The sequence below is a fragment of the Ursus maritimus genome, unplaced genomic scaffold (assembly GCF_017311325.1).
Source record: "Ursus maritimus isolate PB19 unplaced genomic scaffold, ASM1731132v1 scaffold_33, whole genome shotgun sequence".
NCBI lineage: Eukaryota > Metazoa > Chordata > Mammalia > Carnivora > Ursidae > Ursus > Ursus maritimus.
Window position 1 is genome coordinate 22,519,620 of NW_024425897.1, and position 71,088 is coordinate 22,590,707.

General features: G+C 45.1%; 2 protein-coding genes across 3 annotated transcripts in view; one reads left to right on the forward strand and one right to left on the reverse strand.

Moving 5' to 3' along the window:
- The first annotated feature begins 26,053 nt into the window (after positions 1-26,053).
- RNF34 (ring finger protein 34) lies at positions 26,054-44,981 on the forward strand. Of its 2 annotated transcripts, XM_008688862.2 has the most exons (7): positions 26,054-26,229; positions 26,589-26,724; positions 37,724-37,942; positions 39,334-39,741; positions 41,198-41,302; positions 41,577-41,778; positions 44,017-44,981. In XM_008688862.2, exons 3-7 carry the CDS (start codon positions 37,739-37,741, stop codon positions 44,205-44,207), a joined length of 1,110 nt encoding a protein of 369 aa, XP_008687084.1. In that variant the 5' UTR covers positions 26,054-26,229; positions 26,589-26,724; positions 37,724-37,738; the 3' UTR covers positions 44,208-44,981. The 2 variants fall into 2 exon arrangements, with proteins under 2 accessions (XP_008687084.1, XP_008687083.1); XM_008688861.2 differs by lacking the exon at positions 26,589-26,724 and having other exon boundaries at positions 26,059-26,229.
- A 3,725-nt stretch (positions 44,982-48,706) lies between these two features.
- KDM2B (lysine demethylase 2B) overlaps positions 48,707-71,088 on the reverse strand; it is a 114,597-nt gene continuing 92,215 nt past the window's right edge. Inside the window, exons 13-24 of the mRNA XM_040619957.1 lie at positions 67,989-68,213; positions 62,437-62,580; positions 61,178-61,264; positions 60,746-61,006; positions 60,423-60,536; positions 59,721-59,759; positions 58,896-59,575; positions 58,014-58,177; positions 57,771-57,932; positions 56,848-57,066; positions 49,813-50,005; positions 48,707-49,708 (exon numbers count right to left, since the gene is read on the reverse strand). Coding sequence (XP_040475891.1) covers positions 49,824-50,005; positions 56,848-57,066; positions 57,771-57,932; positions 58,014-58,177; positions 58,896-59,575; positions 59,721-59,759; positions 60,423-60,536; positions 60,746-61,006; positions 61,178-61,264; positions 62,437-62,580; positions 67,989-68,213 — 2,277 coding nt within the window. The 3' untranslated portion in view covers positions 48,707-49,708; positions 49,813-49,823. The remainder of the gene's footprint in view (positions 49,709-49,812; positions 50,006-56,847; positions 57,067-57,770; positions 57,933-58,013; positions 58,178-58,895; positions 59,576-59,720; positions 59,760-60,422; positions 60,537-60,745; positions 61,007-61,177; positions 61,265-62,436; positions 62,581-67,988; positions 68,214-71,088) is intronic.

Below are 71,088 nucleotides of genomic sequence, written 5' to 3' on the forward strand. Positions count from 1 at the left end.
ATTTTATTTATTTATTTGACAGAGAGAGAGAACAAGCAGGGGGAGTGGCAGGCAGAACGAGAAGTAGGCTCCCAGCAGAGCAAGGAGCCTGATGTGGAACTCAATCCCAGGACCCTGAGATCATGACCTGAGCTGACGGCAGATGCTTAACTGACTAAACCACCCAGCCACCACCGAAAACACTTTAACTCTTAGAGATATACTGTACCATCATCTCCTCCGAGGCTGTGTAACCATTTTCATAGTACTTTGTTCAAGCCTCATTTATTATACATATGGTTGTTGTTGTGGGTTTTTGTTTTTTTTTCCCCAATGGTTTGCATAAGTAGCTCCCTCTGATGGACTGTGTGAGTGTCTCAAAGGCAGGCACCAGGTTTTGTTTTTTTCAATCTCTGCAGTCTCGAGTTCTGACATAGGCACCCGGCATCTGGTATGTGCTCATTTTTGCCAAGATCCCTTTGAGTCAGCTGTGCTTCAAATCCTTAAAATTCACTCCACAAATATTTCTGAGTACCTATTATGTGCCAGACATTGTGCTAAGTCCTGGGGATACAGGAGTGAATATACAAAATAGTTATTTGACCTCATAGAGATAAAAAAAATAGCATCACGAGTAGGTCACAAGTCAAAAATCCCTGATGAGTCAGTCTCTGTCCCCAGGAGACTAGGAAGGTCGTGCTGTGATAGATGTGTGGTTGACCTCCCTTACTTTATGAAAACTGAATGCTGATTTTCTTCCCCTTTCACATTTCAAAGCAGCCCTCCAAGTCAATAAAAGAAGCAAGGATTTATAACTTGTAGTAGAGTTTGGTTTATTTATTTTGTCTGTTGAGCATTCTCTACTATCATCCCCCAAAATGTGTTGTCTTTGATTTGAACAAAGTTACAGAACATCCCCTCTGAATATGGGGAGGGGCATATGGCCCTAGCAGAGCCAATCAGATCCTTCCCCGGGTTTGCTGTATAGACTATGGAGAAAAAAGATCCCTCTTTCTCTTGGGGTTGCCAGGTAGGGCTGTTGATGCCATATTCTCTCTCTCTCTCTCTCTCTCTCTCTCTCTCACACACACACACACACACACACACACACACACACAAAGCCTACGTGTAGGAAGAGAAAACAGGGTGGCTCAGATGGTTAAGTGTCTGCCTTTGGCTCGGGTCATGATCTCCAGGTCCTGGGATCGAGCCCCATGTTGGAATTCTGGTTCAGAGGGGAGTCTGCTTCTCCCTCTGCCTCTCCCCGCTGCTCATTCTCTCTCCCCCCACAAATGAATGAATAAAATCTTAAAAAAAAAAAAAAAAAGGAAGAGAGATCAAGGCCAATTTGTAAAGAGAAACAGAACCAAGCAGAATTGAGGTAGGTGGGAGATGAGAAAAAAATAGCTATGGTCCGTTCACTTCTGTTTCTACCTTGAGATCCTAGCTCTTCAGCTCATTCTTCAACAATATCAGCTTTCCTAGTAGATAATCACCCAGCCACAAAAATTAGCAAATGTTTGTCAGTTTGGTTTGGGACTTCTGCTTTGTTTGTTTTTTGCTTTAGCTTGACTGAGGAAGGTTTCTGGCTCTCGAAACCAAAATCATCTTTATTAATACATAGTTGAAAATACTAAAAGCCGCGGCGCCTGGGTGGCACAGCGGTTTAGCGTCTGCCTTCGGCTCAGGGCGTGATCCCAGAGTTATGGGATCAAGCCCCACATCAGGCTCCTCCGCTATGAGCCTGCTTCTTCCTCTCCCACTCCCCCTGCTGTGTTCCCTCTCTCGCTGGCTGTCTCTATCTCTGTCCATAAATAAATAAAACTCTTTAAAAAAAAAAAAAGAAAATACTAAAAGCCATTTATCCTACCAGACCTGTTTAGTCCTCAGAAAAACCTTCAGGCTCCTTGATTTGTCCCTACATAAGCTTTTATCTCATCTTGTGTGGTATTTAGTGACTGTCTCGCTTACTTCCCCAGCCACCAAATACTCTCTGGCCCATCAGAGAAAACGTGATTCAAATGTGGTCACGATGGCTAAAACAAGAAGAAAGTTGGTCTGGGAATCAGACCCCCCAGGATCTAGTCTTGGCCTTGAAAACTAACTAGCTCTGTGATTCAGGCAGCCTGTCTTCCCTAGAATTTGGGCTAGTCACATTAACAAATGAAAGCTTTGGATTGAATAGGAAAAGAATCTACAAGCACCTAATTCCAGAATATCTAATTCCAGAATATTTTAATGACCCCTAAATGAAACCCCAGACCCATTAACAATCACTCCCTGTTCCCCCTCTCCCCAGCACCTGGCAACCACTAATCTTCTCTCTGTCTTTATAGATTTGTGTACTCTGGACACTTCATATAAATGAAATCATACAATCTACGGCCATTTGTGTTGGCTTCTTTCATTTAGCCTAAGGTTTCTGAGGTTCCTCCATGTCAGTATTTCATTCCTTTTCACCGCTGAATAATACTCCATTGTAAAGATAGACTGCATTGTATTTACCTGTTCATCTGTCAATGGACATTTGGGCTGTTTTCACCACTTGGCTATCGTGAATCATGCTGCTGTGAGCATTCATGGACACATTTTTGTGTGAACAGATGTCTTCAATTCTGGGTCGTATGGTAACTCTGTGTTTAACTTTTTTAGGAACTGCCAAACTCTTTTCCACAGTGGCTGCACCACTTCAAACTCCCACCAGCAATGAACGAGGGTGACCTCTGCATCTTAATGAGCACCAGGAATTCAGCTCATTATTTAATCAGGAGGCATGATTAGCAATGTCATGAGTTATTTTGAATAAATGGATGACTGTACTCATGATTTTCTGTATCTCTGAACACTGTACACCCCCAGGTAGCCGGGTGCCAAGTAGAACCAATGTTCCCCGTTGCTCATTAGACAGGAGCTCTCCAGCAGCTAAGTGCCGGCACGTCATCTCAGCTCCCACGACAGATGGGAAAGCCAGCAGTGTCACAGAACACATGCTTTACCTGCTGATCAGTTCCAGAACTTCTGAAAATGACAAACCCTAATCATGGTTGTTGTGCAGTTCTAAGACATCTTGTTAGAGGAAACAGATAATTGCTCTGATTGCCCTGAGCAAGGAAAATGTAATGTGTGAACCAGGTCTCCTGTGTACATGCATAAACAATCTCTTTTTTGATAATCCAAGAAAATCCAGCTGCGAAGGAAGAAAGTATCTCCTGTTAAATAAAATGAGCCCCAACTTTGAGAGAGTCATGTCGAGTCTCAGGGCTCAATTAATACAGAAAGTTCTGGGTAATTAACTGAGCTGCTGGGGAAACTTGATCGCTAGCCTGACAAGCATCAGTAAGTATTTCCAGACGCAAGGTAACATTCCAGTTTCTCAAGCTCATGACCTGAATTGACCTCACTCTCTGGGGACAGAAACTCTCGTTGCTGTTTCTGGACCTCTTACTTCATCCAAAGGAAACATCACCATCTGCGACGGGAAGGATCAATAAACAAATGAATTAGCTGGGGGTGAGTTTACACTTCTCCTGTCAACTGTCTTCATTTGTTTGCTTGAACCCACTTCATGTATCTCTTAGTGCAAATAAGCGAAAGATACATTATGTAATTTTCATAAGTATATGAATACATTTTACACTCATCCTTTTCATTTCTTTGAGGATACCCTGACTCACTCTCAATACTTGACTAAATGGCAGTTTCCAGTAGAAGGGGTTGCTTTCAGTAATAGAAACAGAAACTATATTTGTTCATTGCTTTTCCTTCTTCGCAGGATGTTAATTCCTCGGTTTGTAAAAATTGCATGCATTTTTAGTTTGCAAGAGTTTCTGGATCTCTGATGTTTGATGAACATCCAGTGCCAAATAGTGGTGGTGTATAGTTCCCTACTTCAACAACAATGCTGTGTAACAACGGTAAAACGTTGTTTTACGTTCTCCAACGTAGAATGAGAAGCGTGGTTTGCTCACACATCTGAGGAGGCAGGCTGGGGAGCTCTGCTAATCTTGCTGGAGATCTCAGGGCTGTGACTGGGACACCTGGAGTGGCTCTATGTGTCTCGCTTCCTCCAGCAGGCTACCCCAGGGAACGTTCTCATGTGTGCCAGAAAGTAGAGACAAGTACGCCCAAGAGCTCTCAGCTCAGTGGTGGCACACGTCAGTACTCCAGCCACATTCTATTAGCTGAAGCATTAGGCTAGCTCAAGTCAGGACACAGGCTCTGCTTCTTTAGAAAGAGGAGCTGCAAAATCACATGGTGACAAGTGATGATACAGGGAAAGATCAAGAATTTGGGCCAAAGCGCTATCTACTAGAAGCAGTCCCTTCTCACCCCCTTGGAGTTCATTCTTAGACCTCAATTTCTTTAGGCAAAGAAAAAACTGGGTCCAAGAGGAATAGATCTGACTGATTTCTGTGTTTTTGATCTTACCAAACAATTATATAAATAGATGTACAAGCTATCTTAGTTTGCTCAGGTTGCCCTAACCAAATGCCATAGACAGGGTGGCTTTAACAACAGGAATTTTTTTTCAGAGTTCTGGAGGTTGGGAAGCCCAGGATCAAGGTGCTAGCTGATTCAGTTTCTGGTGAGAGTTCTCTTCTTGGCTCACAGATGGCCACCTTCTCAGTGTGTCCTCACATGGCAGAAATAGAACTCTCTTCTGGTGTCTCCTTTTATAAGGATCATATCCTAGCATGATAGCCTCACCCTCATGACCTCACCTAACCTTAATTACCTCCAGATACTTTCACGTGGGGCGTTAGAGCATCAACAGGTGAATTTGGGGGTCACACAATTTAGTCCATCTCATGACTTCATACTGTGACCAGCTGTGAGCAAAACTTCCTAATACCAGAAATCAAAGTCAGAACTTCACTTTAGAGTCTCAGAGATTGATCGGAATGAACTGGAAACATATCCATATAATGTCTTATTTAGTGTTGTTTCTCCTTGAGTTCAGGATATAGTGTGTACTTGATCTAAAGCTTCACGTGAGCTAAAGCTTGAGCGAATGATTAACTGATCCTTGTCAAGCCAAGTTTATTGGAAAACTCAAAGGAGTTTCATGCTTCCCAGCCAAAGCACTGGATGTCATCTTTCCCATAAGCTTCCAGAACTTCTGAGCATTACTCATTCAGTCTTAAAAACTACATGATTCTTCCACTCTTTACTTTTAGCCTCTTAATGGCCTTGAACCGCAAAAGCAATTAAGTTGCCAGAGAAAGTTTCTAATATCCTGTTCATCTTAAGTTCTTTGAGCAGATATTTTATTCGCTGTGTGTGTAAGGAGAGAAGGGAAGGAAACACTCCTTCAGCGTTTTCATTTTGTCAATGAATGAGTAAAAGAATGAACATCTTTAAGGAGAGAGAAAGGTTTCAGAGAAGAAAGCCATCATCTCAGAGAAATGATGAGATAAATCTGTTCAGAGAGTGTATTAAAGGTAGACTGATGGGGCGCCTGGGTGGCACAGCGGTTAAGCGTCTGCCTTCGGCTCAGGGCGTGATCCCGGCGTTATGGGATCGAGCCCCACATCAGGCTCTTCCGCTGTGAGCCTGCTTCTTCCTCTCCCACTCCCCCTGCTTGTGTTCCCTCTCTCGCTGGCTGTCTCTCTCTCTGTCGAATCAATAAATAAAATCTTAAAAAAAAAATAAAGGTAGACTGATCTATGTGATGTGTTTACACCCTGGATACCCACCCTCCGGCCCTGGCGAGGTGTAGCCCTTGGGACAGGCATTCAGGAAAGCTGTTGTTCAACCCATCAATATCTCACAGACAAGAGTATTATTGATAAGTCTTCAATCAGCAAAAGAAAATTTAGAATTCTCCCAAAACCAATATTAACATCAGTATAAGGAATTTACGAAATGAAAACTAGATTTGGGAACTTTAACACTTTTAACATCACTCCCTTTATTAACTTCTTTATGTTTACCCATGTTTCTGACCAGCCCTGAAAAAACTTATGAATGCCAGAGGAGATATCTAGGAAGACTAGGACATAAGTAACGGTGGCTATCGATCCTTTTATTCACCACATAGTCCACTCTCATCTAGCACATGCTGGCATTTTGCCAGATACTGGTAAAAGGGTGACGAGTGGGACAAATTCAGTTCAGGTCCTCACGGAAGTCACAGTCTCGTTCAGACGAGCCATAAATAGGGACAACCACAATGAGACTCCACTTCACACCCACTAGGAGGGCTATAACCAAAAAGACAGACAATAACAAATGTTGGCAAGGATGTGGAGAAATTGGAACACTCATGCGTGACTGCTGGGAATGGAAAAGTCTGGCAGTTCCTCAAAAAGCTAAACATAGAGTTACCATATGGCAAAGCAATTTCACTCCTAGGTAGACACCCAAGAGAATTAAAACACACGTTCCTGCAAAACTTGTACATGGATACAATGTTCACAGCAGCACCATTCACAAGAGCCAAAAGACACTTACAGTCCAAATGTCCGACACCTGGTGAATGGATGAACAGGATGCGGTCTGTCCATGCGATGGAATGTTAGTCATCCACAAAAAGGAATGAAGCACCGATACAGACGTGTTACCACATGGAGGAGCCCTGAAAACATGATGCTAAGTCGCAGAAGCAAACAAATGATTCCGTTTGTATGAAATGTCCAGAATAGGCAAATCCACAGAGATGAAAGCAGAGTGGTTTTTTCCAGGGGCTGGAGGCAGGGAGAAAGGGGACGGACTGCTTAGTGGGTTCAAGGTCTCTTTTTTGGGGGGATGAAAATATTTTGGAACTGGACAGAGGTGGCGGTTGCACAACATGGTAAGTGTGCTAAATGCCATTGAATTGTACATTTTTAAATAGTGAATTCTGTTATGTGTATTTTACCTCAATTTAAAAAAATTGATTGAAATGTACACTTCAGAGTGCCTGAGTGGCTCAGTTGGTTAAGTGTCTGCCTTCGGCTCAGGTCATGATCTCAGGGTCCTGGGACCTCAGGGCTCCCCCCCCCACTCCCCCCTCTCTCATCTCTCCCCTGCTCATGCTCTCTCTCTCTCTTGCTCTCTCTCAAATAAATAAATAAATATCTTTAAAAAACCACAAATATACACTTAGGATCATACATTGTACTCTGAGTTATAAAGAGATTTTTTTAAATCACTGGAATTTAATTTTTCAGAAGCATATCTTATTTCATTTTGCAATCATTTTGACTGCATACGTGTGTATTTATACATATGCAGTGTTATTGCAAACTAAGCAGGCAAGCTTCCATAAGGCACACATGAAAAATCTGTCTCCAGTTCCTTGCTGCATGCACTGGAAAGAGCCATAAGGTCAATTTCCACTTTTAATTGTTTTATCAGGTATATATTAATACTTAACCTTGTTATCCTGATCAGGATATAAGTACTTAAGTAGTTTCTCTCTCTTTTTTTAAAGATTTTATTTATTTATTCGACAAAAAGAGAGACAGCAAGAGAGGGAACACAGGCAGGGGGAGTGGGATAGAGAGAAGCTGGCTCCCCACTGAGCAGGGAGCCCCATGCAGGGCTCCATCCCAGGACCCTGGGACAATGACCTGAGCCAAAGGCAGATGCTTAACGACTGAGCCACCCAGGCACCCTGTACTTAAATAGTTTTTCGATAGAAAAACAGTTATAAGGGCACCTGGGTGGCTCAGTCGGTTAAGTGACTCTTGATTTCGGCTCAGGTCATGATCTTGGGGGTCGTGAGATGGAGCCCAGTGTAGGGCTCCACGCTTGATGGGTAATCAGTTTGAGATTCTCTCCCTCTCCCCCTTCTCTCTCTCTTTAAAATAAATACAATCTTTAAAAAAAAAAAGGAAAAACTAATAAAAACATAATGGTTTAATAGCTTTAAACATCACTTATCCCACCTTCAAATTAAACTGATGTTGAATGGACATGACGCTGGACTTACTTAAAATATATTTACATAGGGGCGCCTGGGTGGCTCAGTTGTTAAGCATCTGCCTTCAGCTCAGGGCGTGATCCCAGGGTCCTGGGATCGAGCCCCGCATCAGGCTCCCTGCTCTGCTGGGAGCCTGCTTCTTCCTCTCCCACTCCCCCTGCTTGTGTTCCCTCTCTCACTGGCTGTCTCCCTCTCTGTCAAATAAATAAATAAATAAATAATCTTAAAAAAATATTTACATAACTATGTATTTTTTTCAGATCATAAAAATAATATATGATTGTAGAAAACTTGACAAATATAGGAAGGAAAAAACAGAAAAAATAAAATTGACTATCATATCACAACCCGGAGGTAACTTCTATGTCACTTTGTTATATTTCCCTTATTTTGTTCCCTGCTGCATAGCGGCATCTTGCATGTAATTGGCATAGGATAAATATTTGTCAAATATATTAATGATTGGGTCTTTGTTGACAGTAAGTTAAATCAAATACATTTTACCATAAAATTAGAAGAATATAGGTGTCGTTATGTTAACTTTTATCTTTTGATTTTCTTTTTTTTAAGATTTTATTTATTTATTTGAGAGAGAGAGAGCAGGGATAGTGACTGAGAGCAAGAGGGGGGAGGAGAGGGAGAAGCAGGCTCCCCGCAGAGCAGGGAGCCTGATGTGGGACTCAATCCCAGGAGCCCGGGACCATGACTGAGCTGAAGGCAGACGCTTAATCTACTGAACCACCCAGGAGCCCTATCTTCTGATTTTCAAGTTTAGAATACTGATCAAGTGCTATAGACAGATCCAAATCACAGAGAAGAGGCGAGGTACTCCAGGCCTCTTTAAAACCGCCCGATTAGAATTCACTTCCAAAGCAGCGCTCTGAAACTTGTCATTCCTTGAATATATGCGGCCACATCTCACGTACCAAGGCGATCTCCCTTGCTGATTTGGAAGCTACACTAACTTTTTCTAGCCCCTGGTTGGTGATTTGGATTGTCAAGACTTAATTCTTTCCCCAAAGCTGAGTTCATCAAAAGTAATGGGTGAGTCTTTTGATGGTGGGTAAATTTTCCAATGCCTTCGGGGGAGAATGCTAATGAAAAGCTGCTGGGAGCTAGTTCAGCAAGTAATCACTGCTGCGTTGTGTCTCTGGGAGAAAAGTCCAATTACGTCTATTGGCTTGCCAAATGTGGGATAGCCTGAACCCCCTCAGTGTTCCAGCAGCAGCGCTTCTCAAATTTTAAGGTTCATCCGAATGACCTGAAAAGCTCAGTAAAATACAGATTCTGATTCAGGTGGTTGGGTGCAGTGCAGGATTCTGAAAGACCACCAAGCTCCCAGGGGAGGCTGAGGCTGCTGGTCCTCTGACCGCACTTGGAGAAGCAAGGTCCCATCACACAAAGCTGATGAATGACCTGACTGGTCTCCACTATTAAAATCTAAGGGTCCAGTGTGGTAGATGCAACAGGGGCATCAGGCTGGGTCTCATGTAGACTTTATCCCATTAATTCATCTAATCTAACCCATCTCTGTCTACATTTGAAGTGCTTTGCCACTGACTGGACAAGACTACATTTAATTTCTCTCTCTTTTTTAAAAAAATTGAGGTGAAATTCACATCGCATGAAATTAACCATTTTTGGAAGATTTTATTTATTTATTTGAGAGAGAGAGAGCATGAGTAGAGGAGGAACGGAAGGAGAGGGACCAGCAGACTCCCTGCTGAGGGTCAGGAGCCGGCCATGGGGCTTGATCTTACAACCCTGAGATCACTACCCAAGCCTAAATCAAGAGTCAGACCCCCAACTGACTGAGCCACCCTGAAATTAACCATTTTAAGTGAAGAGTTCAGTGACATTTTCATCACCCCAAAAGGAAACCCTGTGCCCATCAAGCAGTCACTCATCCGCCCTACCCCCAGCCCCTGACAACCACTAATCTATCTTCTATTTCTATGGATTTAGCTGTTCTGGATATTTTATATCCAGAGGAAAATGTTCTGTAATCAGATAGTGCTGACAGTCACCCAACATTGTGAATATACTAAGTGTTGATGGATTGTACACTTTAAAATGGTAAAAATGGTAAATTTTAGGTTACATGAATTTTACAATAAAAAACATATGGACTCTGCAATTTTCTAACAAAAGCTGCTTGCTGGTGATCTTCTCAAAATTAACTTGAGGCCTAGAGGTTGAGGCAAAGGAGGCCTGGAGGTCACTCGGTTATTTGGTGGCAGAAAACAGCCCAGATTCTTTATGTCTTATTTCCTACCTTGTTCGCTCTCAGTCAATGGGGTAAAAAACAATTTTAAACAGAGCACTATATTGGATGGCAAGAAACCAGACATTAAGATCTGTACCTCGACATTTGCAATCTAACCGGGGAAACAAAATTGTCACATGAGTGCAAGTGACTTATCAGAAAGGCAGAATATTACACACAGAGCACAGTTAAACAACATTAACAAATGTTGTTTAAACAAATGTTTAACCATGGATCCTGAATTTATTTGGACAATCAGTACTGAGGATTCTTCTCTTACCGCATGGGAAGCAATTCTAGGTAAATGAACCATGCAAACCAGGCCATAGTAGGTTCCTTCAAACCTATTTGAAATACAACATCTCTGCCCTTCTGAAATATCTGTTATGAGCTGACTACTTTTCAGGGCCTGGTTAGAAGTGTGGGCCCTGTAAGTAGACAACCTGGGTTTGAACCCGGCCCCACCACTTACTGTCATGAGACTTTGGGCAAGTTACTGAACCTTCTGTGCCTCAGTTTTCTTGTCCATAAAATGGAAATAAAAACAGTACAAACCTCAGGAGTTATTATAAGCATTAAATAAGAAGATACATGTACAGTGCTTAGAATAGTGCCTAGGACTTAGTAAACCATAATAAATTTTTAGCTGTTATTGCATTTAAAACACTGATAAGCTGGGTGACTTTTGACTGTTCAAGTCAGTCACTAGCCTTCCTATTTCCTCTATAATGGAGAATATAATACCTGCCTCCCCTACTTCTGAGACTGAGGATCAAAATAAATAATAAAGGTAAAGCATTTTGGAAACAATAAAGAACTATACAAACATAAACTTGTTATTGAATGCAAAGGAAATCATATTAATCTGTTCACAAAAGCAAGTTTCCAAGAATTTCAATTTTCCTGAATTTTGTTTGGCTTACTCAGTTATTACATAGATTTGAATGTGCTAAAATCACATCTCTTTCAAATTATCATAATTCAGACGGTGCCTGGGTAGCTCAGTCGGTAAAGCATCCGACTCTTGATTTCAGCTCGGGTCATGATCTCAGGGTCACAATCTCAGCTAGGGTGGTGGGATCAGGCCCCACATCAGGCTCCACACTCAGCAGGGAATCTGCTTGAGATTCTCCCTCTCCCTCTGCCCCTCTGTACCTCCCCGACTTGTGCTCTCTCTAAAAAATAATTAATTAATTAACTGATTATTTAATTAATTGAAATAAATGTCATAATTCAGACTTTTCACTAATTCAGTCATTTTCCTAATCAACACAAATTGTTGCAATTTTATTTTGTTGTTATTTTTGGTTTTTTGAAGATTTATTTATTTATTTGACACAGAGAGAGAGAGCACAAGCAGGGGGAGCAGCAGGCAGAGGGAGAAGCAGGCTCCCCACGGAGCAGGGAGCCCGATGTGGGACTCAAACCCAGGACCCTGTGATCATGCAGATGCTTAACCAACTGAGCTACTCAGGTGTCCCTGCAATTTTATTTTAAAGCAATAAATACTAGTGTGGATTTATGCTCTTGTAGGGATTTGAACAAGAAGATTTCTGACTTTATGCTAAAGGAATCCAGACAAGAAAGCCCTTGAGTATAGGCAAGTTGGGTGAATTTGATCAAGGAGAACATTTTAAGCCCATTAAGAGAGCTGTAATTTGGGAAGAAGGGGAAAGCATGAGAGGGCAAGTACCCAAGACTACAAAGATAGTTGTTGGACAAGAAAGAAAAAGAAAATCTGGAAAGAAATGATGTTACCAATTATCTTTTTGGTTAAAAGATTCTGGAATAATACCAATCTTCTTCTTACATGTTGTACTAGCTCTGGCCGCCATAACGAAATACCATAAACTCAATGGCTTAAATAATAGAAATTTATTTTCTCACAATTCTGGACACTGGCAAGTCCAAGATCAAGGTGCCAGCCAATTCAGTCTCCAGCGAAAGCACTCTTCCTGGCTGGCAGACGGCTGCCTTCTTGCTGTCCTCACATAGCCAGGGATGGGGATGGGGGTATCTCTCCTCCTCACATATATATATATTTTTCCAAGTTTCTACAAACAGCAGTCAGTATTTGTATTATTTGTTTTTAAGAGACAGAAATGGAGGGGCACCTCAGTGGCTCAGTTGGTTACGCGTCTGACTATGATTTCAGCTCAGGTCCTGTCTGATCTCAGAGTCATGAGGTCGCCCGAGTCAGGCTCCACGCTGAGCATGGGGTCTCCTTGGGATTCTCTCTCTCCTTTTCTATCTCTGCCCCCGCCCATCACTTGCGCACGTGCTCGCTCTTTAAAAAAAAAAAAAAAAAAGACAAATGGAAAGAAAGGGGGATCTGAAGATATTTTGAAGAATCCAGCATAGCTTGTCCCTGAGCTACTTGCCAAGGGTGCCTGTTTTCTGGAAGAAGCAAATGCCATTAGCAGGGTAGAAGAATTCTATTTACTAAGAACGGGAGTCTGATATAGTCATCAGACAATTAAAAGAAAAATACTCTTAAGAGATGTACATATATTTTAGAAGATATTTGAAAATATGGTTATTCAAGATTTGACAGTTATAGAAGCTACCTTTTCATACTCAAGAGTTAGTTCTGGGGCACCTGGCCGGCTCAGTTGGAAGAGCATTGGACTCTTGATCTTGCGGCTGTGAGTTTGAGGCCCCTGTTAGTCGCAGAGATTACTAAAATAATAATAATAATAATAATAATAATAATAATAATAATAATAAATAAAAAATTGTTAAGAGTCAGTTTCAAATCACTCAAGGTTAAAGACCTGTTTATCCACTACAAGATTCAGGCACCCTTCAAATATATAGTCACTAAAATATTTGGCTTGATGAAAAAATGTTCAATTCTACTAAAAATAAAAGAAATACAGTCAAAACATGAAAGGTGCCATCATGTAGGTATGATATTGACCAAGACTGAAATAAACTGGTAAGTAACTGCTCATAAAGATGCAGGAAATCAGGGCTTTTCTTTACAAGACTACTCAGAATGCAAACTGATACAAGTTTTCCCTGGACAAATTTAACAATGCATATAATTCCTTAAACACAAAGTTTATATTCTTTGACTCCATTATTCTCTTCCTGAGTATTTAACCTTTGAGGATATCCATGAATTTCATGATGATTTATAAATATGTGATTCACCATAGTGTTATTATAACCAAAAATTGAGAGCTACCTAAAGCCCATCAATAGGGAATTAGACATAAGTTACGGTTCATGCCTAGGAAGAACACAGGTGCAGCCAAATTGGTTTTTTGGGGGTAGAAAATATTTAATGACTTGGAATAATGTCCAAGATATCTATTTTTTTAAGATTTTATTTATTTATTTGACAGAGATAGAGACAGCCAGCAAGAGAGGGAACACAAGCAGGGGGAGTGGGAGAGGAAGAAGCAGGCTCATAGCGGAGGAGCCTGATGTGGGGCTCGATCCCATAACGCCGGGATCACGCCCTGAGCTGAAGGCAGACACTTAACGACTGCGCTACCCAGGCGCCCCCATGATATATTTTTAAATAAAAAATAATATGCACACTGCAATACCAAATTAAAAAAGAAAGAGATCTACGGCATTAAAAAGTCAGGTTCCTTCCTCTATAAAATGGGGACAATAATAGCATGCCCTTCATGGAATGGTTATAAGGATGAAATTTTTTTTTAAGATTTATATATTTGAGAGAGCACACAGAGGAAGAGGGAGAACCAAAATCCCCACTGAGCAGGGAGTGTACCGTGGGTCTCCATCCCAGGACCCCAGTGTCATGACCTGAGCAGAAGGCAGACACCTAACCCACCACCCAGGTGACCAAGGATGAAATTTAATTAGAACATCCATGTCCCAATGCATAGCATCATGCCTAGCATATTTGAAGAAATCAGTAAATGTTAATTATTGCTATTGTAGTTGTCAAAGGATATACATAAAATGTTAGTAGTTATTCCCCAGTAGTGGAATTGTGAGTGATCTTGATTTTCCTTTTTATGTTTCTCCGTATTTTCCACAACTAATGTGTTTTTGCTTTATAAGCAGGAAAGAAAAAGAAAGGAAATATTAAAAGAAAAAAGCATTGACTCTCTCCAAGCAAGATAATTCTGCTCAAGATAATTCTCATTTCCCTGCCAAAGTGATTCCACAGTGAAGGTAGATTATGATATTTTCCAAAGGTATCCTAATCTTTGCTACCTTCTCTTCTGTGTAGAGGTACAGACAACTAAAACATGCTTCCTATCAGTCAGCTCTCCAGGATATTTCTTTTCTTTTTATTTATTTTTTCTCCAGGATATTTCTATTCTTAGATAAGATTTAGAGAGCAGTGCTTTAGAAGTTGGGCAAGAATTTTGAAAAACCAGGGGTTACAACATATCTGGCCTCTTTTTTTCTTATTAAGTACCACAAACTAGAAAAACTCGATGATGGGTCACTCTTTACATAAACAAATGAAAAAACTTGGATTATATCATTTACCTGCTAACATTTTTTAAAACATTTTATTTACTTATTTGACAGAGAGAGAGAGACAGAGAGGGAACACAAGCAGGGGGAGTGAGAGAGGGAGAGGGAGAAGCAGGCTTCCCGCAGAGCAGGGAGCCTGATGCAGGGGCTGGATGCCGGGCTCTATCCCAGAACCCTGGCATCACAACCTGAGCCCAAGGTAGCCGCCTAACGATTGAGCCACCCAGGCACTCCTTAAGATTTTATTTTTAGGTAATCTCTACACCCAACCTGGGGCTCGATTTTACAACCCTGAGACAGAGAGTAGCATGCTCCACCGACTCAGCCAGCCAGCCAGCCCCTACCTACCTGCTAACATTTTTGAGAGCACTGCTTTGCCTAACTTAGAAACTACACGTTTCTCACTCAGCCAGGCACTTAAGCCATCTCAAAGATAATTTTTAGGATGACTTGAAATGTGTCTTCTGTTTTGTTTTGTGTTTTTTTGTCTTCTCAAATCTAAGGTTTGGAGTTTCCAGCTTTGGGACTTTAAATTCACCCCACAGATTAAAGTGTCAAGAGCAAATTCCAAGAAGTCTGTGTTTTGGGTGTCACTACAATATATGTAGTTGAAACGGATACTAAGGAAGGTGTCAAGGGAGCATCCGTGTATTTAACCGTCTTCAGATGTGGCGGGAAATTTCCGGCCATGTGATTGGGTGGAGTCAGTCCCAGTTTTAGCCAATGGACTGCTCCTATTCTCGGGCCACAGTGATTGGTTTAGCCATGGGCACAAGACCCAGGTTAGACCCATCAGACTCAGTCCTGGATATTTGTTTAAACTGTTTCCCACTAACCAGGGAAGGTAGACGATGCGGCTTCAGAGCTCGAGGGTGCTATCTGCTATGTCCACCTCTAAGGGAAAACGGGCTTGAAAATGGAGCCCACGTGGGGAATGTGGAGCTGAGAAATGGCAAGAAATAAACTGTGCCCTGGTGCTAGTGTGAGAGCGAGATTAAGTTTGGCTCAAGCGGTTTTGCTGGATTCGCCTGTTCAGTCGAGTTCATATCGTCCATCCTGTTTTTCTGACTCATGCATATTTGGGTGGGTTACTTGCAACTAAAGGATCTTGATACAGGATCTTGATACAGGTTACTTGCAACTAAAGGATCTTGATACAAAAGAGGCAAGATGTTCACAATAATTTTTAAAAAGATTTTATTTGTTTAATCTCTAGATGCAACATAGGGCTGGAATTTACAACCCCCAGATGAAGAGTCCCACGCTCTACCTACTGAGCCAGCTAGGTGCCCCAAGATCTTAATGGTAATTAGTAAAAAATACATTAGATTGTAAGTACGGGTGGTCCTGATTTACAATGGTTTGACTTAGGATTTTTGAACTTTAGGATGATGCAAAGAGATAACGTATTTAGTAGAAACGTACTTTGAATTTTGGATTTGGAACTTATCCCTGGCTAGTGATCTACCCGCAGTGCCTGGGATCCTCTCTTGATGTTGGGCAGCTGCAGCTCAGGGTCCACCACACCAAGACGAGAGTCAACAACTTACACACTGACAGCCAGTCTGCACCATACAACCCCTATGTTTGTCACTTTCAGAACAATATTCAGTAAATTACTGAGATAGTCAACACTTTATTGTAAAACAGGCTTTGTGTTCAGTGATTTTGCCCAACTGTAGGCTACTGTAAGTGTTCCGAGCATGTTTAAGGTAGGCTATGCTAAGCTATGATGTTCACTAAAGTGGTGTATTAAGAGCATTTTCGATTTACAGTGTTTTCTTTTTCTTTTCTTTCTTTTCTTCCCCCTCGATGTTTTCAGTTTATGGTGGGTTTAACCCCATTGTAAGTGGAAGAAGATCTACAATTTAAAATCAAACACGACTGTTTGGCTCCTTGGTCATGTGGCACACTGGCGCGTTTTTCAGCTGTGGCTCATTGGACGAGATGCTGTGTCTCTAAGACTAATATTCCTCTCTTAAATCTATCCTTCTGCCCTGTTTAAACTTAACCTAGGATTCGTCCTATTTCACAGAAAGTGTTTTTTCAAATGTCAAATGATGAAATAATTAACAATTCAAATAAAAGAGGCCATTTTAAACGGTGAGTTACCTTGAGTTAGAATAGATAAGAATCAAATAGAATTGAGTTCGTTGAGAAACAAAAAATCTTCAGTGCGACGTCTGAAGAGCTCTGTTTTGGAAATCTTTCCAACAATGTTCAAAAGAAAAAGCCTATTTTATTTTAGCAAATGCAGTCCGATGTATGTTTAGAGATATCATTCCAAATCATGGTCTATACAAAATTGTTGCAAGCACCGTGACTCTAGAAGGTGTAAGGGTTTAGAATAAGGACGGACAAAATATTGACATTTTAGGGAATAATTACGAAGCACGTATATTCTTACGTGGTAAATGAATGTGGTGATGGAGACGAGAGAAATGTTTATCTTGTTGATTTATGAGTTGACTTAACGTTTACATTCCATTGTGTCTGTCCAATTTGCCTGCAAATATGAATGTGCATCAGCCTGTCTGCCTTGGATTGTAAACTGTTGAGATGAGGCAAGGTTTAGTTAATTCTCTCTATGAATCATTTAGCATGGCATAGCACCACACACAATTAGAGATTTAATGAAAATGTTTATTATGACCTTAGGAGAGAGGCTTAGACCTGCCATCACTTCTTAAGAGGATGGGAAAAGTTGACTTGATCTATTTTTCATATATTGTTAGCCTGGGAGCATATGCTGAATGTGATAGCCAAGGCCTATCAGGGATGTCTACTGGTAAATGTCTGCGTGGCACAATAAGAAATATATTTGGTCTTCGTCCCTGGTTCCTGGCACAGAGCTAAAACCAGTGGAATTTCCTGATAGGAATGTCTTTGTTATTCTTAAGGGGCCCCTTCTGAGCACCTCTGAGTTTCTGCTAATGAATGACTTAGGTGGGGCTCCTACATTACCTACAGTGATGGAGTTGGTCACCATAAAGCCCAAGGTTGGTCATCTTTTTTTTTTTTAACTGATTTTCTAGTTTAATTCCACCGACACTGTATGATTGCTATTCTTTAAATTTGTTAAGGTGTGTTTTATGGCCCAGAACGTGATCTGTCTTGTTGAATGTTCCATGTGAGCTTGAGAAAAATGTATATTCTGCTATTGTTGGATAAAGTCGTCTATAGATGTCAGTTATATCCCATTGACTAACAATGCTGTTGAGTTCAACTATGTTCTTACTGATTTTCTGCCTGCTGGATCTGTCCGTTTCTGAGAGAGGGGTGTTGAAGTCTCTAACTGTAACAGTCGATTTCTCTCTCCAGGTCACAGTGATGAAAAGGAGAGGATGTTTCTGGAGAACAGAGATGGAGAAACTTTTTGTTTTCAAGATGTTATTTATTTATTTATTTATTTATTTATTTGAGAGAGAGACTGAGAGAGGGAGAGTGCACACAAGTGAGCAGGAAAGGGGCAGAGGGAAAGGGAGAGAATCTCCAGCAGACTCCAGGCTGAGCACAGAGCCTGACACGGGGCTTGATCCCACAACCCCAAGGTCATAACCCAAGCCAAAACCAAGAGTCAGAAGCTTAACCAACTGAGTTACTCAGGCACCCCGATTTTTTTTTTTAACTAGAAAAGACATTTGTAACAACATGGATGGACCTTGAGGATATTATGCTAAGTGAGGTAAGTGAGACAGAGAAAGACAAATAGTGTATGCTATCTCTTATATGTGGAATCTTTAAAAAAATTATAAAAGCAGAAAAAAAATGAGGGTTAACAGGGGCTGGGGGAGTGGAGGAATGGGAGAGATGTTCTGTTTTTTTAAAGATTTTATTTATTTATTTAAGAGAGTGAGAGAGAAAAAGAGAGAGAGTAAGAGAGAGAGAGAGCATGAGGCAGAGAAAGAGGGAGAAGCAGACTCCCCACTGAGCAGGGAGCCTGACATGAGGCTCAATCCCTGGACCCTGAGATCATGACCTGGGCTGAAGGCAGACACTTAACCGGTTGAACCACCCAGGTGCCCCAAGATGCTGTTTTAATGTATATACTTGCAAGTAGGTCCAGGAGACCTAAAACACAACACTTTCATTATAGACAATGACTGTATTATAAATAGTAAACTTGGGGGCGCCTGGGTAGCTCAGTTGGTTAAGTGTCTGACTCTTGATCTCAGCTCCGGTCTTGATCTCAGGGTCGTGAGTTCAAGCCCCACATTGGGCTCCATGTACAACATTGAGCCTACTTTAAACAAGCAAACAAACAAACATTAAACTTGGTAAGAGACTAGATCTTAATTGTTTACAACACTAGAAATGTTGATTATTTAACAGGATAGAGGTGTTAGCTAATGCTTCAATGACAATCATATTGCAATATAAATGTATCAAATCAATGCAGTACACCTTAAACTTACAAAATGTTATATGTCAAATATATCTCAATAAAAAAAGATAAATATACTAGTGTACTTTAACACAGGCATGATAAATAAAATTCTTCAATTGTGTAGAATTTTGTCCTAAAACTAGAGAATGAGAAGGTAGAATACTGAATATACATTTTTCTTTCCTCGGAAGTCTTGCCACGTGTAGTGGGTTGAATGGTGGCCTCCAAGAGAGGTACCTATCCAGAATCCGGGAGTGTGACCTTATTTGGGAAAAGGGTCTTTACAATTAAGTTAGGGATCTCAAGGTGAAATTGTCCTGGATTATATGGGTGGGCACTAAATCCAATGACTGCTGTCCTTCTTTTTTTTAATTAAAGTATAATTAACATACAACATCATGTTACCTTCAGGTATACAACATAATTTGGTATTTGCGTATATTGCAAAATGATCACCACAATAAATCTAGTCAACATCCATCACCCCATAATTACAGATTCTTTTTCTTGTGATGGGAAACTTTTTTTAAAGATTTTTATTTTTTTTAAGATTTTATTTATTTATGAGAGAGAGAGAGAGCACGAGGGGGGGAAGGGGGAGAGGGAGAGGGAGAAGCAGGCTCCCCACTGAGCAGGGAGCCCGATGCCCGGCTCGATCCCAGGACCCCAGGATCATGACCTGAGCCGAAGGCCGACGCTTAACTGACCGAGCCACCCAGGCAACCCCTTAAGATTTATTTTTAAGTAATCTCTACACCCAGTGTAGGGTTTGAACTTATTACATGCTTCACCGACTGAGCCAGCCGGCACTTCAGTGATGGGGAATTTCCAAGGTTTATTCTCTTAGCAACTTTCAGATGTGCAATATCGTGTTTTTAACCATAGTTGCCACGCTATATATTATATCTCCATGACTTATTTATTTTATAATTGGAAGTTTGTACCTTTTGGCCACCTTCACCCATTTCGCCCATCCGCCTCCCCAATGATCAGTGTCCTTAGAAGAAGAAAGATGTTGTACACATAAAACCAATACAACATTATAGGTCAATTGTATCTCAATGAAATTGGAGGAGGGGGAGGAAGAAAGAAAAGAATGTACACAAAGGGCCGTATGAAGACAGGGGCAGAGCCCGGAGGGTGCGGCCAGGCGAGAAGGTCTGCAGCTACCAGAAGCTGGAAGGGGCAGGGAAGGATTCTCCCTTAGATGCTTTGGTGGAAGCTCAAACCTGCCAACACCTGAGTTTAGGACTTCTGGTCTCCAAAGCTGTGAGAAAATAAATTCTGTTGTTTAAAGCCACCAAGTTTGTGGTTGTTTGACACGGTAGCCCCCGGAAGACAATATGTCACTTCTTCTTTTCTTTTTAATTATATGTATTTTCTTTTCTTTTTTCTTTCTTTTTTTTTTTTGAGAGAGAGAGTGTGTTTGTGTATGTGTGCAAGGGGGGGGGCAGGGTGAGCCGAAGGAGAGAGTCTTAAGCAGGCTCCATGCCCCGCGTGGAGTAGGGAGCAGGGCTCTGCACAGGGCTTGATCTCACAATCCTGAGATTGTGACCTGAGGCGAAATCTAGAGTCAGACGCTTAACTGCCTGGGCCACCCAGGTGCCCCACCAATACACCACTTCTGACATTTCATTTTATCATGACCGTTTATTTAAGCTCCATGAGGAGAGGGGATACGTCCCTCTTTTTGGTGCTTAGCACCACATGGTGGGTGCTTAGTATCATCAAATGTTATGAGATACCAAGATGAGGGGGAAATTGTACCAACTCCACATTTCAGTGGTAGACGAATTATTTTCCCAATGCTTATAACATCTACAATAGCCCCAGAGGCTATATGTGAACGTGGGTCTAAGGTACAAGAATTAACTAGTTTCACAAGGTCTGTGTCTTTGTTAGAAGAGTAGTAATACAGGTGAGCATAAGAGTGGGCTGGAGATGGAAGATTTGGCACCTATGCCCATTTTCATCACTGCCTCACTAAGCCTCAGGCATCAAGCTCACTTCTGTGGCTCAGTTTCCCAAGCCTTGAAAAGAAAACTCTGTCCCCTTTCTGCCTACGCAGGGGAACTAAGGGGGAGGAGGAAAGCCTGTAAAGGGCTCCAGCTTACTTTAGAGAAATATGAAATGGCCCCTCATTATTTATTTATTTCCCTCTCTAGAAAACAGTTTAAAGTTCTGCTTCTGTTTCAAGTATGGTATCAGGATTCTCCTACCATTCAGCAAAGTGTAAGACATAAGCTGGTAGTTAATAACCATTAGCTCCATTTTACAGATGGAGATACTTAAGGTAGAAGAGGGTTATATGTTCAAGCTGGCAAAGTAATTCCCCAGCAGATTTCCAAAAAGAGTCTAAGTCCAAAACAAAATGATTCTGTGCAACCATCTGTTCTCCAGCTGCACAGTTAGTTCCCTAAAACGCAGTAAGTATTGGTGAAACTATTTTTACTGTAGCAGAAGTCAATCAGACAGCTGAGATTCAGATAAGACCTGGCTTAAGCATTTCAGCAACGAGATGCTTTTTCATTCTACCGGCTGGTGGATTTTATGCCCTATCTGCATCTTCGGTATTTGCAAATGCAAGTTAGTTGAGGATAGTTAGAGAATCCCTTCGGTTTTGTAAGTCATGAAATTTAAGCAATGGCCACAAAGAAGATGGATTACATTGACTGGATAAAATAGTTACATTTGTGAAGGCGACAAGGATAAACACAACAAACAAACCAGATCCAAGTCTCTGATACTTTTATTTGGCTCATATCTAGGCAACCAGAGTCAGGCACTAATCTAATGAGGTGACTTAACTCTGATGGGGGTGGGTGGGGCGTGGGTGGAGAGAAGCAAGTACTGGATATCAGACAATGGCAGAAGGTAGAGAATTGTGAAAACTGGGTGATGGATACAGGGGAGTTCATCACACTCTTCTATTTACTTCACATATGTTTGAAATTTTCCAAAATAAGAAACGGCTTGGGGTGCCTGGGTGGCTCAGTGGTTAGGCGTCTACCTTCGGCTCAGGTCATGATTTTGGGGTCCTGGGGTGGAGCCCTACATGGAATTCCCTGCTTGGTGGGAAGCCTGCTTCTCCCTCTCCCACTCCCCCTGCTTGTGTTCCCTCTCTCACTCTCTGTCAAATGAATAAATAAGATCTTAAAAAAATAAATAAAAATAACCAAAATAAGAAATAGCTTGGTGTAGCAAGTTGGTAACCAACTTTGCAAAAAGACTCACATGGTCTTCCATGACTTTTTATCTTTTAAGTCTTTTTTTTTTTAAGATTTATTTACTTATTTGATAGAGAGAGAGATCAAGAGCAGGGAGAGGGGCAGAGGGAGACAGGGAAACTTAGGCCGACTCGGTGCTGAGCGCGGAGCCTGGTCCCATGACCCTGAGATCGTGACCTGAGCTGAAATTAAGAGTCCGATGCTTAACTGACTGCACTACACAGGCATCCCATGACTTTTTATCTTTGCTTAAATCTATTGCTAGAATAAAAATAGCTAGCTTTCTACCCCATTGTCTTATGAATACATGTAATGTTGAAATAAATAGATTATTCAGGAGCTTCAAAAAATGTAGATAATGAAATGTTTATTGCTTCTTGAATTTGAGAGGTTTTGAAATTATTTAATTGACTTACAGCATACTGTGAATTCAATAAAATATTTTTTGAGGGATTAAAAACACCCAACTCAGATAACAGTCCAATTACATCCTAAGCAAGTAGTTGAGCTGCAATAAATTATCCCATGTGTCTTGGTAATACATGGTAATTTTTGACCCTGAAATACAAAGTATTAGTCTGTTATGATGATGTTAGCAAACAGACCACACTTTCCTGAATCACAATTGGTACGAGTACACAATTGAAAGAAAGGTGTCATATAAAGTTTGAAACAAAGAAAAAAATTTCGATCATATAATGTATCTTTTTAATTGGAAAAGTATGATGTTGAAGCACAAAATGTCTCAAGATTCAGGAGGTCCCGTGAAAGATTATGAACTCACGTGTGCCTTATTTACTCCCTTATGATTTTTTTTCAGATTTTATTTACTTATTTATTTTCAGAGAGAGAGAAGGCGAGCATGAGTTGGGGGAGGGGCCAAAGGAAGGGGGAGAGAGAGAGAATCCTAAGCAGACTCCGTTCTGAATATCTTACAGAATAAGGTAAGTCTTCCTCAAGAATTGCAGTTTTAAAATGGTCTCTAATACTTAAATCTCTCTCTACCCCTGGGTGTTGCTGTTGTTTCATTTATTTCTAATTCCAGTATAGTTACCATGCAGTCTTCTATTTGTTTCAGGTGTACCCTTATTTATTTTAATTGCCTTCCTCTGGCTACTCTCCAGTTGCAACAATTCTTTTTTGGGTGTGTGTTTTTCTCAATATCTTTATTATTATTAAAGCTTCATTGAGGCTTAATTCATGTACCATATGATTTACTCGTTTAAATAATACAATTTAGGGGCACTTGGCTGGCTGAGTCGGTAGAGCATGCAGCTCTTGATCTCAGGGTTGTGAGTTCAAGCCCCATGTTGAGATCGGAATATTCTTAACAATTTTTTTAAAAGATTTCATTTATTTATTTGAGAGAGAGAGAAACACACAGCAGAGAGAGGGAACACAAGCAGGAGAAGTGGGAGAGGGGGAAGCAGGCTTCCCACAGAGCACAGAGCCCGATGCGGGACTCGATTCCCAGACCTTGGGATCACTACCTGAGCTGAAGGCGGGCGCTTAATGACTGAGTCACCCAGATGCCCCTACGCTAAACAATTTTTTAAAAATAGTACAATTTAATAGTTTTTAGTATATTTACAGAGCTGTGCAACTATCACCATGGATAATTTTATTAAGTTTTTGTTTGTTTTTGTTTTTAATGTAAGCTCTGTGTTCAATGTGGGGCTTGAACACAACCTGGAGATCAAGAGTTTCATGATTCACTGACTGAGCCAGACAGGCACCCCCACCACAGTTACTTTAAAATTTTTTTCATTACCCCAAATAGAAACTGCCCACTAGCAGCCACTTCATTTCTCCCTAACTCTGGCGACTACTACTCTACTTCCTGTCTCTGTGTATTGCCTATTCTGGACATTTCATACAAGTGGAATCATACAATATGTGACCGTTTGTGACTGGCTTCCTTCACTTAGCATCATTTTTTTTGAAGGTACATCTCATGTCGTAGCATGTGTCAGTACTTCATTCCTATTTTGGCTAAATAATCCATTGTATGGATAAACCACATATTTAAAAAAGATTTTATTTATTTGAGAAAGAGACAGAGCATGAGGGGGAGGAGGAACAGAGGGAATGGGAAAGGGACAAGCAGACTCCCTGCTGAGCGTGGAGCCCAGTGCGGGCTGAATCCCAGAACCCCAAGATCATGACCTGAGCTGAAGTCAGATGCTTCACCGACTGAGCCACCCAGGTGCCCCTGGATTAATCACGTTTTTAATCCATTCATCAAATAATAGACATTTACATTTTTTCACTTTTTGGCTATTATGATTACAGTGCTATGAACATTCACGAGATAAGGGTTTTTTTTTAATTGTTGTTTTGTTTTGTTTTATTTTTATGGCATGTTTTTTATCTCTCCTGGGTTTATACATAGGACTGGAATTGCTGGGTCATATGGTAACTCTGTGTTTAACATTTTGAGGAATTGCCAGATTGTTTTCCAAAGCAGCCGCACCATTTTGCAGTCCCATCAGCAATATACTAAGGTTCCAATCTCTCCACATCCTCGAAACACTATTATCTCTTTGATTTTAGCCATCCCAGTGGGTGTGAAATGGTATCTCTTGGTGGTTTTGATTTGCATTTCCCTAATGGCTAATGAAGTTGAGTATCTTTTCATGTGCTTATTCGTTAACTTTGAGGTAGGCCTGCCAGTTTTCTTTTTTAGGAGGGAGAATTATGGCTTTGTACTAACAGCAAGTTTTTATTGAGTTTCTTTGTGTCTAGATCATTAGAAGAATAGAAGAATAAATTAATACTCTTTTTTCCAGTGAAGCTCAGCTACTGCTCCAACATGGTGAAGGAAAGGCTTTCTTTGCATTTTTTTTTTCCAAAGAAGAAAATTCAGGACTATACTGGGTAAGAAGTTAAACATTAAGTACGCTAAAACAGAACCAAAAAAAAAAAAAAAAAAAAAAAAAGTATTCTTGCAGCCTAAGGAGCGGCGTGCCTCTGTTTTATTTAATCTGACATAGTGCATATAAGCAAATCTATTTAAAAGAAATAGAACAGTCTGAGGTCCTATGAGAGGTGAGTAATTTGACATCTTCATGCTTCTTTCTTTAAATACTGGTGGACTTAAGAGGGGAGAGGAAGTATAGAAAAACCAACAAGAGTCATCCAGTCGGGTTGAAGAAATCGATACTTTATTTTACCACCTCAATTTCCTACTTACATAAATTCAATTCCAAGGGCTCATCCGAATCCCCTCGTTGTGTTAAGATTAGGATTTGGTTGTTTTGAACATCACTCTAAAAGAGCAGCTGGGATTTGAGAACCGTGGTTTACGTGTTTTCAATAAAACCTTGTTATAAAAGCCGCGTCTTAGAGTGCGCAGCTTGCCGCTGCTCACCCGACCCTCCAGAGAGGAGACCTAAGGTCATTACCGAGTGTGAGCGGCTTGAACATCTCGGGAGGAAATCCGAGGCCCTGTTCGGACGACTATTAAAAAATAAAAAAGAGAGAGAAGCCTTCAAACCAACCGGCGTTTTCAAATTTACCACGCCCCTCCCTGCCTTCACTGCCCTGGAAACTCGACCACCTAGCCCCAAAGCTAAATCTCTACCGTGCAGGTTCCTCAGGGAACGCTGACTGCCATCTCAGGGACCCCCACCAAGAAATCAGTCCCTGGGTACCCCTCCCGCCACGCCCAGACCCGCCCATCTCGGCTCTGGAAGGAGCGGAGTCTTCCTCCGCCTACCCGGCAGGCCAAAGGCCCCGCCCCATTCCCGCTACTTCATTGGCTCTGGTGACCAGCCCCCAGAGCGTTGGCTTCGGATTGGCCGCCGCGGCCGCCGCTCGGCTCTCTTCCCGGGGGCGCGAGGCGGGCGTGACTACGCCTCTACGTCGGGACGCTCGGTCGCCGCGGGAGGCGCCGTAATCGCCGCCCAGAAGGCAGGAGGGCGGTTGTGCTAGGCGCTGCTATGGTGCTTAGTTCCTCGGCAGAGCCGACCGAGACGCGGCGGTCGCGGCCATGAAGGTGAGGGGCCGGTGGGGCCGGGCAGTTCCTCCTCGCCTCTCCTAACTGGCCGGGGCGCCTGAAGTGCCTTCCTTTAGCCTCAGCGGTTCACCCCGCTGGCACCTCGGAGAGCTCCGCTGGGGGACGTCCCGGGCCGGCGTCCGGGCCCTGACCGGCCCAAAGCGGAGATCCTGGGCTCTGGGACCTTTCCAGCTCCCACAGCGCCTCCCTTCAGCGAGCCTGAGGAGGGGGGAGAGGCCGGGCGCCCCCCGCGCTCAAGCCTGGTGGGGCCGTCTTTGCTCCTGGCCCTGTCCGCTTCCTTGGGGGCCTGAGGCAGACCCCCTAGATCCCGCCTCAGCCCTCCATGTCTTTGCCCACAGCGTGCCCTCTCCCGCCCCGAGTCCTTGAACTAACCCAGATGTCGGGAACACTACGGAACTGTCGCAGGACGGAGTCTGCAGGACGAAGGGAAGAAGAGTAGTGCGGGGAGTCGTGAGGCTGGGGCTAGGCTAACAGGTTAGAAATGCCTCCGGGCGGGGATCCCACCCTGCTGAAGGATTTCTTCGTAGGCTTATTAGTGGGGCCGTGACCTAGAGCGCTAGCAAACTAGAAGTGTCTCCATCGCCACTAGGTACGCAGCAAGTAATTTGACAGCTTGAGTTCTTCAAGGTGGGTGTGAGAGCGTGGGAGCATCAGTGAGTGAGAAGTTTAAAAAAAGGGGGAAGGGGGAGATTCTGGCCTACTTTTGGGAGCTGATTTTCTCAACTTGATCTCTGAGAGTTCTAAAGAGCTCTGTGTACGACAATCAATTCAGGTATTGATTCATTTGCTGAACTCAAACCAAGTGGGTGAGTCATAAGGTGATACTCTTTCAGACCTAGACGATTTCATTAATCCCTATGAAGAGGCATGCTTGTTGTGGGTAAGGGAAATAACAGAGTGAACTGTACCCTCACAAAGCCTCCAGAATTTGTTGCGGAAGATTGATAGTGTCAGGTGGCTAGAGAAATTCAGCAAATATTTTCTTGAATGTTTTCTGTGTGTTAGTAAGAGGGAGACTTGCTGGGTTGGAGTAATTGAAAATACGATCCCACCTTTTAGGAGTTTGCCAATCAAGAGAAAAGACGTTCTCAGGTAACCACATTACAAAGCAGAATATGATGTAAGGTATCAAAAACAAAACGCTCAGGAGCAAGAAAGGATATTTATGGCCTCAGGAAACAAGATTTTTGGAAATAGGAAACTTCTTGAACTGTGTGTTAAAGTATGGAGATATTAGATATTAAAATATCTAAAACTAGCTTTCTTTGCTGCAAACCGTCATCTTGCTGTGTCAAGATTCAGAAACAAAACAGGGATCTTTATATACATATATGTGTACACACACACACACACACACACACACATATATGGATATAGCCTCAAAGAATGTCAGTATCTTGATTAGTATTAAATTTGTGACCTGTCAATGAACTAGATGTAGAAGGAGAGAAGCAGGGACAGGTCCAGTGTTGAAATTTTTTTTTATAAAAAATTTTTTAAGGATTTTATTTGTCAGAGAGAGTGAGAGCACAAGCAGGGGGAGCAGCTGGCAGAGGGAGAAGCAGGCTCCCCGCTGAGCAAGGAGCCCAATGCGGGACTCCATCCCAGGACCCTGGAATCATGACCTGAGCCTAAGGCAGAGGCAAAACCAACTCAGCCACCCAAGCATCCCCAGTGTTGAAATTTTTAATGAAGTTCTTTAAAATCAGTTTAAGTGGGAAGACACTGCTTTCTGAGTTGACATTTTAGAAACAAAGTTTGGTGGTAGTTGAAAATGTAGAAAAGATACATACTTTATGAAGCAAAAAGGCAGACCTAAATAGACATCATTCTGTGCAAGGGGACTGTTATGTAGATAGCTGCTTTTCATTTATGTTTTCATGGAAAGTGGATTCCTGAAATACAGGATTTGGGCTATTGTTTATTATTTAACTTTGTTTAAAATTGAAATTAGTTGTAAACTACCATGCTCATCTGGGCAGGGTCAGTGATTCCTGATGCCATGGAATCCTAACATGTGAATGTTCATTGAAGCAAGTACTTCTTTTAGGGGAATTAAAATTACTTTTGAGGGTTAAACAATCAGAAAATTACATCTTCACTCAAACCCAGGAGTAGCTGATTTTAGTATGTGTAGAATGGGTATTTACTTTCTTCCTTTAACTTGTTTGTTTAGAAACTGATGTTTTGAAGTAAGTTTTACCTCTCAAAGACTCAAGTAACTGTTTAACCTTAGAGTAGCACCTAATTAATTCCCTCTAAGGGGTTTTAAAATCCAAATTGGTGTCCTATTTTGATTTAATCCTCCTTCCTGTTTTTCCATATTTATATTGATCTCACCCCTGATTGTACTAAACATGTTCATTCTTTCAAGCTCAAAATGAGAAATTAAGGAGAAAGTAATGTGTTGGATATAATTTCCTTTTTGTTTTTTTCTCCTCTTAAAAGGTGGGGGAGTGGTGCTATTTAAAAAAAAAAAAAAGAAGAAAGAAAAAGAAAAGAAAACAAAACCCACATATGAGGAAGGTAACATTTATGATCTCCAGAACACCTTACTATAAAAATCCATCCATCAATTTGGCCAAATTTCTTACCTAAAAATATGCATTTTTTAAAAAAATATTTATTTGACAGAGCTCACAAGAGAGGGAACACAAGCAGGGGGAGTGGGAGAGGCAGAAGCAGGTTTCCCACTGAGCAGGGAGCCCGATGCAGGGCTCAATCCCAGGACCCCAGGATCATGACCTGAGCAGAAGGCAGTCGCTTAATGACTGAGGCACCCAGGAGCCCCTAAAAATATGCATTTTTAAGATCAGAATTTGTTTTTGCAGTCTGTTTAGTGTCCAGATTGTATGAGAGAAAGCATTTAGGATGTAGAATTTCCTCTTTTGTGATATATGGTCTGATTATTTGGTAATTTAAAAGTAGAGTTTCAAAAAAAAAAATAAATAAATAAAAGTATAGAGTTTCTTGCAAATTTTATTTCAGTTGAAGCAGCAGTTTCAATAAGAAATTCTTCCACATTTTAAGGAGCATATGCTTCTCAAGTGGCTCTAAATAGGTTAAAGATTTTTGATAATTATCTCAACTTCTCAACTGTTTTTTTCTGCTTTGCTTTGTTTCTTCTGGTAGTCCTAAATTCTCTAGGAAAGTTTAATTGAAATTTAAACTGTAAAACTTACTCTTTTACATCACTGGTGCTAAGGTTTGAAACCTCTTTTCATGTTGTTTAACACAAGGACATTGAGTTTTAGCAAACACAGTTGTTTGGAGTTGAAAATAACACCTATGATGAGTGAATTCTCCAAGGAAGCTTTCATTAGTGGAAGAACTGAATTCCTGCCTAGTCCTAGTAGCTTCATGAAACATCCAAGACAATATTCTTGAATTTGAAATTTGGAGGTTTTTCTTTAATATAACTGTATACAGTATTATATTTAATTTAGAGTTATGGCAAGTAACTCTTATGTGGCATTATTATTATTGCTCTTTACCTGTTTTAATCAAAGGAAATGATATGGGGGCACCTAGCTGGCTCAGTTGGTAGAGCATGTGACTCTTATCTCAGAGTCATGAGTTCAAACCCCTGTTGAGTGTAGAGCTTACTTTAAAACACACACACACACACACAAATGATTTAGAATATGATCATTAGTTTTCTACTGTTTTCAAATTCATCAACTTTCTCATTGTCATTTAATCTTCATGGAAACAAGCATGGGTTTTTTTTTTTTTTTTTTAAGATTTTATTTATTCATTTTTGAGTGAGACTGTGCACACAAGCGCACAAATGGGGGCAGTGGCAGGGAGAGGGAGAGGGAGAAGCAGGCTCCCCGCTGAGCAGAAAGCCCAACGTGAGGCTCCATCCCAGGACCCTGGGATCATGACCTGAACCAAAGGCAGACACTTAACCAACTGACTGAGCCACCAGGTGCCCCAGCATGGCTTTTCTTATTATCCATTCTAGTTTACCTGGTTACTATAATATTTGGTGGAATCATTAAAAGGGATCACATACTGATGTGGTTTAGGATAGGATTCAAAATTTGTGGCAAACTTTTTTTAATTGAGCATTTTGGAATTATTCCCCACCCCCGACAGGGATTCTAAAGGTATATTAGATCTCACACATGCAAAGATGATAGAACCTTGAGGCCATTTGAAAACTGGCACTGTGCCAGAATGATTGTGGCGGGGAGTGAAGCTTTTGTTGACTGAAATGGTGATTCAGAGTGGACTTACATTGTGTGAATCTGACTGAGGAATCTGAGAGCGTGCTTGTAATATTGGTGGTGTATCATAGAAATAAATGTCATAGCAGTGGAAACTCAGTCCCACTCGCACGCAAATTCTTTAGGTTTGTGGATACACTCCCCTTCCCTCCTTTATATTCCTATGGAGGGGAGAGCCTTTATAGTTCATCCTCTAGGAAGAAACAATATAGTACAAACACTTTCAGCCTTTATGCTACAAGAGAAAGAAGAGGAACTTTCATGTTGGTGAATTTTAGCACAGGAGCCAAACAGCACTTTCTGGGACCTTCTCAGATCTGTCTTCCTATGGGGTGATAGCATTCTTTTTTTTTTTTAAATGATTTTTTATTATATTATGTTAGTCACCATACAGTACATCCCCGGTTTCCGATGTAAGGCTCGATGATTCATTAGTTGTGTATAACACCCAGTGCACCATGCAATACGTGCCCTCCTTACTACCCAGGGGTGATAGCATTCTAGTCAACTAGATGGTAAGCTGCTGTTGGTCATTTTTGCTATGACTGGTCTGTTATCAAGACTGATGGGCTGCAGAGCTAAAGGCATGCTTTCAAATTGGTATGAGTAAAAAAGCAAACACTTAAATTACTGTTTGTATTATTTCTTAATTAGTTTCAAATTGGGAATAGAAAAAAAGGTAGTTACTGCCCCCCTAAAATCTTGGTGTACTGGCTTTGGAAAAAAAACACAAGAACTGGCATTGGATACCAGAATAACATGAGGAGATCTAGGTGTCTGGGCCAGTCCGGACAGGAGGCTTTAGAATTTGATTTCTTACCGTGGGCCATGTATGTGTTTAATGTGATACCTTGTTCTTAGCTAATGCAAGCCAGGCAGACCATCTCCCATGATTATTCAGGAGCAATTTTGGCCTAAGGTGCTATGTAGGAAAGGGATTAGGTTATTATGAAAATCACTTATTTTCACGAGTCATTGGTGGATAGAAAATAAACTGCAGGGGCACCTGGGTGGCACAGTGGTTAAGTGTCTGCCTTCGGCTCAGGGCGTGATCCTGGCGTTATGGGATCGAGCCCCACATCAGGCTCCTCTGCTATGAGCCTGCTTCTTCCTCTCCCACTCCCCTTGCTTGTGTTCCCTCTTTTGCTGGCTGTCTCTATCTCTGTCAAATAAATAAATAAAATCTTAAAAAAAAAAAAAAAAAAAGAAAAGAAACTGCAAAAACAGCTAAATTACCTGAGTCAGTTTTGTGCCAGGCATAGGTAGATAGTTGCCTTATTCAGTTTTTCTCCATTTTGAACTACATTTATGGTCAAGGTAGGAAATGCAGTCATCTTTACAGATTGTTCCTTCCAACCTCTTAGATTCATGTGGTTTAGCCTGTAGAGTCCTGCTACAGGCTCAGCATGGTCCCAAGTAGGATTTAGAATTGTTAGTCACATAAGCCCAGATCATAGCTATAGTTTTCAGAGATCCAGACTTTGGCCTTACTCATGGAAGGGTAGCTTTTTTTTTTTTTTTTTTTTTTTAATACGCCAGAGTCACCATTCATCTTGTGCTTGGAATCAGGCTAGAGCAACAACTCAATTTACTGTGAATTTAGAAGCCAAATGGCTGTGCCTTGTGTACTGTCTAGGAATTAGGTCTGCTCAGAAAATCTAGGAGGAAATGGAGTAGTTTGGAAAATGTTTCAATCTCACCACCAAAAGGTGAACAGAGAGTGAGTAAAATACAAAGAAGGGAATGCAGGCTGCTTAAACTGGTGGGAGATCTTAAAGGATAGGGAGGACAGAGGAAAAGAACATGAACCTGGGTCTCTAAAGCTTTTAAAAGAAAAATGCAAAAGGGGGGGAAGCTTTTTGGCTATTACCTTACAAGATAATGGTAGCTGGGCTCCAAGGAAATAGAGGCAGAGTCAAGAGCTCAGAGAATCAGCTGGCATGTTCTCTCCACACCCCTTCAAGAGCCATATTCAGTAAACTGTTGGGACAGTGCTCTCTGAAATAGTTCCCCAATTGCTTTTATAGATTCTGTCACTTGAAAATTGGGACTGTCATGTCAAGTAGTAACAATTTGGACAGAGTAGAGAGGGGAAAGATTGGTATAGGACACTTCAAGCATTATTAAGTGAATGTCAGGGTGATGATTGTGAGGTAGGGATGCCTGTGCCCTGAGGGGATATGCAGAAAAAATTTAGGAAATTGGGACTTTACAGGAAAATGCTGGAAGATGAAACCTACTAAAGGGGAGGCAAGGAGATGGAGCTCAACCAGGCCTGGGGAGATTGATCTTCTGAGTGGATTCTTCAACTTGAAGATGAAGGACAAATATAATTTGAACGATGGTGGTTTTTGTCCCAGAAATCACTGTCTTTCTCCTAGTATTGGAGATTTCACACAAAACACGTAGAGGAGTAAGTTAGGAAATAAAAAGGGCTAGAAAGCAAAGAGTAAATAAAATGAGGGAATAAATTAAAAATGAAGGAAGGCACCAATTTCAGCAAAAGTTCCAGGCCAATAAGTGGAAAGGAACTAATTTAAGAATCAGATGATTTTATTAAAAACTCAGCCAAGCCTTCCTGAAGGGATTAGGGAAGACCATAGAGAGAGAAGAAACACTAGAGGCATGACCCACTCCTGTGGGGAAAAATTGTCGATAAGTTGTGAGGAGTGTTTGGCCAACGTCTTGGTCCTGGAACTCTGTAGAGGCACAGGCTTCAGAAGTAACCCCAGCCCCTTCTCATCAGCACTCTGCTGAGTGGTTTTCCAGCTAAAAACATGTAGGCAGGAAGAAGAGAGCACCTAAACTGAGCAGTTGTTAACCTTTTAACCTCCACTGTAATTCAAATCACGTGGGGAACTTAAAAAAATATTCTGTGGGCACCTGGCTGGCTCAGTCAGTGGAACATGTGACTCTTGGTCTCTGGGTCATAAGTTTGAGCCCCACATTGGGGGTGAAGATTACTTAAAAAAATAAAATCTTAAAAAAAAAAAAAAATTCTGGTGCCTCAGGTTATATCCCAGACCAGGTAAGTCAGAATCTCTCGAGTGGGACCCAGGCATCAGGATTTTTTAAGGCTCCCTCGTTGAGTCCAACCACAACTTTCTGGGCCACTTCACAGTCCTGTGCGATTTCCTGCCAAGAGACCTTGGGGGCAGCCGCTGTGGTACAGGACTGAAAATACCTGCTCCCAAGAAGTCGGGAGGTCGAATCACTAAAGAAATCACATTCATTTCAGCACTGGTGTGCCAGAAAACATGGGGCTCAAGGGGGAAATGGAAATTAATTTTGAAAAATATGCTGGATGTGAAAGAAAGGTACTTCAAATCAAACTAGTGACTGGGGCTTCCACGATTTCAAATTTCTGAACTTTGAAGAAGGCTGGAGTATTGCAAATGCTATCGTTAGAGGGTAACAGTATACATACGTAGGTTTACCCTGGAGTGTGATGTTAAGAAGTATTCTCTTATTGGGAGATTTGTCTAAGTTCACAGATCTTATGAGGCTGAGACGTAGATCTTTTCGGTATTTTCTCTTACCGTCTGCTATGGTCTTTGGCTGGGTTATGCCATATATTAGGTTGTAGCAACATATTTTTGCCTGGGACAACACTTCGGAGGTTGGCTTGAGCTTTGTGTTTTATTTTGTAATGAGATGGCCAAAAGAAGATAGGAGTGTTCTTTTCATTGTTTTCCCTTCTGGGAAATGAAGAGGAAATTCCCACCCCTTTATAGAAACAAGGAATGGGATGAAATTGTTACTCTCCAATATTGATGCCTGTATAGAGCTTCTGCCTGTTTTCCCAAAATAAAGCCTTCTTTTCCCTTCACTAGAGCTGTGAATATTTTCGGCCTAGAATTTTAATGATTATGCTCATTAGTAGAGTTTAAAATGTGTATTCTTCCTTAACTCTCATTGTAAAACTGCTTTCTGGTAGACCGAACTGTGACAGCGGTGCTTTTAAGAGGGAGTATCATTTGAGATACTCCTAGGTGTATGCCTCCTAGGTCAGAATCCTTTTTACCTTGAATACTTTCTCAACTAGTCACAATTGGGTCTTTCTAGGTAGCACACAAAATTTGATTGTACGTTGCCTGTAAAGAGGTAACATAAAGCTGTTACACAGTTCTTTTCTTATCAGTCATGGTAGTGGAGCTAGGTGCTGTAGAAGAAGGGAGTTATGTTCGCAAGGAACTTACATTTTGTTGCGGAGGCAGCATCACTGGGAATCAGAAAGGGGATAAAAGCCAACACAGCTGTTTAACTAACTGTTCAGTACCTAGGTCAGCAGGAAGCTGAAGCCCACCAAAAGCTACTACTTTAAACTCCTGGAATGAAGAAGAGTTTATCCCCGTGGTACTTTCTACAGTTGAGGTATTTTGCCCCTGAAAATGATACGTACAAGTTGAATTTTTCCCCCAACAGCAAACTTAAAAACCTTTTGTTTTATTTATTTTTAATTCCAGTATAATTAACAGTGTTATATTAGTTTCAGGTGTACTGAAAATTGAATTTTTATTTTATTCTTTAGAGATTTTTTTTATTTGAGAGAGAGAGTGCAAGCACAAGTGGGGGGAGGGGCAGAGGGAGAGGGAGAAGCAGACTCCTGGCTGAGCAGGGAGTCTGATGCGGGGCTCAATCCCAGGGCCCCCCTCCCCCCATCATGACCTGAGCCAAAGGCAGATGCTTAACTGACTGAGCTACCAGGCACCCCACAAATTGAATTTTTAAAAACATTTTCAGTTTTAAGAGCTCATGGGGCTTTTGTTTTGTGTTTCGTTTTGTTTTATTCTTAAAGTAATCTCTACTCCAGGGGCGCCTGGGTGGCGCAGTCGTTAAGCGTCTGCCTTCGGCTCAGGGCGTGATCCCGGCGATGTGGGATCGAGTCCCACATCAGGCTCTTCCGCTAGGATCCTAGCCTGCTTCCTCCTCTCCCACTCCCCCTGCTGTGTTCCCTCTCTCGCTGGCTATCTCTCTGTCAAATAAATAAATAAAATCTTAAAAAAAAAAAAAAAGTAATCTCTACTCCAACGTGGGGCTCGAACTTATGACCCTGAGATCCAGAGTCACATGCTCCATTGACTGAGTCAGCCATGCCCTCCAAGAGCTTATTGTTTAAAGCTCTGAGGATGAATCTTTTGCTGAAAGAACACATTTTTAAAAATTAATTTAAAAAAATTTTCTTGAAGTATAGTTGACATACAATGTTATGTCAGCTTCAGGTGTATAATATAATGCCTTGACACCTCTATACGTTATGCTGTGCTCACCACAAAAAAATGCTCACTTTAAATGAACTTAATCTGGATTTTCATGCTTTTATGTTTAAACATATCGTGGCTCTAGAGGCCTAGGTGTATATTTATTTAAAGGTATGAACTATTAATTATAATTTAACCTGACTTTTAAAGGCATCACTGTTTCTCCAGAATTATAGGGTGTGAAGCTGTGTAATACTCAAGTCAGTGACCCTGATACTTGAGACTGTTTGAACCCTGTGTTGTGGTTTCTTATTGCTTTACCTTCTTCTTTCCCTGTATTTAATATAGCATATTATGTGTGGGAAGTAGCAAGAAGAGCCTGATTCTTCTATAGCATTCTAAATAGCCTTTTAAGGTGGTTTTAAAAAAAATTTTTAAAGAGCTTGTGGGACAAATAGTAAATGTTTGATAGAGTTAGATAATAAAATATGTTACCATTTTTACTAATCACATCTCACCTACCTGGACTCCCATTACCTATCACATTATCTAGAGTATAGAATGTGCTTAACAATTAGGACAAGGGGTAAAAGCTCATTCGTTCCAAATACTATAGCTTTTATGTCTTTGCATGAGAAAGTACCTTGAGTACTCATTGAAAATATATTTTCATCTATACCTCTGACCAGTTTGGTTATGCGGTTTCTGAGTCTGCAGTAAAAAAGGAGACGTTGGCATTTTGATGTTTTCCCAGTCGTTTTTTTCAAAAGAAAATTTATATATGCCATAGTTTATTATGGACGGCTACAAATTAGAGAACAGAAGTTTAATGAAATTAAGTAATTTGAATTTATATTCTTTTTGCTAAATGATAGCTGGAAAAATCTGCCTTAACCTGTAAAACTGTGCTGTCTAGTACAGTGGTCACCAGTTGAAGGTTGCCAGGTAGAAGACAGGGTGCTCAGTCAAGTTTGAATTTCAGATAAGCAACAAACAGCTGTTTTGGTTTAAGCATATCCCATGTGTTGCGTAGACTGGACCCTTCGATCCAGGCATTTTTCTCTGTGTACATGCACATATATCTCTGTTTCAGTGTATGTGGATTTTTTTTTTTTTTTACAAAATTGTGTTCATATTGTATCTTTTCCTTTTGTTTAATGATGTCACCAGTTTCCCCATTGCCAAATACTCTCTGAAAATACAGAATATTATCTCTAGCCAAAGAGCTTAAAATTTTGATGCTTCAAAGAATAATCTCTCAAAACCACAGTGAGATGTCCTCTCACACCTATTAGAATGGCTGTTATAAAAAAAGACAAGAAATAATATGTGTTGGCGAGGTTGTGGAGGAAAGGGAACCCTTGTACGCCGTTGGTGGGAATGTAAATTAGTACAGCCATTGTGAAAAACAATATGAAGGATCTCTGAAAACTTAAAAGTGGAACTACCATAATCTAGCTATTCCCCTTTGGGTATTTATTTGAAGAATGTGAAAACACTAATTCAGAAAGATCTATGCATCCCCTATGTTCACTGCAACATTATTCACAATAACCAAGATATGAAAACCTAAGTGTCCCTTAGTGGATGAATGGAAGAAGAGGTGGTAGGTACATATAATGGAATACTGCCCAACCATCAAAAAGGAAATCTTGCCATTTGTAACAACATAGATGGACCTTGAGGGAATTATGCTAAGTGAAATAAGTCAGGCAAAGAGAGACAAATACTATATGATCTTACTTATATGTGGAATTTAAAAAACAAAACAAATGAACAAACTCCTAGAATAGATTGCTGATTACTAGAGGGGAAAGGGATAAGAGGAGGGGTGAAATGGGTGAAGGGGCTCAATTGTATGGTGATAGATGGGAACTAGACTTGTGATCACACCTAAAATTCATTGTATATCAATTTTACCTCAGAATAATCTCAAAGTTATTTAGGGCAAACGTACTTCTCCAGAATGGCATTTCCTGAAGTTTCCAGAGAGCCCAGGTTCCACTTAGCTTTAAACTGTGGTCTTGTGTTCCTTTCCAGGCGGGTGCCACGTCTATGTGGGCTTCATGCTGTGGGCTGCTGAATGAAGTCATGGGAACTGGAGCTGTCAGGGGCCAGCAGTCAGGATTTGCAGGAGGCACCGGTCCATTCAGATTTGCACCAAACACTGATTTTTCCACTTACCCACCAGCATCTACGGAAGGGCCTAATATAGTTTGCAAAGCCTGTGGACTTTCATTTTCAGTCTTTAGAAAGAAGGTGAGTTGGATGAAATGTTATATACAGAAGACACATTTCTTGATTCTGTGTTGAATGCTAATGAATCATTTCTTTTTATTAAAATTACCAAATATTCTTTTTTTAAAAAAGGTTTTATTTATTTGACAGAGAGATCACAAGTAGGCAGAGTGGCAGGCAGAGGGAGAGGGAGATGCAGGCTCCCCGCTGATCAGGGAGCCCAATGTGGGCCTCGATCCCAGGACCCTGGGGATCGTGACCTGAGCCGAAGGCAGACAGATGCTCAACCCACTAAGCCACCCAGGCGCCCCAAATTGCCAAAAATTCTTATTAACCATTGCCCGTTTAGAAGAGTACTCAGCTCATTTTCTCTCTCTCTCGAATAAATAAAATCTTTAAGAAAAAGAAAAAAAAAGGTACTCAGTTGAAGGGACCGTCTTACTGCTCAAGTTTTCTGGCGCGGTGGTGTTCTCACATTGCTTGGGCATCTTGTCTTCTGAGCTCCGTCTGCTTTGATTCTTCCTGATGATGCTTCTGTTACGGAACAAGAGATTGAATTAGTCTGCAGTTTTGTTCAGAGATGATTTACTATAACTGACCTCAAGTTTCAGAAAATATATCCCTACCCACGTTCTTAACCCAAGTGAAGAAACTAGTGTAAGATAACCCACCACTGTGTAGAGATTCAGCATAAAACACTTGGGCTAAAATAGTTATTTTCTCTAAGAGTCATTTCTTCTGAGAACCATTCATATTGTGAGGCCATCTCATGGTCTTTGGTCATCAGTTCAGTCCTCCGAAATACGTAAGGAACAAGGTGTTCGCTTGTGGGAATAGTGCAGCCAGCAGAAAGGACCACGTCTTAGTGTCGTCTTTAAGCTTTGCTAGTGCAGTGGCTTTGCATGTGATTAAGGCTCAGTAGGATACAGATTACTGTAATAGTGAGATCCTCTATTTGCTTTGAATGACCTTGAGAGATAATTTGCCTTTCTCTTGCCCTTTCCCTCTCTGTGTTCTCCCCCTACCCCTCAACTTCTCTTTAAATGGGGAAATTGTTTACAAAGGAAAAGAGTAGGAAGAGTTTGTGGTTGTGCTTTCTGCTCCACGTGGTTCAAGTCCTCTCTGTTCTGCTAATTACATGTTTGCACCAAGGGGTGGAAAGGTTTTAATTCATTAACACAAGAGTATATGTTTTTCTTAAAGGGCTGTATTTGAACTTCTGTGAATCCAAACTGCCTCAGCAGTGAGTGTTTTGATTTTCTTGGCTTTTGGAACATGAAAGTGGCTATGAGAGTAGCCAGGTGCCATGGGAGACTTCAGAAGAACTAAAATTGAATTTTAATAGAAGGCAAAAAGAACGCTAGTGGTTTCACAATGGCCTCTATCTGCTTCTTTTCTTCCTGTTTCTTCAGCATGTGTGTTGTGACTGCAAGAAGGATTTTTGCTCCGTTTGTTCGGTCTTACAAGAGAATCTCCGCAGATGCTCCACGTGTCACTTATTACAGGAGACGGCCTTTCGGCGCCCTCAGTTAATGCGACTAAAAGTCAAGGATCTCCGGCAGTATCTCATTCTTCGAAACATCCCGATCGATACCTGTCGAGAGAAAGAAGACTTGGTAGATTTGGTACTCTGCCACCATGGGCTGGGCGCTGAGGATGACCTGGACACGAGCAGCCTGAATTCTTCACGATCCCAGAATTCTAGTTTTTTTACACATTCATTTTTTTCAAACTATACAGCCCCTTCTGCTACCATGTCTTCATTTCAGGGAGACCTTCTGGGTGGAGACCGGACCTTAGGATCTGGGGCGCTGGCACAGGTACGAGGGTATAATTACACCAAGGGCCTGGCACCACTAGTTGGCCTTATAGGGTGGGGCTTTGGGGCTCCAGGACCCCCTCTGGGAGCAGAGGTTCCACACGCTGCTGAACTCTGTGCAGGCTTTCCTGCTGTGAGTCTCTGAGCCTCGGTGCTGGGTAGCCCCCACGTCAACTGTCTGAAGCTCATCAGGCTCTCGACTTTAGTTACTTCCGTTTTCTTATAGGTTAAGTACTAACTGTTGAGGTAATGACTGTGAAAAGTAGTGTATAAATGTTTGCAGGACTATTTATCAGTGACCGTGGACATAATAGTGTAAGCTAACCTAATGCCCAGTTGCCTTGCTACAGTAAAATTGTTCTAATTTAGATAATGGGAAAAAGCCATCTGAATTAATCAAAGAATGTGATTATCTGCTAATTTCAAAGAAATGCCAGGGCAGAATATTGTCCCAGTGAGGTCCTTGGGCATCCTGATTGAATAACATGCAAGGGCTTGTAATTAATAATTCAGTTTATATGTATGAATGATACCGAAATGCTGAATGGATTGTTTTGAACAATTCTCTCCACATTTAATTCTCTTCCCTGAAGAAAGCAGTTAAAAGCAGAGGGAAATCTGGTCTAGTTGCCTTCTAAATAGTCATAAATTAGAGAAGTCCAACCTAGGAGTTCTATCATTTTCCCAGATAAGAGCCGGCATAACAATGATACAAGACACATCTGCTTTTGTGCCACTTTTGGGTAAATGACCATTCTTGGAAGGTGTTGGTCTTTGGATGCTTGTGAACCAGTGGGGTGGAATATTTGAGATTGGGAACTGACCTAGACTATCGTAGAGCTGTGGTCAGAATCTGAAGAGAAAGATACGGAAGAAGGTACATAACCCAAGTTGAAAGTCTTTCTGTTCTTGGTAGAGAAGAGTACCTCTGATCGTTGAGGAATTTCTGAAAACTAGAACTAGCATCAGCTGTGAGTGAAGAAGTCTAGAAAGCATTCTTTGGACTCAGTCTAGGTACGGTGTAGTAGGATTGGCGTCTTTCACATCAGCTGGGCTGCACTTAGAGCTTTAGCTTCTGTCTGTATCTTCGAGGCTCTGGGTAGAGGTCCTTTGATGGCGAAGCAGAGAGGTTGCGTACACTGACGGCTGTGGCATTTCATGATGGGACCTTTCTGAGGGAGTTAATACTCAGGTTTTACGAATTCACACACACGTAGGAATTTGGCTTTTGAGATAGCTTAATGGAAGGTAAGCTGTCTATGAAATCATGGAGGACCCAGCTCTTTGGGAAGGGCAGCAGCACTCCAGGTCTGAGGTCATTGTGGAATATGCCAGGTGCTGGGGTCATGCTTGGGGAGGTTATATGGAAGGGTTTTCTCCAGTGTTAAATATTGACAAACAGGGCTGATACTGTTGGGAGAATAGGATTCCTGACCTAATCAGATCGGTGTGTGTAGGTACAAAGTGAAATAGCTTCAGCAAACACAGAAGAGGAGGATGATGAAGATGATGATGATGATGACGACGACGATGACGATGATGAAGAAAATTTGGAGGAGCGGGTGAGTGCTTCTGTAAAACTGGCTTTCCTCGACGTGCCAGCCTGGCAGGCAGGGCAAGCGCCTCTGTGGACTTGTTTTGCTAGATTAACACAGGATGTTTCTTCCGGTGTGAATGTAGCGTAATGTACAAAACATTTCCAGACCGGAGGAGAAGTCTGGGAAGAATATCCAGGGCCAGTAGTGATTAGAGGGCAAGGGGAGTGTGCAATTGTCCTTGCTGTGGGAGGCCTGCCTTTGCAGGAACAGAGCTAATGGAAGCCCTCTGTGATCGCAGACGCCTGGCCTCTCTAAGAAGCGAGTAAGAGCTTCGCTGTCCGACCTGTCAAGCCTTGAAGATGTGGAAGGAATGAGTGTGCGCCAGCTGAAGGAGATCCTGGCTCGCAATTTTGTCAACTATTCGGGCTGTTGTGAAAAATGGGAGCTGGTAGAGAAAGTAAACCGGTTATACAAAGAGAACGAAGAAAACCAAAAGTCATGTAGGTTTCCTTTTTCTTTCTTCCCCCTATACTATCCTTCTTTGGCTTTTAAAATTGGGCTGTTTCTATCACAGTGAAGTCAAATTTTTTGAGAAAATTATGTATCCTTTTATTGAATGGATTAGATATAGGAATCTGTTGATCTGTTAAGTAGTATGTTTATTATGTGATGTTGGCTGTGAGACTGCCATTGCCAAGTGAGTTAGGTCATCATTTGTTCAGTCTGGTTTTCTTTGCCATAATTTGTTAGAACTCTAATGAAATTCCTTGTCTCTATAAAAATGCACGTTTTCTCACTAACCCTTCTGGCAGGCCAATACTTTGGTTATCTCAATTGTAGCTTTTAAATCCTCACTGGAAAAAAAAAATTCCCTAGAGCCAAGAAGTTAAGTAGTTCTTAGCATCAAGTATTAGGTTTCTGTGTAAATTGGGAAGAGCTGAGGTTAAGAATTCCCAATCTATTGATGAGGCATGGGGCAGAAATCCTTAGTCGGTAACAGGGCCAAATCACAGAGCATTTATAGACAAGAAAAAAGATTTCAGTGGTGTTCAGACAAATATGTTCCTATCTATTTTTTTTTATTTGTTTTGAGAGAGAGAGAGAGAGAAGGAACAGGGGGAGGGGTAGAGGGAGAGGGAAAAGCAGACTCCCCACTGAGCAGGAAGCCCCATGCGGGTCCATCCCAGGACTCCAGGATCACGACCTGAGCCAAAGGCAGACACTCAACCGACTGAGCCGCCCAGGTGCCCTATTATGTTCTTATCTAAATGGTCCTCCTGTCTTTAACTTTTATCACCTTGAGTTTTTTTTCTTTAAATCTGGTTATAATACAGCAATTATTGATACAGTTTTATGTCCAGAATATGCAGGAAGTATTTTGGCATACCTATTTCTAAGATGATGCCACAAGGGTAGACACAGGAATCTTGACCCTCAGAGCCTTCAGAGGTGCCAGGCTGTGGCTGGGAAATGGTGTTCTGGCAGCGAGGGGAGAAGTCTGTTTGCTTAGAGTGTAGAGCGTGTACAACTGTGTACAGCGTGCACTGGTTGTGCATAGCCATTCCCACCCTCCTGGGGTTTATGGTAGAGGAGGCCGAGACATGCACGTTTGCCAAAGTGCCTTTTTCAGTTAACTCACTGCTTACTCTATCCCTGGTCCAATCTCCAGGCTCGTGGAATACTTCTTTTGTTTTGAGCAGAGCTGGAGTCTTCCCTAGTTTGACTGGCTTCAGTCCCTTATGTTAAGATTCACCCCAGTAGCCTTACGTAATAGCCTTGACAGACCCTGGCTCCTCCGCTTCATGCTCAGAACTTGTAAGAGTTGAAAGGAAACTTCCGTGCAGGAGAGGGGACCACAGCCTAGACTCTGGTTTACTCAGGAGCCCTCTAGTGTCTTCTCCACTGGCTCATCCATTGTCTTATCCCATGAATCCTTTCTCCCCAGTCCCTGGTTTACAAGAATCTCTTGACATGGCATTGTCATTTCTTTTAAATCCAGAGGCTGTTGGCCCTTCAGGGTTGAATTCCTGCTCTTTCTGACTGTATTCATGATATATTCCCATCTGTTCCCTCTACGACCTGTGAAAAGGGAAGCCTCAATGTCTATAGCTCTAGGGCCAAATCTTAGGCTGAGATGAACTTTTTAAACTCATTTATCACCTTTCTTATTCAGAGCTTGGATCTTCTCAGAACCTAAATCTGGGCCACAGAGCCAGAATGGCCCATCTGTTTACAGTTAGACAGACTCCAACTGGTTTTTCAGAGATACTTCTAAACTTTCCCACAAGTACGGGCTACTTGATGTACGACTCTTCATAACTTTTAAAGCTCTTCCTACCGAGATGAAGCTCTGGAGACTAACTTTTCCCAAGGCCACACAGTTGGGTTGGAAATTCCAGTCATGTGCTCTGAGGCCCATGTATAGGACAACCTTGGGTTTCTTCATTTTCACTAACAGAAGTAATCTATCCTTATCACGTAAACTTTGAATTACAGCTATAAAATAGAAATAAGTAACATTTGTTGGGCCTTCATACCTGGCCCTAAGCTAACCATTTTTCATTTTTTTCTTCACAAAACTCTACAAAGTGTAGGCATTGTTATTACTGCTATTTCTAGTGGAGGGAACCGAGGTGCAGAGAAGCTGGATTATTTCTCTTACGACACCGGGCTCATCCGGGGCCCAGCCCCGTCAGGCAGCGCTGTGCCCGCAGCCCCAGCTCTCTGTTGCCTTTCAGATGGCGAGCGGCTGCAGCTGCAGGATGAGGAAGATGACCGCCTGTGCCGTATCTGCATGGACGCCATCATCGACTGTGTCCTGCTCGAGTGCGGGCACATGGTCACCTGCACCAAGTGTGGCAAGCGCATGAGCGAGTGTCCCATCTGCCGGCAGTACGTGGTGCGCGCCGTGCATGTGTTCAAGTCCTGAAGCCCAGGCTCCTCCTGACGGCACACTCGCCCCCAAGCTCGATCCCAGACATTTCAGTGTACAGAAGCGACTGGAAACTTACTGTTCAAAGGCTGAAACTATTTTTAGAAATTATTTTCACTACTAACGGGACAGAAAGATTCCTCCTACGTGGTGGTGACGTTGGCCTGTGCCATGCGCCTGCCAGCCCGTGGACGTGCCGATTCCCAGGTCCTGCGGGGCTTCATCCCATGTCCGTGATCACTAATCGCTGATGAAGTCAGACTGCTTACAGCATCAGCTACTGTTCTCTTTGGAGAACATTTATCCTGTTCTCTTATTTCTCCTTCATCCTATTTTTAACTTAAACTACGCAGATGTTTGAAACTTCTGTTGTCTTTGGATGAGATCACTGTCCACAAGTGGCCGACATGGTGCACACTGAGCAGTGGCCCCTCTGAATGTTCACTTTATTAGTCATGTAGATTTTCAATGCTACTATTTGATGAATGTAAGTTACCACATTGTTGCTATTTCTGCGTTTAAACATAATTGGGAACAGCCGACATTCTGCAGTCAACTTGCCAGGGCCTTAGACTCAACATGTCCATTTCTGTTCAGGTACAGCCTTTTAGAGCAAGAGCTGCATCTAGCTTCTTTCGTTAGAGAAGTGTGTGTGTTAAATTCTTTATTAATGTGTAATCAGTTTACACTGTTTTGTATAGTGAAAGTGTATTTTTAGCGCTACCGCTAGCTAATTTGAACCTTAGGAATAAAATTAGATTTTAAGAACTGCTTTTGCTTACATTGTCCTAGTCAGTTCCTAATTCACTTGGGTACAGCACGAATGGGTATCTGTGCCTGGCCTGGCCACCTTCTACACAAGAGTCGGGAGCACCTTCAAAGATTGCAGTGATCTACCTTGGCTGCTGACCTGCCAGTAAGCTTAACGATGGACTTGCTCTTTCCTGTGACCAGGTATTGTGCTGGGTGCTTTCTAGTTCTCTCCAACATTCTGAAATCGCTGTTGCCTTGCTTTACAGATGGTGAACCTCTGAGAAATTAAAGAACTTGTCTAAAATCTTAGAAAGTCGCTGGGACACTTGGCTGCCTCAGTCGTAAGGGCATACGACTCTTGATTTCAGGATCGTGAGTTCGAGCCCCACGTTGGGGGTAGAGATTACTTAAAAAGTGGGTGAATTATTTGGTATGTGACGGTCTCTTAATAGAGCTGTTACCAAAAAAAGCGATAATAAAATATTTGATACAAGGAAGTGGCTAACGTCAGAATGTGAACCTGGCTCTGACGCTAATGTTTTCTTAACTCTTCCACTACCACCCAGTAAATGAAAAACCTGCCATGGGCTTATGCAGAACGGTTCCTAGAACATGAATGATCTGAAATCGCTTTACTTTCACATCTCACTCCAACGAGCATGGTGTTTTGGTTGAAACCCACTGTGGACTCATTCCCACTGGTAGTGGGCAGGTATGTTTTTAAGAAATGTCCAACTTCTCCACTGAGCCCTGTTGGGTTTTATTTTTTGAGTCTGCAGTGAATAGCACACACGTCTTTAAGTGCTCAGGATCCAGAAGTCAGCCAGTAAATCTTTAGATTTTAGCAAGGGAGGCAGATAGTCTGCCCCTGGCTGTAGCGGAGAAAGTTTGCCCTTGTTGTGAAGAAAAGCATGCCTTCCCGTGTCTTCCGGTTTTGAGGGTCAAAGCATGCAAACCCAGGCCTAGTGGATATTTCAAAGAACCTTCTCTCCTGTTTGCCTACAGAGCCCAGGGTGGGTGTTGGCCACAGTTCATGGTAAGCGGCCTGAGCAGATCATTACCACAGAAGCACTAAAACCCAACCCCTGCTGAAGCCGTAGGAGCGCTCACCCTGGCTGTACCTCTCGTGAGACCGTGAACTCCAGAAATTCAACCTTGCCCACAAATAGCTAATTTGGTGGAAAGAAGTCTTCAAATCCAGGCCAGCAGGTGATCGTAAACACACCAAAGTAAAGCTGAGCAGCAGTGGCTGGTTTGTCTGAAGTTAGAAAATTGAGATTCATTTTTACGTGGCCTCAGCTTCAAACAGCTTGTTTGGTGTTTCCTCCGGGATTATAGAAGTTGTCTCAGGTACTTGTTTTTAGCAAGAGAACAAAAGCTCTTAATGGCGGGGTTTTTTGTGTTTCTTATTAAGATTTTATTTGTCAGAAAGAGCGAGAACACAAGCAGGGGGAGAGCAGCAGGCAGAGGGAGAAGCAGGCTCCCTGCTGAGCAAGGAGCCCGACCCATGGCTGGATCCCAGGACCCCAGAACCCTGGGATCATGACCTGAGGTAAAGGCGGACACCTAACTGAGCCACCCAGGTGCCCCTTAATGGTGGATATTTTTAAGGTAGTGTTTTGAAGTAATCTTGGTTTAGTGAGTAGCCAACAGAAATTTTTAGCCTAACAGGATTGACAACTCACAAGGTACTGGCTGACTGATTTGGCAGAGGGCAAACTCTTCTGCCTGCAATGGGATGCTCTGTCTCTTTAATTTTTTGAACAGGTAATATGTGGATAAAAGTCTGAAGGTCTACAGTGAATACAGTGCTGTCCCCTTGCTCCTATCCTCACGATACGGAAGGACAGCATTTGATGCTTAGGACATGCCATGGTGTTCCTCCTTTGTAAACCTCAGGTTCCCTAGAGGAAGCAGGGGTGGAGTGGAGCCTCTTTTCTGGATTAGGAAGCTGTGATCTAATCCACAAAGCACTGCCTCTGGCTTACGGTCCTTTTTTTGCTTCATCAGTTATGGTCCGTGGACTCAGAGCAATTATTTGCAAGCATTTAGCTCAGGCTGGCCTCATCAAAAGCTCATTTTTTATTTTAATTTTTTTAAAGGTTTTATGTACTCATGAGAGACAAGCAGAGGCAGAAGCAGGCTCCCCGTGGAGCAGGGAGCCCAATGTGGGACTTGATCCCACGATCCTGGGATCATGACCTGAGCCGAAGGCAGACACTTAACCAACTGAGCCACCCAGGTGCCCCTTCTTAAAAATTTTTATTTTCTTTAAAGATTTTATTTATTTGACAGTGGGAGAAAGCACGAGCAGGAGGAGCGGCAAGGAGAGGGAGATGCAGGCTCCCCGCAGAGCAGAGCCTGACACAGGGCTCCATCCCAGAACCCTGGGATCATGACTGAGCCACCCAGGTATCCCTAAAGCTCATTTTTAAAAATAGCAGGTCTGTACAGGAACTGTACTGGTAAAACCTTGACTGGTTTGTTCAGTACACCCAGGGGAGCTCCATTTGCGACCACTGCAGGATGGTGGCCTGCCTCAAGCCTGGAGAGACCAGTGTCTTGGTTCTGAGGCCCTGGCAGCCCTCTCTGCCTCCTCTTCGCAGACCCGTATACTCCTGGAAACATTACAGGAGAAACAGGGCCCTCCGGCCCCAATGACTGTTCACCTGGAGGACACTCATCCTTAAAGCAATTCCCGAAGAAGAGGAGGCCTTTACTGGACATCAGGGTAGCGCTTATTCGGAAGTTTGGAGAACTCAGGCTGGCGTCTGTGGGGGTGCTCCATGATGAACGAACAGGCTTGCAAAGGTAAGCCACATTTTTATAAATAAACCATAGCGTTGGGGTCCCTGAGTCGCTCGGTTAGGTATCTGCCTTCGGCTCACGTCATCATCTCAGGGTTCTGGGTTGTGAGCCCCATGGTGGACTCCCTGCTCAGCGGGGAGTCTCCCTCTCCCTCTGCCCCTACCCCCGGCTTGTGCTCTAATATTAAAAAAAAAAAAAAAAAATGTTAAACTAATCTTACCTCTGTAAAAGTGCATCTCCTGAGTTAAATTCTGGGGTGTAACAGCTGCAGAGGTCCTTGAGTCAAAGGATCTCTGGGTTTAAACTAACGGGAGGTGTGAGACTGGGTGGGATCTGAAACCATTTCGTGGCAAAAAAAAAAAAAAAGGGTGGAGAGCAACAAACTACTGAAGAAGGAAGGTGGGTTATCTTCTCCATTTTCAGATTCACTGAAACAGGCCTTTATGGCAGTGGAAGGTTGCAGGACCCTATTGTTAAAAAAAATTCTGTGTTCTAAAAGGACTTCTCCCTGGTTTCTGTTGTCAGCTGGAGACGTCCCCTCACAGCCAAGTGCCTCCAGCCACCCTGGCCCAAGACTCGTAAGCGCAGTGTGTGGCCTCCGTGAGTTGCCTCCAGGGAGAGATCGAGGAGATGGACAGCCCCCGCCCGCTCCCGTGGTGCAGTTATTTCATACAGGGGGATCAGAGGCCCCCACACAGGTAAGCCACCCGCCCCTTGAGGCGGTCTGTACCGAATCCCTACTCGTGGCCACTGGGGCAGCGCCCTTGTCTCCCACTGCCTTCCACAGCCCAAAACTCCGAAGACGGGAACCCGTGCACACTGTGGGGCCGCTGCGTTTCTCTAAGAGAGTTGTTTATACCGATGTCGAGACGCAGCCTCTGGACTTCTCAGATTTCTAGTCCACTCCTTCAACAGAAACTCTCCAAGGCCAAGAGTGCTTTTTTGTACAATTGTTTATACAAATTCAACAAAGGTAAAACCGCATCAGGGAAGGTCTAGGAAAACAACACAACAATGGCACTTATGAAGGCATAACTTTACAACTAGGAAATAGCCATGTTATAAACCTTGAACGAGAACTCAACTCACTTCAAAGGAGAGAAAACAGGAAAAGAAAGGCTATGTTGGATCATTTATTCTACTTCTTGACCCACTGTATAAATTAGATCTGGGTAGAGTACAAGAGCTCATGCTGGCGCAAAACCCTCCTGAGTGCAAAGGCTGAAGTCTGAATTTTAAAATTTTGAGAAATGGGTGAATTCTATACAGAGGAAACTTGGCAAGGTGTCTTACTTCGACTATAATTAACATATATCCACATGCTTATGTAATTCTTGACGTACAAAGCAGGCTCTCAACTTCCAGTTAAACATGCTTTTAATTGGAAGGTCTTCACCTGCTTTGCCAAATCTGGGCACGTGTGTAGCTGGATTACTGGTGTCGATGAAGTACAGGTTAAGTTCTCTCCTACCTTAGGGAAACAAGGAAACTTGGCAATCTCAAAACAATAAAAACACAAGTATGCATTCAAACCTTGCATAAATAACTTTTAAACAATTTGTACAAAAATAGTTCTGCATAATGTAAGATGTAACAAAACCAAACAAAAAAATGTCACGACGGCAGCAGATGTGGTGTGTGGTCCACTTTACGTCGACACTGACCCCCGGAGCTGCAAGGAATGAGGTGCCCGAAACAAAACACCACCACCAACACAAACTCCCAAGCTCCTGCTTCAGTAAGAGAATTTCTTCAGCGTCCATCCTCCTCTCCAGCGGGAATGTCTTCTTGGTAAAGGCCGCCTTTAGAAATGGTCCAGAAAGCAGTGCAGTTACAATTCAGATAGACCAGAGCAAAGTGTCCGGTTCACTCATCGCCCGAATAGGTGGTGGAACGGCTTCTCCCTCAGCAAGACTTGCAAAACGGAATCGTGTGGTCTGTTGTTTCAAGTTCCAAATTGAAAATAAAAGCCCTAGTTTCTGTAAAGTTTTTTCCCCTCCCCTGCCATTTCCCTTCCCCCCCCCAACCCTTATTTACATACTTGTCCTTGGACTAACTCAGTTTCTGCAGGAGTTTTTCTTCCACTTGCCCAAACTGGACACTCACAGACATTTCAGCTATGAACTGTTCACAGCCTTCCTTGGTAACCTGCTTGCAGTACCTCAGGTCAATATGACAGATATTTCCACAGCGTTTGAAGAAGGACAGGCACTGGTCAGTAACCTTATTGCAGTCTGCAGGGAAGAGGAGACAACGTGAGGTGGAGGAACTGCAGAGGCCGAAGGCCCCTCCCGCCACCCAAACCCCAGCACTGAGCCATGAAACAGGACAGAGCCCTTGAGCATGGTCCAGCCCCTGGTGCCCTAGGGAAAACTGCACTTGCTGGAAAGCGCTCATTAAATGGGGAATGGTTCCATCTACCAATTATAAAGGTTAATGTATCTTGAAAAGCATCCAGACTTCCAAGTGAAACCACTTAGCAGCTTACCATAGCCTCTTTACATGTATATATTCTCACCTGAACAGGTCTCCTCTCTATGCTGTTTAACAAAGACAGGACCACACAATATATTAAACAGCTCGCTTTCCCCATCTAATTGTCGATAAATACCTATCTACGTTATTGTGCACTTATCTGCTTATTCCCTTCAGAGCAGTTGCGGGGGGGAGCAAAGGGTGAGAGTGAGAACATCTGTATGGTCATCCTGGGATCCTTTGCCCTCATGGGGGCACCAGTGCTTTCAGAAAGCGAGGCACAGCGGGCTTCTGAGCCCCTTACTAAGTGTTTACTGGAAACCCATGCAGAAAACCACGGTGCTACAAGGAGCTGGCGAGATTCTGTTGACAGTGAGCAAACCCAGAATTCAGAAGCTTTCATCATGCTCTCACTTAGACACACTCTTCTACCCATACTCTCTCAATTTATACTTTGCTTTCACCACCCTCTTGTGTTTTAGAACTGAATCCATAGTCTATCGGCTTCAATGCCCCTTAGCAAATCTGAGGCTCAGAGTCCCCCTCTGAGCCAGATAAATCCCTTCATCTCAGTGGTGTTCAGCTTGAAGTCTCTGACACCACTAGTGTCTGCACTTTCCTTTTTCCATTCAGGTGAGTGGGGTGAAAATAGTCAGGCCAACTGTAAAAAATAATACAGCCTTAGTGCCGGCCTCATGCTTATCAAAGACCCAGGTTTGGAGGTGACGTAAAGAAGTAAGAAGCTCAGCCAAGTTGCAGGATACGAAATGAACACACAAAAATCAGCTGCATTTTTATACACTAGCAACGAACAACCAGAAAATTAACTCCATTATAGTAGCATCAAAAAGAATAAAAAAATACTTAGGAATAAATTTAACCAACGAACTGAACGACTTTGTACACTGAAAACTAAAAAAGTGCTGCAAGAATTTAAATGGAGAGCTACCCCATGTTCACAGGAAGACCTAATATTGTTAAAATGTCAACACTACTCAAAGCAATCTACAGATTCAATGAAGTTGGTATAAAATACCAGGAGCATTTTTTTTTGAAGAACTAGAAAAATCTATCCTAAAATTCATGTAGAAGCGTAAGGGATCCTGAATTGCCAAAGCAGTCTAGAAAGCAAAATTGGAGGACTCACACTTCCTGATGTCAAAACTCACTACAAAGCCACAGCATGTATTACTGGCATTAAAGTCATGTAGACGAAGAGACCAGGAACTGACAGCCCAGAAATTAAACCTTTGAATCTTCAACGATTTTTGACAAGGTGCCACAACCACTTAGTGGATAAAAGACAAACTTTTCAACACATGCTGCTGGGAAAATTGGATATCTATATACAAATGAAGCTGGACATTCTACCTCACACCGTATACAAAATTAACTCAAAATTTAGAACTAAACATGAGAGCTAGACTATATGACTTTGAATTTGTCAATGGTTTCTTTTTTCTTAGAGAGCATGGGGGGAGGGGCAGAGGGAGAAGCAGTCTCCCCCACTAAGCCAGGGCTTGATCTCAGGACCCTGGGATCATGACTGGAGCCGAAGGCAAACACTTAACTGAGCCACCCAGGCGCCCCTGAATTTGTCAACGGTTTAACACCACACCAAAAGCACAAACAAAAAGAGATTGAACTAAAAAACGTTTGTGCGAAAGACATTACAAGAAAGTGAAAAGACAACACACAAAATGGGCAAAAGTATTTGCAAATCATGTATCTGATACGGGATTAATATCCAGAGCATATATTAAAGAACTCCTACGACTCGGGGCGCCTGGGTGGCTCAGTTGGTTGGGCGTCCAACTCTTGATTTCGGCTCAGGTCATGCTCTCAGGGTTGTGGGTTGGGGCCCTGTGTTGGGCTCTGTGCTGAGCGTGGAGCCTGCTTGGGATACTCTGCTTCTGCCCACCCCCCACTCCCCGGCTTGTGTATGTGCTCGCTCGCTCACTCAAAAACAAAAAAAACTCCTACAACTCAACAACAAAAAAATCCATAAGCTAGCTCATTAAAAAAAGAAAAAGGACATGAACAGACATTTCCCAAAGATGATATACAAAGAGCAAATAAATGAAAAGCTGCCCAACATCACTAATCACTAGGGAAACGCAGGTCAAAACCACATTGAGGGACACCTGGCTGGCTCACTTGGTAGAGCCTGCGACTCTTGATCTTGGGGTTATGAGACTGAGCCCCGAGCTGGGTGTAGAGATTACTTAAAATAATACATATTTCAAAACCACATTGAGGTATCACTTCATACCCACTAGAACGGCTATAAATAAAAAATGATTAGCAAAGATGTGGAGAAAATGGGACCCTTGTGCACTATGAGTAGGAATGTAAAATTGTGCAGCTGCTATGGAAAACAATATGGTAGGTTCCTCAAAAAAATTAAACCTACAATTACCATATGATCCAGCAGTCCACTTCTGGTTTATACCCAAAAGAACTGAAAGCAGGGACTTGAACAGATTTTGTACACCCATGTTCTCCTAGCAGCATTATTCATGACAGCCAAAAGGTAGAAGCAAGCCAACTGTCCGCTGATGAACGAACAGATAAAATTTGGGATATACACACAATGGAATACTATTCAGCTTCAAAAAGGAAGGAAATTCTGACACACGATACCACGTGGAGGAACCTTGATGACATTATGCTAATTAAAATAAGCCAGTCAACAAAACACTATAAGCTATTACCTAACTCCACTTTCATAAGGTCCCTAAAAAAGTCAAGTTCACACAGAATGCGGACTGTGAGGGGCGGAGAGAAGGAGGAACGGGGAGTGAGTGGGTACAGAGCTTCCGATGGGGTGAAGAAAAAGTTCTGGAGATGGTGGTGGTGGTTACGCAACGATGTAAATGAACTTAAATGCTAGTGAACTGTATACTTAAATGGTAAATTTTATGTTATGTATTTTACCAAAATCTTTTTTAACTCTGGAAGCTGGAGAAGAGATAACAGTTTGGTAGATTCGAGAAAGCTTAACCTAAACTGGCTGAAGGGAAAGCAGAGAAGCAGATTTATTCTATAAACAGCCAAAGGTTCTGGTAGTGGAAGCAACAAGCACAGGAAATGGAGCTAAAGAAGGGTTAGATTCCCTCCCCAGCTGCAAAAGAGCGGAGTTTCAGTCTCTGAGGGTAACAGAGAAAGTCTCTGGTTTGGGCACCACCTGGCACAGCAGGATGGGGCATCCAGTCAAAATCAGGGTCTACAGGGAAACTCACCCGCTGACTGTTGAGATCCCCCAGCCTCCTCCCCTCGCCAGGCCCTAGGACACTGGGCAGCCTAGTTTGCACCCTCCCACTGGGAGGTCAAGAAGAATCCTTTTGGCAGCCCTGACCAGCTCAAGAGAAAAGTCTGAAAGATCTCACATCTGGGTTTCCCCAAAGAAACAACCCATGCTGACCACAAAATGACTGACGTCTGCAGCCTCCGATCACCCCAGAGTGGACAACCACACACCGACACTAAATCCGAGAAGGATCTCTTATGAGGGCCACTGACCATGTCTGAAGGAAAAAGTATATGCAGGGAGAAGAAACTAAAACTATCAATATCCTCAGAGTGGAACTAAGAAACAGGAATAGGCCTCTCTACAGAAGTAAAAACAACAGGTGAGGGGAAAGGATGGGAGGATGTGGAGGGGAGGGTGTGAGTTCAAAGAATAAAATAAAGCTATAAAATTTAAAATACAGGTTGAACCACATGAAACTGCCCATGTTTTGACTGTTCTTGACCTAGAGAAACAGCAGCAATAAAAACCAGGGCGCCCGGGGGGCTCAGTCGGTTAGGTGTCCGACTCCTGGTTCTGGCTCAGGTGATGATCTCAGGGTCGTGGGATCGAGCCCTGCACTGGGCTGTGCTCTTTGGGGAGTCTGCCTGTCCCTTTCCCTCTGCTCCTCCCCCGACTCGCTCTCTAAAATAAATAAAATCATTTAAAAAAAAAAACAAACCTGCATGAATTGTGTGTTAAAGTGGAAGAAAACTCCCAGAAAAGCAAGGAAAAAGACACAAAGGTGGGAAACAGGAGGAAAAAAATATATATATCAGAGCAATAGTTAATAAAGAGATAACAGAAGAAAAGGAAATTAAGAAATAATTCAAGGAAATTTCCCAGAACTGAAGGACATTTGTTTCTAGATTGAAAGGGCTCATGAGTGTGGTGGATGAAAAGACTGAAACCAAGGCTCATCATCAAAAATTACAGAAAACTAGGGGCTCCCGGGTAGCTCAATCTATTAAGCATCTGCGTCCAGCTCAGGTCATGATCCCGGAGTCCCTGGATTGAGCCCCGCATCGGGCTCCCTGCTCAGCGGGGAGTCGGCTTCTCCCTCTCGCTCTGCCCCCCCCCCACCGCTCCTCTTTCTCTCTCAAATCTTAAAAAAACAAAAACAAAAAAAAACAGAAGAAGAGCAATAAAGCAAATGTCCTAACAAACTTCCGATTAGAGAAAATATTCACTGAAGGATGAAGTATCAAATGGTTCCGGATTGGACTCTGGAAGGCAAAGAAAAAGGAGCAATGCCTCCCACTTTCTGTAACAACATGGTTCCCAGATCCAGCTAAGCTATCAATTAAATACGAGGGAATAATAAAAACATTTTGGACAAAGTCTAAATGTCCTCCATGAAATCAGAGAGGCCAAGAAAAAATGTGGGATCAAGGAAAGTAGGGACCCTGCACAACACACAGACCAAGATAATTTCGAGGATGGCAGTAGGACACAGTCGGCAGGCAGGAGTTGGGAGAGAGGAAGTCCAGAAGGGAGAGCTCCTGCAAAAACTGGTCGGGGCCAGACAGAACAGTATTCGAGTCTGGTGCAGAGTCTGTGTAGAGACTAAACAAAAAAGAAGCAATTATTATTAACTCCAGGAAATAAAAAAATTGTGCAAGGCGGGAAATGTACTTATAATACACTATTTAGCTCAACAGCGGACAGTACTTATGTGGCCATAAAAGAAAAAATTGAGACGTAACTGTGAACTGGAAAGATTAAGGGGGGAGAAGATGTAAGAGCGGTCCTTGTGTTCTGCACGGCAGGCTCATGGATTCAGAAGGCCCGAGTGGAAAAAGAAAATCAAGAAATAGCAACATAGGTTTGCTGCGTGGAAGTATGGAGACACACTGGAAGAAAGAATTTAGGGTGAGTGTGTGTGAGGGGGGTGGTGAGAATCGGGAAGAGAAGGGAGGGGCCTGCCTTGCGCACCCACATAAATATTCTGTGGTAAAATTCAGCCTGCACAACAGCAGCTAGACAGCCGTAATTTCACCGTCACTAGAGCAGATCCTTCAAGTTCATGGATCCTGAAGCACGCTCACAGCCATCTATGTTATGCCGCAGACTTATTTTTATCATTAGTTAGTTGATGGCAAGGGAAAACTTTTTAAAAAGCAATGCATCTAAAAGAGACTGGGTATGGAGGTTTGCCTCCAGTACGGCACAGCTCCTAACCCGAACAGAGATCTCTCTGTACTGAGACGAAGGGAGGACCTGCGTGGAAAGACAAATGCCAAAGCGGGTTTCCACGTGCACAAGCGCGGCCAGGCCAGCGCTGCAGGGGAGGGGGACTGACGCCGGGATCTCTGCTACAGGCACGGAACTCCTAGTCACTAGAGAGTCACCACAATACCCAGCCCTGCTCGGGGCTGGAACAAGAGCCACCTAGGCCCTTCTCCAGAGGGCAGCTCCGGCATCCATGCAAGACCACGAGGGGAGCCTTGAGCTGGGATACTCAGCCCTGTAGGGCTCGCTCTTCTTTGCCTCCACAGGGAGGGACAACCCTTGCCACCAAAACTCCCCGACGAGGAGGAATGGCTTCCTAGGTAGAGAATGCTCTCGCACCATTCCTCCTCCAACGTGGCACAGCTGACGGGAAGGTACGGATCTACCAAGCATGAAGTGAAGGTGTCCTTTATTAGTTCCTAATTTCTGGAGGAAAAAAGTGGTTTTTTAGGTCTTATGTAAATCTTACATACACAATCTGACACCCTAAGCGATGAGACCAGAACTGGGTGACCTGGGTGGAGACGGGCCACGCTCTCTGTCCACCTCGCCATCAGTCACACCCCAGGGCCTTGCGAACTGACTCCAGCCCCATCAGCAAGGAGACAGGATCCTGCGGACGCAGAACCCCAGCAGCACCAGCTGTAGAGTCTTCTCGCCCCTGACGGCCCCTGATAGCAGGGTTAGGCAAGGGGCACCTAAGCGTGGACAACCAAGCTACTTCATCGGCCCGAGCCTGCCCGGCCTCACCGCCCGCTGCTGCCCTGCTCCCCTCTGCTTGTCTATACCACCTGGGAGAAGTTCCTCAAGCCGGTATTTTGGGTCAGGAACCATGGCTCTGTGTTTTGGCTGCTACCAGCACCATTTTTTGGCAGCAAGTATTACCAACCCAGCAGTAACTGCTGTGTTTCATGCTCCTCCTCTAGCCCAGGCCGTGTGTCTGTACTGTCACAGATCTGTCCTCGCCCTAACACCGCGACCCTCTAAGAGCAGGCACACAAAGTACTTCCCCCCAAATGTGAAGGTCCCAGCCCGTCCCCCAGGGTCCCAGGCAGACCTCGCTGGGTGCCCCCGACTGACCTGATAGGTTGATTTCGGTTAAGGAGTCTCGGGTGGTGGTGCCCACAGCAGTGAGCAGGTTGATGGACTGGTCGGTAACGTGGTTACAGTAACTAAGGTGGAGCTTGGAGAGCAGGGGCATGTGGCGTATGATGAGCCGCAGGGAGGCGTCTGTGATGTCCAGGCCTGCTAGACGCAGCTCCACGATGTTCCGGAGCTTGCTCCGATTGTCCATCTGACCTGAAGGGGGCAGGAAGGAGAGGGGCAGCATGTCGACCCGACCAGGGAGATCTAGTCACATTGACATAGCAGAAGGCCGAACAGCCACATGTCACACTTGGGTTTCAAATGGCCATTGAGTGTTTCCCCAAATTAGTTCTTTCACTTAAAAATCCAAAAGATTCCACAGCAAATCTCACACGTCTGGAGTGTTGACAAATCAGAACATTTAGAAACACAGCCCCCATTCTACCCAGCAGTACTCAGCTGGTTGGAGCAAGACAGCACAGCCTCTCTGGATCACCACGCTTTCCTCACGTAAGCCACAAGCGGGGAGCAATGACCTTTGCAACCCGGCCCAGGAAGGCTCCCTCTTGGGAGCCCATCCCTAACTACACTGACCCCCGTGTTTATGGAGGCTTAAAGCCAACAAAGGACAAATAAACGGAGAAGCAGTCAGATGCATGCGAAGACCCCACAGTGGAGTCTTGGGTGCGCAAAGAAGCCTCTGCTCTCACGCATCGCTTCTATGCCTGAAGGTGCCCGAGAACATGTCAGCTGGGACAACCTCTGCATCTTCTGGAAAAGGGCTAAGACCAGAGAAGGCTTGAGAACATATGTACCAGGTGGGGCCTGTGGGGAAAACCAGATCCAACGGCACAGCCTGGTCACACCGCCTCCAAGCTGACCCCCTTGAGCACACACACCTGGGCCTGGCCACTCACCTGGCCTGTTATCTGTGGGTGGGGACAGGAGATCCCGCATCTGGGCATCCTTTAGTCCTTCTACCCACTGGACATCCAGGGTCCGGAGCAACGGACAGCTAGAGCTACAGAGAGCTGAGACCGCGATCCACGAGCAGCCCGACAGCACCAAGTCTCGGAGCCCTGGGGGACAGAGGTGGCAGATCAGGAGACGCGACCCAGCACCCACCACTGCACCTCTGCGGTCCCTGGCCCAGTGCTCACCAGGCAACCGGTTGATGAGCCAGCTCAGCTGTTTCTTGGAGATATTGGTCCAGCTGAGGTCCAGGGAGACAGGCTGCCGCCGGATGATGCCACTCAGCATCAGGGGTGTGATGGACTTGCAGTGGTTCAGGTCGATGCGGGTCCATAACCGCTTATCGCAGCACCTGGGGGCCAGGCCCAGCAGAGGGGGTGTCAAACTTAGGGGCTTACGTGGGGAGCCCCCTGCATGGCTGTGGCAACTCCCCCACTACCAAGTTTGGGGGTGGGGGGCTCCCCAGCTCCACCCTCTGGATCCTTCGTTTAACACCTGTCCTGCCCACACCTGGGCACCTTTGCTCTGATTGCCACAGGCCCCCACAGAAGGTGCCAGTACCAGTTCTCCATTAAGTATTGACCGGGGGCTTCACTACTCCCCCTACAGGCCACTTCTCACAACAGCGCTCTAGGCAGACACCCTATAACGTACGCCCTTCCATGGGTGAAGGTAAGTGACCTGGCAAAGGCCACAAAGCTACGAAGTATCAGAGCTGAAGTTGAGATCGGTAACTGGAACCCTTGCTTTTAACCTGGGCTGCCTTCTTAAGGACAAGGGTTCCACCTGGTCCTTAGCTCATCTTCCAAGGCCGAAATCAGGCAATCAACTAGGGTTCACCTCTTCTGACAACTCCAGCGTGACCAGATTGCTGGAGCCACCTGGAACTCTTTTGAGAAGAATTACGCTGGACTGAGCTTAGAAGGAAAGAAAGATCATCACGAGGGACTAAAGTGGGCACACATACCACGCATGCGCCATCCCTGGTCTAGTCTAAGCCTGAGCCTGGAGCCCGACACCGGGCCAGTCCCTCGCTGCCTCCCCATCCAAGCTCAGCCAGCACCCCTCACCAGCGGTTCCAGGTCCTGCAGACCCGCATGCAGACACACAAGTCTTGGTGGCTGAGGTAGCTGAAGACGGCCATCCACACCTCCCTGTGCATGACGTGGGCTGCCCCATCATCCAGGGGCAGCGAGTCAGGCGGGGGGCTGATGGGGGGCGGCCGAATCACGTGTCGCTCCATCTGGATGCACTTGGGCGGGGACACAGAGGGAGGGGGCCGGGAGATGACACGGGGTGGGCTGCGCAGGCCAGGCCCCAGCTGGTGCCGCAGCTCCCGGGGGGTGCCGGTGAGCCCCTTGCTGAAGCGGTGGGGGCGCTCGCAGAGGCCCAGGGGCCGCTTGGGCTCCTCGCTCTCACTCTCGGGCTCTGACTTGATGGGCTGGTGGTTCTCGTTGGCCAGGCTGTTCTCTGTCTTCTGGATCTCTTGGTTCAGCTCCTTGCTTAGTTCCTTGCTCAGCTCCTTGGTGGGAAGCCGCCTCTTCCTGCGTATCTTTACCTTTTTCTTCTCCTCGGGGCCCTCTGCCCCCTCCGTGCTGGGTCCAGCGGTAGGGGAGCTGGAGCGGGAGTGGTCGCTTTCCCGGGCTTTGGGGGGCGCCTCGGGCAGGTCATCCTCCGGCTCCTGCTTGAAGCGTCGGAGAGGCTTGTTGGCAAGAGCCATCCGGTCCTCGGCGTTCTTCCAAGACCGCCGCTGAGGGAGGAGGGGGAGCGAGGGCAGCTAAGCCCCTAGGCTCAGGGACTGCACCCACCCAGGCCTCTCCACCCTCTGACGTGGGACCCACTGACCCAGCGGCAGGCGTGAGGGGAGAGGAAGACAGGAGAATGGAAAACAGTACCTTTTTCCTGAAAAGCTTATCTTCTTTGCCAGGTTTTAGCTGTCACAGGGAAAAAAAAGGATGCAGAGCTTGCTCCCAGGGTTCATGGGATTTGGTCCCCTCTACCCCCAACCCCACCACGAGTCCACAGTCTCTAGAGTGGGGGCTGGAGGGTCACCTTTCCCACAAATCCCACCTCTACTGTTACCGAAAGACAGTGGGCCCTGCCTGCTGCTTTTAAGAGAGAAGCTGGAAGGGGAGAAGTGTGGCCGAACTGTTCCCACCCAACTGACCTCCCACCCTCGGACAGACCCTGAGATGTGCACTGGCCCACTGAGGTCGGACTTGGCCCTGGGAGCCAGTCCTGGAGGCAGGGGCTGCGGGGTTCCCAGCGGAGCCTTAATGGCTGGAGCTGGGCAGACAACCAGGCGCCACCTCGTGGCCAAAGCGGGAAGGGCCGGTGGGCGGAGCGGGGCCGCCAGGATCCTCCGAGGTTCCCAGATCCACAGGGCTTCCGCGCGGCAGCTTCAGCTTCCCAGGCCCCACGCCAGAACCTCGAGCCAGCGATCCGCGACTGGGGCCTGGGAAGCTGCGGCGCACAGATGCCTCGGAGCGGGTGCGGCAATGGGCTGGAGAACCCGGGGAGGGGTGGCGAGGGGGCGGGGGCAGCCCGGGACTCGCAAGTGCCCAGGGCCTCGGGAGGGCGGGGCGACGTGGGAGCACCTGCTGCTGGAAGTAAGTGAGACTGGATCTCCACCAGGGGCTGAGGCTGCTGCCTAGAGGGGGCCTCGGCGAGAGGTGAGAGGAGGAACCGGGGGACGTTTGAAGCGTCGAGGCCTAAAGGGGTGGGAAGAGGAGTGACTCGCTGGTTTTCCCCTCCTTTCTTTTGGGCCGGGCTCTCAGGACTTATGTGACCTGCTCAGGGCAGCCAGAGGCCAGGACCCCGAGTTCTCCCCCTGCCCATCTCCGCCCCCGCCCCCGCCCCCGCGCCCCACACCCGGGACCAGCCAGGCCACCCCTCACTGCCCGCTCCTCCCAGTCCGTACTCGCTTGCGTCCACTCAGCTCTTGGGGCTTCTCGTATTTCCGCTTCCTCCTCAGGTGCACGTCGTCCGACTTTCGGCGCAGGATGCCGTCCGGGGGCACCTTCTTGGGGTGTTCGTCTGACCTGCGCCGAGGCACTTCCTCACACTCACTCCTCCGCTTGGCAGGCTCCTGCCCTTCCTTGTTGTCCCGGTTCATCTTCTGCTCCTTGAGCAGGGAGCCAGGCAGGTTGGAGGCATACTTAAAGCCAGGGCCACGCTTTTGCTTGTAGGCCAAAAAGAGAGAAGGAACAAACCAACTGTATATCTTTGGACTTGCCCCCCGCCCAGAACCCACAGCAACCACTGGCCGACAAGGCAGGGACAGGCTGCATCTGGCAAGACCAAGGTCCGCCCCTCCCAGGCTGACCCCTGGGACTTGGAGCCCGACACTCACTTTCCCGGTCTTGCCGGCGTGGTTACACTTTGGACACTCCCAGCAGTTTGGAAGCTCATCGTTGACCACGCCCTCTGACTCCTTAATCTGCAAAGGACACACACCAGTCAGCAAGCAGGGAGGGGGCAGAAGATGCCACACCTGCCGGGAACATCAACTACCCCCTCCCAGGTGTCATTTCCAGCCCATCCCTGACCAAGAGAAAACAAAGGTGGTTAAGACGGGTGGCTCTGGATTCTGGCCAGGGGTCAAATCCTAACTTTGCCTCTTACTAGCTCAGCGCTCATGGGCAAATCACTCCCAGCTCCGTGGGCCAGTGCCCCCCATCGTGAAATGGAACATACCTGTCTCACCGCCGTTCTGCAACAGGGAGATAACCTAGGTAAAGCGATTGCTCAGGGCCTGGCACCCAGAAAGGACCCCACCAATTGTTCAGCCATTGAGTAGCACTGTCCTGGGTGCTAAGTGTGAGCAGCTCCCAGGGGCTGTCTCTGATCTGGGAGACAAAGTCACCAGGCAACTAAAACGTGAAGGTCTGACTTCCAAAGGCAGGAGAAAACCGCAGTGCCCCCTTCAGAGTGGGAGGTGTGTGTAGGACGCTGAGCCTTAAGACAAACCCCCTGCCACCACCACAGAGGAACGGAGACACTCCAGAGCTGAGGTCACATCTGGGGCAGGCAGACCTCAATCTTGCTAAAACACACAGATACACATAGGCTGACACCTGGGATGATGGGGAGGTGCCAGGCATGATGACATTCTCTGGGGACAGCCCAGAGCAGTCTCTTCCCTTCAGCGGTGGAACGTGTTGCCTAAGACAGGCAGGCCCAGCGCGGCGGTCCCCGTGAGAAAGCAGCCCTGCCCCGGGCACACGGAGGGAGCAGGCTCTTGGCATACAGCAACACTAACGCAACCACCTGTCACGGGACCCGCCCTCCCCTGGCCCAGGCCTTGTTCTCCCAGAAGCCCGGAACCAGGATTCCAGCAAGCGACACAAGCACCAAGTCTCTCCCTCTGGTCTGGGTGCACGACTCTGGGAACTGTCTATGGTTCTGAGGTATTGGGGGGGTATGTGTTCATTCCCTCAAAGACACGGGTGGGGATAGTCTGAACTACTCCAGACCCTTCTTGGCCTCACCCAGAACCTCGCAGACTTGGCCTCTGAGGAAGGAAGCTCACAGGCCCCCCAGCATCAGCACCCCCGGAGGCCCACTGTGGGGGTGCCGAACAGCACAGCCAGAGCCCCCGGGACTGCTCACCTTAAGGCATCCAGGGTGGATGATTTCATTGCAGATGGAGCACTCCATGAGCATGAGGTTAAACTTTCCTTCTTCCTCTTCCACGGTGTCTTCCTTCCCGGCCTCGCCACACACCAGGCACACGGCAGTGTGGGGCAGCACTGGCTGAAGAGCCGGAGAGAGCGCAGCCGTGTCAGCAGGGGCCAGGACCCACGGGGGACAGGTCACAGGCCAGGAGTCAGCGAGAACTGGCTCCAGCCCTGCCCATCGTTCATTCGCTCATTCAGTCCAATATCCATCAGGCTACTCTGTGCGTGCCAGATACTCAGGGCTGGAAGAGCACCGAGCAAGACAAACAGAAATCTCTGCCGCCCTGAGCCTACACTTCAGCGGAGGGAGGCAGACAAGTGAAGAACAACAGTGTATGTTGGGACAAGGGATATGGAGACACGTACAGCAAGGAGGCCGAGGGGTGAGGGGGGCAGGGGGGCTCCCTGGAAACATGGAGGCCAGGGCCAGCATCATGAGCAAGGAAGGATCTGAAGGCGGGGGCAGGGCATGAACTGCGCCCAGACCCGCGGGGGGCCGAGGCCACGCGTCACCAGCCCTATCACAGCACCGTCCCCACCACCTTTCCAGGGAGGTCTGCAGGGTCAAAACCATCGTCAGAGTAACACTAAGATGTTATCTGCCTTTTCCAACTATGTTGACATTTGCTCCGGTGAGTGAAACTCTGGCACTTGTCAGGGCGGCACTGAGTTTGTCACTGCCACGCGCTCATTACAAAGATCACCAGGTTTCTCTGAAGGGCTTTGATGAGGCAGAAAAAGCTACTGTTATTAAAACCCTGACCCTTGAATACGTAACCTTTTTTTAAAAAATATTTTTTATTATTTGAGTACCTATCTTTTTAATGTTCTGTATGACAAAATAGGAAGTATACATAAAGCACTAGGGCTGCATACCAAAGGACGATGCTTATCGAAAGGAAAGGCCCTCGTGACTAAGCTGTGACCTGACTTGGTCATTTTCTCCATGGAACATCATTCTACTTGACAGAATAACTGATTAAAAAAAAAAAAAAAAAGTACTGGCAGATTTCTCAAAGATGAAATGAACTGGTCGCTTCCAGAAAAACAAATTTGTAGCATTTGTTACAAAGGATAAAATTCAAATTTTAAAACCAAAATTTGAATTTTGGAAAACTTACATTAGCCACCATGAACTGGACAGCTTCCCAATACTTAAAAGACTTCGTTCTACGGAGATTGGTGGTGGTGGTAACAAATGTGATTACTTTGTTTTTTACATTGTATAACACTGTGTGCCCCTATTTGGACAATCTGTATAACTCAGTAAGCCAGTGTTTTCCAAATAACCGTGATGTTGTAACATCATGCATGAGCAAATGAGCTTTTCCAGGGGCAAGAAAGACTAATGAATTTTAATGTAACAGTATGAAAAGTTCATTGATACAGTTTCAGATTCCACATTGCAACTAACCTTTAAGAAACTACCACCTGTTGAGTCCCTGCACAGTCTCAGAGATACCCACCGCTACGAAAAGACTATGGAAATTACTCCTCTCCCTTTTCCAACTACAGATGTGCGTGAGGCCCCATTTCCCTCACATGGTTCCTCCAAAACAACATACTGGGATAGAACGAAGACAGACACATGTGTGAAAATGCAGGTATTGTCTAATGAACCAAACATAAAAGAAGAGATTTACGAAAACATAAAACAATGCCATTCTTCCTAATCATTTTTGTTTTGGAAGATGGAGTTATTTCTTGTAAAAATGTTATTTACAAAAAAAATGTTCTTTATAATAACATGTAGTAAGTCTGTTCTTTTCAAATGAATTCAAAGTATTTTTTTAAACTTCCCTGTTTTAATTTTGAATACAATAATAATAATAAATAACCCACACCAACAAAGCTCTTTGGGGTCCCCATAGTTTTCAAGAATTCCCAAGACCACATTTGAGAACTGCTGTACTGGGCTATAAAACCCCCTGCGGGCGGGCCAGCACTCACACACACCCACCTCCCAGTACCTGGGATCCAGAGGAAACACACAATTTTATTACACTGAGTTAGAAGAGCTTCAAATAAGCTCGGATATATGCTCCACTAAATGAAAAGTCTATAAGATGGCACAAACATCTGAGTTCAAATGAATAGAATACTGAAGGCAAAAGAACCATCATTTGTTCAACAAATACTTAATCAACATCTGCTAAAGCCTGAAGCAAGCAACCAAAAGGGGAACAGTAATGAGGAAGGCAGCTGTTCCCTCGAGCTGTCCGGGAGACAGAGCACGCTAAAATCCCAGGAAAACATGGGAAAGGCACGTGCCTGTGCCACAGGAAGCAGCAAGCAGCTGACGTTGGGAGGACACCCAGGATGGGGAATTTGGGCTCCTACAGGCAGAGAAAAGTGGGGAGCAAGAAAAGCAAAAGGCACCTCCAACCCACATGAGAGGGACAGAGAAGCAAGAGCCAGATGCGTGCAGCAACAGCGGGGAGGGCAGGCCAGCCACAGGAGCGCACACAGCCCAAAGCTGGGCGTGCTGGGTGGGGACTGACTCGGAAATCAGCAGGTGGAACCACAGGCAAAGCCACCTCAGAGACTCAGGAGGGGAACCCAGGCCCAAGTCAGCAGGGCGACAGAGCTGGACAGCGTGAAGGGATGAAGTCTCACAAGGAAGAGCAAAGGGAAGGCTGGTCATGGGCAGAGAGAGACTCTGGCACATCAAGAGAGAGGAGTCTGGAAAGGGAAGAGAGGTGGCTTGCATGTGTCAGAGGTGGGTAAACCATGGCAGAAAGAGTCTCTATAAAGTAGAAAGGTTGGAAGAAGAGTAAGGAGGACGCCCAGGGTCAGGCCAAGACTACATTTACTATTAGTTCCAGAAGCCCCATCAGGTTGGACAGACACACAAAACTGAGGTTTCCTTCAACACTCACTGAGCCAAGTGCCGGGCTAGACACCAGAACTGCAAAGCATATGTGACAGCAGAGACAGGTCCCATAACTGCCTGGAACACGGGGCGGGGGCGGGTAAGGCTCAAGAGGAAGACACAGTGCTGGGTCATGGCCCATGTGCCGAGTTTTAGGCGACAATGTTCTCAAAACCAACAATCCCTACAGACAAACTCTCTTAAATTCTGATAGAATGCGACAGGTCACATGGACCCTCACTCCAGAAAAATGTATACATAGGCATGCAGAGACAAAAAGCTGTATTTAATTTCAAGGGCACTCCCAAATTTCCTGAAATCCACTGAAATGACCTGGGTACAGGTAACAAAAACCCAAGCAATGAAACAAAACTGTATGGCAAAGGAAACAATCCACAGAGTGAAAAGGCAACCTATGGAATGGGAGCAAATATTTAGAAACCCTGCATGTGATGAGGAGTTAACATGCAGAACACATTAAGAACCCCAACTCAACAACCAAAAAAAATCCAATTTAAAAATGGGCAAAGGACTTAACCAGGCATTTCTCCAAAGAAGCTACGGCCAACACACAAAGATGCTCAACGTCACCCATCACCAGGGAAATGCAGGTCAAAACCATTCGGGTAACCACTACCGGAACAGCAAGTCACAAGTGTGGGCGAGGGTACAGAGAAAGCGGGACCCGTGTGCACCGCTGGGGGGAAGGGAAGGTGGAGCAGCCTCTGTGGAGAACAGCATGGCGGTCCCCAAAACAATAAAAAATACAGCTACTGGGGTGCCGGGTGATTCGGTTGGGTTAAGCATCTGACTCTTGATTTTGGCTTGGGTCATGATCTCAGAGTCATGGAATCAGCCCCAGGATGGGCTCCGTGCTCATTGTGGAGCCTGCTTGAGATTCTCTCCCTCGCCTATTCCCCTCTGCCCCTCCCCTGACTCAGGCGCACATGTGCCTACGCATTCTCTCTCTCTCTCAAATAAATAAACAAAATCTTAGGAAAAAAACCCACAGAGCTACCATATGATCCAACAATCTTACTTCTGGGTATATACTCAAAAGAATTCAAAACAGGATCTCAAAGACATACAGGGCACCCCCATGTTCACAGCAGCATTATTCACAAGAGCCAAGAGGTGGAAGCAACTTAAACATCCATCAACAGAGGAACAGGTAAAGAAAATGCAGCCTATACAAACGGTGGAGTGTTATTCAGTCTTTAAAAAGGAGGAGGTCCAGACTGGCTCAGTTGGTAGAGCATTCAACTCTTGATCTTGGGATCCTGAGTTCAAGCCCCATGTTGGGCACAGAATTTACCTACTTAAAAAAAAAAAAAAAAAGAGGAAATCCTGATCCATGCAACAATATAGATGAACCTTGAGGACTTTATGCTCACTGAACTAACCAGCTGCAGAAGGAGGAGCACCAGTCATATGAGGTACCTAAAGCAGTCACACTCAGAAGGTAGAAAGGTGGTTGCCGGGAGCTGGCGGAGGGGAAACGGAGTTGTTCAACGGATATAGGGTTTCCCTTTGGCAAGATGAAAAGGTTCCAGAGATCAGCTTGCACAACGAGTATAAAGGTAATATGACTGCACTGAACACTTAAAAATGGTTAAAATAGTAAATTCTGTTCTGTGTTTTGACCATAGGAGAAAAGGAAACAAAAAACCACTAAACTAAAACAAAAACACACACAGTATGTGTGGAGGGAGAAGGCGAAGGTGCCCCTGGGCTCGGAGGGGCAGCCGCAGCCAGAGAGAAAGGCGCACCCAATGCCAGGCTGGACCTTCGGAGCTCACCCAGGAATCCTGTCCCTCCTGCTGAGCCTGCTTTCCCACAGGAGCAGAAAGATCACTGTTCCCACAGGGAGGATCCCGAGGCCTTGGGTGCAGCGCCCTGCGGAAGGCAGAGTGTGTATGTGCTGGACGGCTGCACGGACAGACGCCGGGACTGTGCCAGAGTCTCTGTCTACCACCCTGTCCTGGAGCAAGGCTGGGGGCAGTGAGATAGTCTGCAGGAGCTGGCCAGGCTCTCCGGCAGCCCAGCTCCTGGGCACCATAAATCAGTCCTCTTTATCTGGGGCAGCCCCCTCAGGAAGGGGCACTGACCTTTCACCTAGACCTCTGACTTTGAAGGCAGGACAGGAAGGAAGGGAGGGCGGGCCTAGAACCGTCATGAACTGGACCATAAATGTTGGCAATGGGGTCACAGACAGGACAGGCTGACATCTTTAATGGCAGAGACTTCAAAGTACGTGGTCATCTAGGGAAGGAAGGAGTTCTAAGACCATCAGCGTATGAAGAAAAAGCAGCTCAGCACCATAAGTCTGCCCCTCCCACCCCATTCCTGCAATGTGGAATCTGAAACAGCACTGGTCGGAGCCCCCTTTCTTCCCACAGGGAGCACCTCTGAGGGGTTTCTGCAGCTGGAACATTCTCTTTAAGGGAGAGACTAGAAAGACCAACAAGCAGAAGCACAAGCCGGGGAGGCGGGGTCTGGATGCAGAGGAGGGCGCGGAGGGCCAGGGTGCTCCCGAGGACGGCAGGGCCGCCAGCTCTGCTCTGCCCCCGGGAGTCTCTGGGAGACGGGGCGCCCGCCGCACTCGCACTCACCGCGATGCACTGCCGCATGATGCAGCTCTGCTTCATCCGCCCGGGGCCCCCGAACTTCTTCATGTCCTTGCAGAAGTGGCACTCTCCGCACTCGGTCCGCAGGCAGGCCTCGCACTTGCGGCATCGCGTCCGGCGCCGGCGAGCTCCCGCCGTTGTCCGGTTGGCGGCCAACTTCACGGCGGAGGCCGGGCCCAGCTTCCCCTTGGGCCGACCTACCGCCCGGTTCTGCGGGAGAGCACACAGGACCGTGAGATGGGCCACAGGGCCGGCCCGACCCCCACGGCAGGGCGTCTGGTCCCAACCCCAGAACCTCAGACGGCGGAGCTTATTTAGAAACAGGGCCTTTACAGAGGTGATCCAATTAAAATAAGGTCATTAGGGTGGGCCCTAATCCAATAGGACTGGCGTCTTTATGTAAGGGGCAATTTGCACACAAGCACAGAGGGAGTGCTGTGGAGACACAGGAAGAAGATGGCCATGTGACTGGAGGGGTCTATAAGCCCAGGAAGCCGGCAGCCCCCAGACGCTGGAAGAGACAAGGCGGATCCTCCCCTAGAGTCTTCAGAGGGAGCATGGTCCTGCCAGCACCTTGATTTCAGACTTCTGGCTTCCGAACTGTGAGAGAGGAAGCTTCTGTTGTTTTAAGCACCCCCATATTGGGTACTTCATTATAGCAGCCCCAGAAAGTGACTAGAGGACACCCTGCTTCTGAGAGCATATCCTGGTTCAAGACCCTTCCGCGGCTGCCACGTCTCAGCACAGGCCCCTGCCTGCCTCCGGCCAGGTTCTGCTTCCCCCAAGAGGCTGCACACAGCCACACGGAAGGCCTCTGTCCCCTCGGCCAGGAACACAAAACCCTCCCTACTCCAGTTGGGTAAGACCTACCCATTCTGCAGGCCCCAGTCTACACACTGCTTTCTTCTGACAGCCCTCCCTGCCCTCCCCGCCCTGTGTTCAGCGCGCCTCCTAGGGGCTCTGTTCTCAGGGGCCTTCCCTTTGAGACAGAAGAGCTCAGGAAGGCAGTTATCAAGAGTGTCTTGTCACCACTGTCCTTTGACAAGATGGCCTGGCACACACGGTGTGCTCAATGGACTGAACAAAGCCTGGTAGAATGCGACAGTAACCTTAAGGAGCCTTGACTTCTGAGCTCTTCTCTAAACAGCCACCAAATGCTTCTTTCCCCGCCACTCAGAAGAAAACAGAGAAACAGATGAACAGAAGAATGGTGCAGCAATGCAGAACAGTGAACCAGCCAGCCACAGGTCCTGCTCAGAGTCCTGCTGTTGGGGCTGGCAGCCGCAGAGCCCCTTGCCAGCCAGGATCCATGAGGGGGCTCCCAGGCCAGCTGCCAGAGGACACCGTCTGCTGAGGTCCCCTGTGCACCTGGGACTAGAAGCAGGAGGGACCAAGGCCAGTAGTGTGTGTTATCTGAAACACCTTTCCAAGTAGCAGGAGTCTGCTAAAAATGGTTCATCGGTCAGGGAGACACACTCCTTATCCCAAAACTATCTGATCAAATTGATCTGATGCTTACAACAGCCCCTTCGCGGCCAACTAATCTCAAATTCGGTACCAGCCTTTTAGTTTTACTTGCTTGCCACACCTGGGTCCCTCACAAAAGCCCCTCCTCTTGTCAGCTCCCAGGCCCAGAAGTATGGTCACTATGTATCACAACAGTGCAAAGGGTCCTCTTTCCAGAGACCCCTCCCCACACCACCAACCGGGGCTATCTAGAAAGCTATAACCAAATCAGGAAGAATTTCTCTGTGAGTAAAGCCTCGCCATCATCCACTTCTTCCGCAGTGCAGTGGTCCCTGCAGAGAGGTGAAAATCTCACACTTCCCCCAACCCCCTCTGGTACTGACACTAGGTGGATCCTTCCCTCCAATTTCTTTTCCTAGCAGCCTGCAACATTCCAGGGAGCCCTGCTACTCTGGATCTTTATCCCACTCAACATTCTCTGAACTCTGAAGAGGAAAGGGAGACACAAGACGTGGCTCCAGTGGCCCATCGGTCTTCATCGACTCCACCCTGACCCCACTGCTCCCACAGAGCCACTCCACACTCAGGCCCCCCCTCAGCTGCAGGGTGACGCGGCCAGTGGCCCTGTCACCAGGGAGGCCCACTGTGGAAGGGGCGGCTCCCACACGAGCTACTTGGTCTTCCATCAGTGAAGGTCTCGCAGTCTCCTCCCACCAGTCCTTACACTGTACCCCAGTGAGGTCTGGGGTGCCCCTTGTCACACACAGGAGGAGCTTAGCAGCCCTAACACCAGAAGAGGGACAAATCGGCCTACATATCACACGTGTCCATTCAGGTCAGGTACTGCTACCAAAGGAGTAGTTAAAAAAAAAATTTTTTTTTCCAGAGCCTTTGGAGTTGAGAATGGTACACAGGGGCCATGGATCTGAACACTAAGCAGCTGACCAAAGAGCAGCACGTGTGCCAGGCGGAGGCAGCCGTAAGGATGGTGACAGCAGATACTTGCTGACTGCCTGCTCCTGTGATCCTTTTACGTATGACAGGACCTTATTTTCCCAATAAGAACCCCACGAGAGATGCCATTTCTCAGACGAGGAGACTGGAGGCAGAGGTAAAGTGACTTGTCCAAGGTGACGGAGCCAGCAGGAGATGAGCACGCGCCCCACCTGAGCCCCGCGGACCAGAGCAGATGAGCAGGTGCAGCAGGGCGCGAGCCCACCGGACGGGAGCCCACACCCCTGGAATGGGCCCCCGGTTAGTGCCTTCACACCCATAGCAGACAGGTGCCAAAAAGAGGTACGGAGAAGCACATTCACTTCCAGAGAAAAGGAAACCAGGAAGGTTTCTCCCTCTCTTCACAGCTCGCCAGAATCAGATTCCACCCCTATAAAGAGCACATGTCCCAGAAGCAACTCACTCATCTAATCCCTGAAACGCGGGCAACGAGGCGGACGATTCTGAGCCCCAAGTCGGGTACAGAGAGAGCAGTGCAGTCCGACCTCCAAGGACAAACCAAGGGTGAAGGGCTGAAACTCTGACCCCCAGAGCAGGCGAGTCTAAGGACTAGCTGCTTTGGTGAAGGACTGAAAACAATTCCCAGAGTCCAAACACCGCTCTC

What these genes read in the sequence shown, in the direction of transcription:
- RNF34 (XM_008688861.2), top strand. An exon ending in GATCTGGGGCGCTGGCACAG is followed by an intron (nt 39,742 to 41,197) that starts GTACGAGGGTAT and finishes CGGTGTGTGTAG; the next exon opens with GTACAAAGTGAAATAGCTTC. An exon ending in CGAAGAAAACCAAAAGTCAT is followed by an intron (nt 41,779 to 44,016) that starts GTAGGTTTCCTT and finishes GTTGCCTTTCAG; the next exon opens with ATGGCGAGCGGCTGCAGCTG.